General features: G+C 52.6%; 1 protein-coding gene across 1 annotated transcript; it reads left to right on the forward strand.

Annotated features, from left to right (window-relative positions):
* Positions 1–14,173: 14,173 nt before the first annotated feature.
* BLK (BLK proto-oncogene, Src family tyrosine kinase) lies at positions 14,174–52,279 on the forward strand. The gene is made up of 13 exons (XM_045535600.1): positions 14,174–14,229; positions 35,762–35,870; positions 37,838–37,889; positions 39,221–39,314; positions 40,073–40,171; positions 41,100–41,203; positions 43,012–43,158; positions 43,597–43,749; positions 44,918–45,097; positions 46,249–46,325; positions 49,167–49,317; positions 50,541–50,672; positions 51,337–52,279. Exons 2-13 carry the CDS (start codon positions 35,763–35,765, stop codon positions 51,540–51,542), a joined length of 1,503 nt encoding a protein of 500 aa, XP_045391556.1. The 5' UTR covers positions 14,174–14,229; position 35,762; the 3' UTR covers positions 51,543–52,279.
* Positions 52,280–70,540: the final 18,261 nt, after the last annotated feature.

A 70,540-nucleotide genomic window follows, 5' to 3' on the forward strand; every position in this document is an offset into this window, starting at 1 on the left:
CGTCCTCACCCCCTTGAGGTCTGCTCCAGGACGGGCCTTTCCTTGTTTCCCCGTCGTCCCCATCCAAACCTCAGGGTGCACTGGCACAGTCAGACCGCCCAGGCTGGTCCTGAGGGATTTCCAGTCAGTGGCCTGGGAGGGCCCCCCCGCCCTGTGGTCGGTCAACCAGGGAGCAAACTGCTCAGATGATCACTGGTCCCCAGTCTCTGCAGCGGCTCAGCGGTCCCGGGACAGCACGGCTCCCAGAGAGCTCTGGGAATTCCAGAGGGCCCCATAGGGCCAAGGGGGTTTCTGCGGGTGAGATTTAACTGGGGACACAGCCAGCCCGAGCGTGAGGAGCCTAACAAGCAATTTCTTCCTCGCTGGCCTGGGGCTCTGTGGCTCCCTCCCAGCAAATAGTTAGGTGTGGCCTTAATTTCTTTCCCTGCCAGAGTCCCTCTTGGAGGGAGGCCAAGCTGGTACACATGAGGGCGGGGACTGGTAATTTGGTGGAAATCCATGCATGTAATTGGGAGGACCAGAAGGACAGGAACAAGTGCACAGGGAGTTGGGGGCTTTGGGTAGGCAAGGAGGAGAACGGGGTGGGGGGGGTGAGGAAAGACCCCTTTTTTGCTCCACTTGAGGAGGGTCAAGGCTGGCCAGGCCCGATGGCAGCACCTGCAAGAAACGGCTTCCTGCCTTCACGGGGTCCCTTGAGATGGGAGGGGACCTTCTCAGGCCATGGGACCATCCGAACCACAAGCCCCGCCACACGGCTCTCATTTCATCTGGGTGTGATGGTTTCTTCCCCTCTCCAGGCCTTAGACACCTCGATTTCCTAAAGCAGCCTCCTTTGAGAGCACTGTCTCCGGAGTCTCAGGAGTCAGGCACGTGGGGCTGAGTCTCTCTGCTCTTTCACCGGCCTCGTGAACTGCGCCAAGTTGCTTAACTTCTTGGAGTCTCGTTGGCAAGACCAGGATAATGATGTTCCCTCGGAGGTCGATTGTGAGGATGAAGGGACCAACGGGTGTGAAAGGTTCCCACGCAGTGTGTGTGGCAAAGGCTCTTAGAAAGAGGAGCTGTCTTCTCCATCTGCTCTAAGTACAGATAGTGCCAAGCTCCTCGAAAACACGCCGCAAAAGCTCCCCTCCTGCCAACGTGGACGGCTACAGGTGCCACGGCCACCTCTGACCTCCTAGGACTTTGCCCACACTCTCCACTCTCCCTCCCTGCCTAGTGAGGGGACAGGACTGCCCCTGGGGCATCAAAGAGAAGCTCCTTTGGGGCCACATCTCCCTTGTGCACTTTGGGAACAGCCCAGCGGACGGGGACCTGGTCTCGTCTCCCGGGATTCTCCGGGAGTGACAGGGAGTTTGTGGAAACTTGATTTGGGAGAACCTGCCTGTGGGTGTAAGACGGCAGCCAACCCAGAGCCAGTCCACCTTCCAGATCCTCCCGGGAGGACCACACATACAGAGCTGCCTCCCAGCCCCACGGGGAATACAAACCAGATACAGGCCATCAGGGGTTTTCAAACAAGCAATATACATCCAGCCTGACTTGGCTAAAGAAGACACCTGCCCCCCCATGTGGTCTGTGGCCCTTGTCCTGGTGACCCGGGAGGCCCCGCTTCCGTGGCTGGCCTGCCCACCCCGCAGGGCCCTCTGGCAGCACGGTTCTCTCAGATCTCACGGGTGTCAGCCCTTGGAGCACCCTCGGGCCCAAGCGCCCTGGGTCACTTTTCCCGAGTTAGGGATTGCATCCTTGGGGACAGAAACTTCCACCTCACTGAGGCTGAAGTAGACAGGGGAGACAGGGTGGTCTTGGGGGTCGCCCGCTGTCTGGGAGCGGACCTGGAGAGACCGGAGGGGCCCCTCCCTCTCAGACCGCGGACCCCAAATCTCCACCCAGAATCTCAGCCCGGGCCCAGCAGGGAGATGGGCGGGGGTCCAGCCCGGCTGCCCCACTCGTCCGGGAGGGCCGTGAGCCCCGGGAGCGGGTGAGGCCGAACTGCTGTCCCGTGGGTGGCGGGCGGGTGTCCCCTCCAGGGAGCTTTGGGAGGGGCTGTCCCCGCCATACGCTCGTACTGCCAACCCTGGGGACCTGCGCCGTCCCCGCCGCGCCACGGCCGTCTCTCCCCAGGCCGGGGACAGTCCCCGCCCCCGGCGCGAACCCACCTTCGGGGCGCCCAGGGCCGCCTTCCAGGGTGTCGCCGAGGTCCCCGCGTCCTTCGGCGCCGGCTCCCGCCGCCCAGCTCCGGCCCGGCCGCGGCTCCGCCGGCTCCCGCCTCCCTCTTCCCTTGCTCCTGGGAATTCGGCACTATTCTTTTTTCAAGGGACTTTTTTTTTTTTTTTTTTTTTTTTTTTTTTGCGTTGCGTCAGGGCGGTTGCCTGGCGACGGCCGAGCTCTCCGGCCGAGCCTTTCAGGGGCGCTCCCGCCGCGGTCCCCCGCCCCTCGCCCGGGTCCGAGCGCGCGCCCGGGTCCTAGAGCCCTCCGCGTTCCCGCCCGCGCCGCCCAGCCGCCGAACCAGACCCCGCATCCAGCTCGTCGTTAAGCCGAAGCCAAGGCAGCTTCCCCCAGGCCGGGCGACGTGGCTGTGCCAGCGTCAGCAGTCCGCCTGCGGGGGGAGGGGGAGGGCACGAGGGACCCCGCGCCCAGAGCCCGCACCCCGCCCCCGGCGCCCGGAGTTCCCGAGACCCGCGGCCGCGACAGTCCCAGCGTCCAACGTGCGCTGCACCCTCGCAGCGACTCAGCGGGCAGACGTGGGTGTCTCCAGCTGACGGACGGGGAAACTGAGGCTCCGAGCTGGCAGTAGTCTGGGTGGGCCTGGCCCGAGCGCGCGGTTCCCCCCCGGCCGCGAGGCCTGGTCCTACGCGCTGCATCAACCTCTCCTGCAAGGCCGGGGCCCTGTTGCTTCGGAGCTGTGGCACCCGGGGGCACGTGCAGGACGGCAGCCAGGCCCGCCCGGCCCAGGCGGGTCTCTAAGACCAGTCCCGGCTGCGGACAGCCCAGACCCCTGCTGGCCTCGTCCCCGACCTCGCCAAGCGCCTTTCCCAGCTGCATGGGGTTGCCTGGGGCTCTCCCTGTGATCTAACCCGCCCTTCCCGCGACAGCGCTGGGGGCGCAGGGCAGGCGCAGTCTGCACGCACAGACGTAGCAACTGAGTCAGGGGCTGGAAAGCGACTCGCCACCGGCTCGGGGGCAGGTCAGTGGCGGGCGTGTGTTCTGTGGGGCCTCAGCCCATGCGGATGCCCGAGGCCCCACTGCTACCCCCTGGTGCCCGAGCCGTTCACTGCAACTCTCTCTCCTTCCTGCCTTCCCTGGAGACCCTCAGGGGGACATCCTGCCGGTGCAGCATCCTCTTCCTGCGCATGGGCTGATGTTCTAAGCTGGCAGGTATTTTAACAGGGATCTTTTGGGGAGTCACAGCATTGGCTGAGACCTCTTGATTCTACCTCCTCAATCTCCCTCCACTCCTTCCACTCCTTCCCGCTTCCTGCCGCTGCCCCGCCCAAGCCACCAGCAGCCTGCCTGCCCCTTGCCAGCAGCAGCCTCGCGCTGACCTCCCTGCGCCCACTCCCCGCGCCCCGCAAGCCAGTTATTCCTCCACAATCAGGGCAAACTCTTTAAAATGGAAATCTGATCCAGGCTTCTCCCGCTTAAAAGGCCTTCAAAGCTCCCAGTCCTCCAAGAAGGCTGCCCGGGCCTGGTTGGCCTCTGCACGCCTCATGGGCCTTGCTTTGGGCTGCCTCGGCTCTGGGACAGGAAGCACGTGGTTAGGAGGGAAGAGGAAGAGGAGGAGGAAGAGCAGTCTGGGTTGGAACAGCTCAACTCCAACCTTAAACCATACGCAGAGGTCAAATAAATGAGTTGGAGTTGTGTCTCTAGCACAGAATAGTATGTAGTCATACAAATGTCATTTTCCAAAAATATTGGATGATATAGGAAAATACTAACGATTTAATGCTAAGTAAGATTGGAACACCAAATCCTATGTATATTATGAAACTTTTCATTCTAATATCTAATTCATATACATGCACAGAAAAAAGATTGGAAGGGTGTATGTGAATATTCCCCGGGGTTATCCCTGGGTGGCAGGGTAACAGAGGGTTTAAAATATCTTCTGTAGCCTCACGTTCGTTTTCTACAATGGATAGTTTTATAATTAGAAACGTCAAGAAACACTACTGAAAAGGAGAGATGGCCCGTGTTGGGGTTCCTGAGGTCTCCTGCATTATTTGCCACTCCCGTTTATGGGAGGTGCTTGGATAATGGGTGGGCCGGAGTGGGCAGGGCCACCCCAGGGCTCTTCCTTCCCTCCAGCCACTGCAGAATGGTCCGAGAAGTCCCAAGAAGAGTGAGACGTCACCTCTTGTGAGCCTACGGTAACCCTGTGAAACGGAGGAGTCAAGACATATTCCCCCTTGTGCCCTATGAGTTCTCTAAACTCAGAGAGGTCAGGGGCTCACGCACAGTCACGCAGCTAGCAGTGGGCTCCCAGGGCTGCGTGACTCTGAGTCTTGGGCACTTCATACTACATCACACGGACCCCGCAGGCACTCAAAGCCATGGGCACAGCAACCAGACGTGAGCACAGGATTTGTTTAGAGGTGGGAGGGAGGCCAGGTCGTAACAGAGAACGGATGCTTGTCAATCAGCGCTAGGAGGGATTCTGGAAAAAAACGCGTCCGTGGCTCAACCCCTTTTCAGGAATTCTACTGCAAGGAGATACTGGGGACAGAGCTTCCTGTCGCCCCACAGATGTTAAAGCAAACGGGACACACACCTGCTTCCCTGCCTCGTCCCGACCAGGAGGAGGGAGGAAGGATACTGCAGCTCACACCGGCGGTTCTGGCCCCGGCTCTGTGTCTTGCTGTCTGGCTTCTTTGGGCAAATCCCTTAGTCTTTTGAGCCTCGGTTTCCTCACCTACACATCAGGGACAACAATAGCTACCACTGAGCGTTGTTGCTAGGATTAGAATTAATGCTGGTACAATGCCTGACATAATGTTTGGCAAGGAGTAGGCACACAACGAGCGCAGTGTTTCTTACCACATCTGTGGAGAACCAGCCACCTGAACCGGGGTGCACCTTTGCTCCCTCCGGTTTAACACACAGCATGGGCAAGTATTAGGCAATCAAGCTGGCAGAGTTCCCAAATATCTTAGCCGCCTTGTTTGTCTTCTCCGAGCACGAGGGAGCCCTGTTTGGAATCTGACACCAGCAAAACAGGGCAGAGCGTGGAGCAGACCAACCTGCCCCGAGGTCCAGCCACGTTTTGGGCACAGACCCCAGAGCACTTCCTGGCCGGGAAGGCGGCACCCCCCTCAACCTGGTCAGCCGCCGTTCTGCAGTTCACGTCTTGGGAGCAGGGTGTTTCTGTCCACAGGGAAGTAGACGCAGGCACACAGACTTGCTGTCCTGGGGGATGGGAGAAAACAAGGTGCAGGGGACAGGTTGATGGACATACAGATATCACTTCTGCAAGGACCCCTGATGAATCACTTCTGGCTAATGTTTCATGGTCTGATCAAAATGCTTAACAAACACAATCAGGCCTCCTTGAAAACGGTTGGGATGATGCCGTAGGCTTCAGAGAAGGAGGAGGAAGAGGACGAGGAGGAGGAAGAGAGGAAGAAGAAGAAAAAGAAGAACAACACCAACACCACCAATGACCCCATGAAGGGTGGGAGGGGAGGGAAAAGCGAAATGTTCAGAGTGGGAGGCAGCCTTCTTGGTAGCCAGGTGTCCTGGTGTCAGGAGCCTGGGTGAGTCACCAGGACACTGTCGGAATGAGCAAGTGGACAGAACCCTTCCTCTCTGCCTCCCGCATGAAGGCGTTGGCTGCGGCAGGACGGGCCAGGCCAGCCTGGGGCTGACAGCTCTGCACTGAGCCCCCCACAGCCCCTGTGCCCAGGACAGCCTCGCCACGGCTCTTCCTCTACAGACAGGTTTGCCTTCCGCCTGTGGGACCCTCTCCCTGTTCTCCAACCTGGCCTCAGTTTCCCAAGCCTGTTTCCACCATGGGAATCTCAAGCTCTTGATGTTGAAGAAGTTGGATTGTCTTTGAAATTTTCCAAGGAGGAAAAACTATCTGTTGACAGTTGGAAGAACACAGCACCTTACAGTGTGTGCATAAAACCCTCTCAGCTCCACCTTGTCCCCAAATGTCCCTCTGAACCTGAAGTCCAGCCGTGCAAACACTGCAGACCTATAGGATCTCAGAGCCTAAAAGAAATCAGATGAGGCCAAACAGAAATCAGGCAGAGATCAAGATTAAAACACAGTTGAGACCCACTGGCCACTCCGGAACATGGCGTGGACTTTTTTGTGATCTCAGCCTCAGGAGAACGGGGCTTCTGGGAGCAGCTGGTCAGTTTTGTGAATGCTGTTATTGGTGAGCTGTGGTGCTGTTGTCTTCACTCTGGGTTCTAGGAAACTCAGACCCAGGTCCTCCCGCCCCCGCCATGGAGAGGCTTTCGCAGCCGGCTTTGGCCCAGCCCTGGCTCCCGGCTCCATCGCACTTTTCTGCTCTGATTTTCCTCTTCCCCTCGCTCCTCCCTCTCCCCAACTAGCTTCTTTAAAAATGCTTTATTTTGATGCACTGTAGATGTGCAGTGTTTTTTGGAACAAGGAAGTGAGGCAATCTGTGGATGGAAAGTTAAAGGGAAGTATTTCCGGTTGTCATGGGAGCTCTTTGGGGCTCCCAGTGAGTTAGGAGGTTCCAAGGTCCCCTGGGGGCCTCCAGCCTTCCCCACCCTAACCAGAGCCTCCTCCACATCCCTGGAGAGAATGCCCAGATGCCAACTTCTGCAGCCACTGTGCCCATCCCAGCTCCAGCCTGTGCCCTGATGCTCCCAGGGCTTGGTCTGCGTCCCACGGAGTGACCCTGGCTCCGTCTCAGCTTCTGCTGCTGTCCTGGGTGAGGCCAGGACCCTCCTGGGCACTCAGGCCTGAAAGAGTGGCCACTGACTCAGCCGTGACTCACTGGGGTGGCCCCTGCCAGGCTGGGGTGGTCCCTTGGGGGGTCTCTGGAGGGCCTGGAGTTTCTGAGCTGTCGATGTGGCTGAGCTCTCTTTAATTCCTGAGAAAGTTTGATTTGTGGCAGCTCAGCCTTCAGGGTTTGAAGTTCCCAGAACATCTGCACCCAACGCGAACCAGTCATTAGTGGGATTGTGGAATGGAAGGCTGGGAAGTGTTTTCCAGAAGGCCAAGTGCTGAAGAGAAAAGAGAACTGGGCTGCAGGCTGGGAGACCTGGGATCTGGTCCGAGCGTCACCTCTCTCTGGCTCGTGGGCCTGGACACAGCTCTTTCCTTTACTTAACTCTGTAAAATGGGGAGGGTGAGACCCTCCTAAGAGGATCCCTTCGGTCACTCAATAATCATGACCGAGCACTGTCAATGAGTTAAGGACTGCTCGAGCTTGCTGGGGTACAGTGACAGAAAAGAGCAGGAAGGCCTCTTGTGGCACTTGTGAGCAAAGACAGGCAATGACAAAAACTCAGACAGGCGAGGTACCTTTAGATACTGGTAAGTACCATTGAGAGCCAGCTCTGCTGTAGCATCAACAGAGAATAAACCTCCAGTCTTCTGCTGCGGTGAGGAAGGGCGAAGGCCACGGTGTGCTGAGCAGGAGGAGGAGGGCGAGAGGGTAGAATCTAGCTGCTTAAGCAAACTGTCACCAGTCACCCTGCTATAAGCATACTTTTTCTTGTTTTTTTTTCTTTTTTCTTTTATTTTCACAACACAGAAGATTGAACACCTGAGATTAAGCATACTTTTACCCTCACTTCTAATTCCTGAAACTTCTGAAGATTCTATAATGAAAATAGGATCTTCACTTTTATTTCTTGTTAAGTAAAGATTTATCGAAACCATCTTTGGTTTCATTGATGATCTCTTCTGCTTGCTGCTATTTCATCGATTTCTGCTCTGTGCTTTATCATTAACTCCCTTCTGCCTATATTGGATTTCATTTGCTCCTCTTTTTCAGGGATTGTAGACCGTCCTCCTGTTACTTTCTAATGTTAACATTTAAATCTATAAATTGCCTTCTAAGTACTACTTTAGCTGGTGCCATGATATTTCATGTGCTGCACTTTCATTTTGATGTCAGCCAAGATATTTTCTAATTTCCCCTTTAATTTCTTCTTTGGGCTTATTTAGAAGTGTGTTGTTTAATTTGCACATATTTGGAAAGTTACCAAATTTATTTCTGTTATTGAATTCTAATAAAATTCCATTATGGTCGGAGAATATACTTGTATACTTTTATTTCTTTTACAGTCATTCATGGTGAAGCTTCATGTAGGCTCCCTGAATACAATGGTGTGCTGATGCTGGGTGGGCTGCTTGCTTACATACATCAGTTGAGTCAAGTTGGTTGATAGCGTTCATCAGCTCCTTTTTATCCTTACTGATTTTCTTTCCACTTGTTCTATCATTTATTGAAAAAGAAATATCAATATTTTCAACTATAATTGGTATAGTATATGTTTCACCTTTTATTTCTGTCAGTTTTTGCTTTATATATTTTAGGGTTTTTAAAAAAGTGCATATACACGATTTTTACACCTCTGGTTGTGTTTGTCCTTTTGTTATTTTGAAGTCACCCAGTTTTTTCCAGTAATATTTCTTGTCTTAAAGTCTATTTTGTTGACTATTAATATAGGTATACAGTTGTAGTCTGTTGTTTGCATGGTGTGTATTTTTTTCTATCCTGTTACTTTTAATCTATTTGTGTCTTTGAATTTACAGTTTGTTGTAGTCAGCATAGAGTTGGGTCATACTTTTTTTTCAGTCTAGCAATCTTTGCATTTTGATTGGAGTTTTTAATCCTTTTACATTTAATACTATGCCATACATTTAATGATATGTTTGGATTTCGCTCTAGCAGTTTGCTATTTTTTCTACTTTTCATATCCTTTTTTTGTTCCTCTATTCTTTTTGACTACTTTTATATTTTAAAATATTTTTGGTATACCATATACATTTCTCTGGTTATTTTTAAATTATGTTTCTTTGAATCTTTTTTGTTTAGTGGTTGCTCCAGGGATTACAATATGCATTTTCAATTTAGCACAGTCTACTTTGAATTAACACTGATTTACTTTTGGTGAGAAATGAAACTTTGCTCTAATGATAACTTTATTTCTTCCCCCATGCTGTTATTGTCATATGTATTGTATTTATATGTGTTAGAAACCCATGGTATGGGGTTGTAATTTCTTATTTAAATAATCACATGTGTTTTTAAAAGTTAAGAGAAGATAACATATACACATACACTATATTTTATATTTTTATTATTATATATTTTTAATTTACCTACATGCGTGCCATCCCTAGTGTTCTTCTTTCCTTTCTGTGAATGGGTTACCACCTGATATCATTTTCTTTCATTTGGAAGGACTTTAGTTTTTCTTGTAGTGTAAGTCCAACAGAATCAAATTCTCTCAGTTTTGTTTATCTGGAAAAGTGTTTATTTCACCTCCATTTTTGAAAAATAGTTTTATTGGATAGTAAATTTGTAGGTGTCAGTTCTTGTTTTAGTTTTTGTTCATTCAGCACTTTAAATATGTCATTCCACCACCACCTTCCACCTTCCAATCACCATTGTTTCTTTTTTTCTTTCTTTATTTCTTTTTTTTTTCTTTTTTAGAGACAGGTTTTGCTCTGGTGCCCAGGCTGAAGTACACTGGCAGGATCATAGCTCACTGTAGCCTCAAACTCCTGGCTCCCGGGCTCAAGCGACCCTCCTGCCTCAGCCTCCTGAGGACTACAGGTGTGCACCACCATGCCCGGCTAGTTTTTCTTATTTTTTATAAAGATGGGGTCTCATTCAGTCACCATTGTTTCCGATGAGAAGTCAATCATCATTCATATTGTTTTTGCCTTGAATGTGCTCTGTCTCTCTCTCTCTTACTGCTTAAAGGATTTTCTCCTTTCTTTGGCTTTTGGCATTTTGTCCATGATGTCTAGGTGTGGTTCTCTTTATGTTCACCTTACTTTGGGTTTATTCAGTTTCTTGACTCTGTGAGTTAATGGTATTCACTAACATTAGGGAATTTTCAACATTTTTTCCAAATATATTTTCTGTGCCTCTTTCTCTTTCCTCTCCTTTGGGACTTCTATTACAGTTTGTTTGAACACTTTGCAATGTCTGACAGGTCTCTAAGCCTCTGTTCATTTTTTATAACTCTTTTTGCTCTGCGTTCTTTAGATTGTATAACTTTTACTGCTATATCTTCAAATTTATAGCTTCTTTCTTCTACTGTCTCACATCTGCTGTTGAGCCCATCTAGTGAATTTTGTAATTTTCAGCTCTAGAAAACCCATTTGACTCTTTTTTATAATTTCCATTTTTCTATTGAGATTCCCAATTTGCTAACCCATTGTTAACATAATTTCCTTTAATTCTTTGAATATTTTTCTTTAATTCCTTGAACATAACTATAACACTGCTTTGAAGTCTTGTCCTAATCTATTAACTGTTTTGTTTTTTTCTAGTCACACTGTCCTGCTTCTTTGCATGTCTGATAATTTCTGGCTGAAAACCAGACATTGCAATGATTGTGGATTCTGTTTTACTTTCCTAAAAGTTGCTGGTTTTTTGTCTTAAGAATTTATCCGGACTTTAACTGCAGAATCATCCTCCTCCATGGTGTGCAGCCACTGATACCACGGTGCAGTTTTTATTAGTAGTATTTTACTTTGTTTTTTAGTCTGGACTCTCTAAAGGTGTCCTCTGTTCCTGTCCTCTGATCAGGCGATTATTTGGACAGAGGTTATGCTAAAACACCGTGCAAAGTTGCCTCCCACCCTCTGCTGCCAGAGCTGTGTGTGGTTGGAGAAACACATTCAAATCGGCAAGTCCCCAGGTGTCCCTTGGCTCTCACTTTCGGCTGCCCTCTCTTGGGTCTCTCCCTTCCCATGCCCCATTGCCCCCCTCTTGCATATTTTAGCAAGCAGTTAGGGATGCACGGGAAGGCTCAGGTCTCTTACTTTCAGGGTCTTACTCCTCATTACAATTCTGGCTGCTCTTCCATCCACCGAAACCAACACTATATCCTCGAGCCCAGTAAAGCTGCAGTTTTCCACTTCCTGTCTAGAACAGATTCCACGACCTTTAACCCACAAAACTGCATGTTCTCATCTCCCCAACCCAGACCAATTCTGCCACCTCCAACTGGTACAGCTTCTGGTTTTCACGGACAGCCCTCAAGCCAAGTCCACCATTCCCACCCGTAAACCTGCGGTTTTCCTCGCCCAGGCTAGGGACAGAGGGTTTCAGACAAGGGGACCACAGACCCACGGCCATTCTGGGACAGGAGCAGTTTTTTGAGATTAAACACTTCTCAGTTTGTTGTCTGCCTTTGGTCATGTTCCAGTGCCCTGAAATGGTTATTTTTTGATAATTTTGTCTAGGTTTATGCTTGTTTTCTTCAAAAGGAAATGGCCCAATATTTTATACCACCATTCCTGAGGTCAAGCTTGGGCTGAATTATTTTAATGTTTCTACCACTTAAATATTCTTTTACCCACAGCTTTTGCTTTTCATCAGAGATGTGCTGGTCGTAGGAGGCTGACATAGACGCATGGAAGGAGAGCACTGAATTTTGCATAAGTCACCTCAGATGTGCAAAAATAAATGGGGAAACCAACGAGGCTGAACACTGAACTGGGAGTTTCAGAGTTGGGTGTCTAGCCTCAGTCCAGCCCTGAGAGGACCCCTCTAAGGTTCTCTAACAAAAGTTCTAACAAAGGACACCACTAGCCTCCCCTAACACATCTCACTGCTTCTCCCCTTCTCCCCTGGGTCCTCCCTCCACCTCCCCCCTGTCCTTTCTCATGGGTCTGGGACTCCAGGAAGGTGAAAATGGCCAAAATTAACTTTCACTTCTGCTCAGACATCTGGAACCCACGATCAAGGTCATGTCCTTACTCTTTTGCCAGTGGCTGCTGGAAAAGTCTGTGTGTGTGTGTGTGTGTGTGTGTGTGTGTGTGTTGTTGTTGTTGTTGCTGCTGCTGCTGCTGTTGTTCTTGTTTGTATTTTTCAACCTCTGTCTGTTGAGGGTGGACAGAGAGGTGATGGTTTTGTTCCAGACTACACAGAGGCTGGCACACCTAACCCTCCCCTCCCTGCAAATCCTCACACCCCCTCGCACTCTGACCTTGAACGGATAAACCAGAGTCAGATGAGATGGATTTTCTCCCTGGGAAGGTGGATTTCCTGCTCCCCACTGCGTTCTCTATACCCTCAATTCCAAGTATATAGAAGTTGTCCAAAAATCTCGTATTGAGGCCCCACTGACAAAACATTAGAGTCAACTCAGGCAGCATCACAGCGTCCTTATTCAGTGAAATAGTCAGCCCCGGGATTTGCCTCGGAGAGTTTGCAGGATGCTCTGTCAGGTAACTGCCCCAGTGTCCGGGGTAGAGTTACTGCCCCCACCTCTGTTCTAAGCTGGTGCCTCGTAGAGGCCTCTGTATCTGCACTTGCCACACGCCACAGTCATTGTCTGGCTATGGGACCCCTCCCCAGTCCCTCAGCAGGGGACTGTGCCTGTTCGCAGCCCCTGGTGTGTGCTCCCCACGGAGTAGACATCAGGAAAAGTCTGTTGTGTCAATTGAATTGAAATAAGAAGGCTGAGTAGCCTCATCTCAAATCAGTAACTTTTAAAATCCTAAGTTTAAGGAATTCGAAGCTCTTTCAACTTGTGTTTAACATTTAAGTCCGACTGTTAGCTATCAGGAAGTGAATAAATATAATAATAAATTAATAACAGTTATCACGTACCGAGCGGGCCCAGCATTCTGGACACTGCTCTGAGCCCTTTGGTACCAAGTATGGAAGACGACACAGTCTTAAAGATCAGATTTGGGACTTAGACTGGGCACATTCACATCAGCTCCTAGTTATCTGGGGTTTTCAGGGTGTTAGCTACTGTAATAGACACTTTTGTTACATGAATCCACTTATTCTCACAGAAACAATTTGGGGAAATGAAACAGACTGTGGCCACAGCACCTTAAAACCCACGAACTCTATGTTGCTGCCGCCATGGTTGCTGTGAACACCTGTCGAAAGCTGTTTCCTACCTGTGACTCACAGCGAGTTATTGTCTTAGTCCTAAAATCTGAGAAACAAACTCCATGAGGAAGCTGCGGTTCCGGACTGTGGTGTAGACGCTGGCCTGTCTGACCACACACCCACCCTCGGGGGTCCCAGAACATGCAGGGAGAGGGGAAAACCCACCCAGGGCCTTTCTCTGATGAGCCGGCATCAGAGACACGGATGGCTAAGAAGCGGTTGACCAGAGGCTCACTGTGTCTGGCGGGACCAGCAAGTCTCTGAGGTCGTCTCAGCAACCTTCTTGGTCCCACCGGCCCCTCGACTGGGGTGGTGCAGGGCACCGCTCTAGCTGTTGGGGTCCTTCCCCGTCACCCCCATTGTTCTCTGCTCCTGTGAGTTTTCACAGCCAAGTGAGGTGGAACCATTGACAAAGCTCTGGGGTCAGAGTCAACCACTGGCTATAAAAAAATGGGGAATTAACTTTTACGGAGCACCTGCCATTCACACCCATCCCTCCACTCAGTGCTCCGGGCTCCTGTCAGCTGGCTGTTATTAGCACCACTTAAAGGCAAAACAGCCAGTGAGGCTGAGAGAACGGCTGCCCTGGCGCACCCAGATGGCACCAGGCAGAGCCCAAGACTTTCCGTGAGGTCTGCAGCGTTTGGCCACAGGGCAGAACGCAAAACCTGGTAGAGTCAGCTTGGAGGTTTGCCAGCTCTGCCAGACCCGGTGCAGGAAAAACACCAGCCATGCCGTTAAACCAAAGCCCTATGGGAAAACTGTCTAGTGGCCCAGGGCTGGGGAAAGGTCGGCCGCCTACGGTCCTTCCTCACCGGCTTTCCTGGGGCTGAGCGACCCCCTGGGCCCGGGGAGCCCACGGAAGCTTCAGCAGCGTGGCTGGAGGGGCGGGGCCCTGGGGAGTGTGCTCCTGGGGGGCAGCTGCTGCAGCTCTGATCACAGACCGGGGACGCTGCCACCTCTGCCTGCTGCCACCTCTGCCTGCTGCCACCTCTGCCTGCCACCGGCAGGAAGCCACGAGCTACGCGGACTGATTGAGAGAATTCATCTGGGGATGCGCTTTTTCTTTAGGATGGTGTTGGGACTTGCTGGTGACAGCTAGAAAGCCACAGGTCTGGAGAGCCATGGTGGAAAGCCGCTGAAGCAACGGCAAGGTAGGGCTCTGCGTCTTCCGGGTTCCGGACTGTTCTTTACGTGGTGCAGACAGGCTCTGAGGCCTGCAGTGGGGTGGGCGGGCAGGGGCATGGCTCTGGGTGCTGCAGATGGGGAAAGAGGGCGTGGATGCCATCTCTGCCACAGCCATGAACACACTGCCCTGTGGTTGGTTTGTTTCCATGTAGAAAGATTTTTTGATTTATGAAAGTTCATCCGTCCAGGGCAGGTTCTGCTTCTCGGGCTCTTGACACTGGAAAAGGCAATGAATGTGCCTCAGAGGGAGGAGGGGACACGGCCTCGGGGAGGGGGCGGTGGGCGCACATGCGCTCCGGGCAGGCACTCGGCCCCTCGGGAGGAGGTGACATCTGACATGCAGAGCTGACCAAGGGATAGAGAGTGCCTGGCTCACGGCAAATGGTTGGCTGTTGCTTTTGTTTTATTTTGTTGTTTTTTTAATGAGGTGGTTCCATTTTTCAGACACTCGGGGGCAGGGTGACAGTATAGATTTAATGGTGACCTTTTTGGCCAACAGATCTATTTTGCCAGGAAACGACAACTGCAAAAAGGATAGATAACATGTTTTGGGAGGATTTTTTTTTTTTAAATTCTAGGGCTTTGGCAACTTTTCCGTTTATCTTATAATTGGCGTTGATTCCCCCGCATCTGCCCACACTGCCAGGGACCTAAGCAGTGTCACCGTCGTCTGTCGTTACGGAGACAAGCTCCCTGTGATGTGCAAGATTCTCCTGCCTCCAGAGGTGGAGCTCAGTTCCCCCAACTAAGGGTAGGAAAAGGGAGAAACAGTAGCCGTGTAGTGGGGACACCTGCAGACACCAGCTTCATCAGGTGACCAAGGGTCCCCCGGCAGGGATAAATTGTGTTGCTATTGGGAATTTCTGCTACAATGCGATTCTTCCCCCAACCTGCAAACAGTCTAATCATGAGAAAACCTCAGACAAATCCAAATCAAGGGAGATTCCACAACATATTTGACCTTCAAAACTGTCAAGGTCATGCAAAATCAGGAAAGACAGGGACACTGTCACTGATCAGAGGAGACCAAGGAGGTCTGACAACTAAACCCAGAATTCACTACCCAACCCCAACTCCTCTCCCGGATGGAAGGGGGGCCCAAGGGCGGAGAGAGTGAGGATCCAGAGCCCACACAGAGCACAGCTGCCCACCTGGATGGGATCTGCCATCGTCTGGGCTCCACCCTGCCCATGGGGTCTGGCCCGCCTGGCGCTGTGAGCTCACTGGACGGCACTTCCCCGAGGGCAAACTGTGGCCTGCGGGATGCAGAGGGGGGATTCAAGGGGCCAGCTCTGGTGAGCCCACCTGCGGCCCTGGGGTCCACAGCAGCCAGCACGCTTGCTCGCAGGGTTCAGGTGTGCAGAGCGGTGACAGCGAGACAGAGAGGCCTGTCCCTCATGCCCCCCCGAGCCTCGGAGTAGCAAGTGAGCCTGTTCAAAGGTGATGCCACTGCAAGATTAGAGAAATGCTTCGGAAGCAGGAGAGGAAGAAGAAAGAATTATGAAGCCGCAGGAAGACACTGCTTAGATGAGAATCACAAAACTCTCAGATGAAAATCACAGCCAAAGCATGGCGATTACAGCTGGGCCTGAAGTGCCTTTCCCGTCACATCTGCTCCCCCACTGCCAGCCGTGTGGTGGCTGCACCAGCCACTCACAGTTTCTGGAATGCTCGGCGTCGTGTTCCTGCACGCCTGGAGTCCCCTCCCCGCCTTCCCATCCGGGCAACTCGCACTGGCTCTGACGTCCAGGACCAGAGCGAAGGTCTCTGTGGCTGTCACGGCGCCCAAGCCCCACAAACGCCAGCACATCCTAAGGGCTCTGGTTTGCAGCTGTGTTGGCTACTCTGGGCCTGAGTTCCTCAAGGACAGGGACAAGCCCTACCTGCGCCTCTGTGTCCCCGCACCCAGCACAGGGCCTGCCCCACGGGGACACCTGTAGCGTGGTTCTCGAGTGAAAGACACAAGGGCAAAACCCTGAATGCAAGCGGAGGTGCAGACACGAGGAAGAAGGCTTGTGGGAGGAGAAGCATGGATGACTTAATGACCACCCTGACTTCACACCCCAGTGCCGTCACCCTGTGGGTTGGGACGGGGCCTTTGAAGGAGGAGAGAGGCCATCCCAGGGACCTGGCGTGTCCTGGTTCCCGGAAGTCAGTGTCGTGCAGAGGGACACGTGGGCCTCAGTGCCAGCCATGCCAGCCAGCTTTGCCACCTGCCAGCTGCGGCTCTGCCTGGTCCTCGCTCCTTCTCTGTGGAGTGGGTGCAGTTGCAGCCGCCTCCAAGCACAGACGTGAGAACTAAATAGAACCCCGCAAGGGGAGGCTGGAGCCTGGGCCACACAGGAGGCTCTTCCCCCGACAGGCTCCGGGCTGTGCTTGCTGGGGGCTGCAGGCAGGGGGGCACTGGGACCAAGGACACCTTTACTCAGCGAGGAGGTGCTGGCACAAGCTTGCCTGAAAAATGGCCCCGCATAGAGTGCCTCTCTTGCCCTGCGGCTGCTCGGGACGTGGGAGCTTCCCCGGGCCCCTCTTGGTGAGCCTCCTTCCTGCCCACCCAGCAGCTCAGGCCTGGCCGTGGCCTGTCATTTCTCTGTTGCTCCCTGCTTCTGTCGCCACCGCATCAGAGGTTCCTGGGACTCAGTGCACACGTCAGTCGTTACTTATGGGGACATGTGGGAAGCCAGACACTGTGCTAGGCTCCAGGGACACAGAGACTAGAGCGTCGCCATGGTGTCATCCGTATACACCCCTCACTCCTTCCGACCCAAACGCACCTGGGATGGGGGCTGGGCCAGTGCTCTGGGGCCATCGTGCGGGGAGCAGCTCGTCTGTCCAGAGCCGGAAGAGCCTTGGTGGAGGGGCTTCTGCAGAGCTCAGGGGAAGCCTGCCCATCTGCTGAGAGCTTTGGGAAGGAAATGCCACCACCATGGGCAGGCTGGGGGCCCTGTGCTGTTCCTGCTTGTCACTTCCCCCAGCTGCCAGTGAGGGAGGTCGTCAGGAGCCCAGCCTGGGCTGAGCCAACCCAGCCTTGGTGTCAGAGCTTTGTGCAGCCAGCATGTGACTTAGGAGGCGTCACACTCATGGCCCAGGTGCCGACCCTGACTGGTCCCGGTGGTCTCTGATTGTTGAAAATGCTACTGTTCCCCCAGGTTACGCTGCAGGCACCTTCTTGGCAATTTTCTCTTGGTGGCTATTGTGGGAGACCTAAACTGAGCAGGGCCCCATAGGAGCCCGGGCAGGGGCTGGACATGCTGAATGCGCCCTCACTGCTGTTTCCAACCAGGCTCGGTCGGGGTCTGTGGCTGTCTGGGCCCAGGAGCTCTGCTGCATCTGCCAGCGGCCTGACAGCTCAGCCAGCCCCAGGGAGGCGGCAGAGGGAGTCGGGCTGTGCAGACAAGGCAGCTTGGCCACAGCCATGTGGAAGGGTGAGCTGATTTCGTACAAACGCTTCACGTCTCCTGACTTGAAAACTGTAAAAATTATATAATCCCATAGAAAATTTTGAAACCAGCTATAAGTCACCAATAACGCTGCCAGCCTGGCATTTCTACCTAAGAGCTGCTCATTTTGGTTGATAGGAAGCATGATTGTCATTGCTGGAGGCATAAGGGACAGCACTTCCTGCTCTTTCCTGTCCTTTTGTTTTGGCACCTTTCCCACGGCTGGCGTCTTCAGGACACTCGTATTCGAGGCTATGTGATGCTTTGTTGTGAGCTCTATTTCATCATTTCAATTGTGCATTTAGTTTGCTTCCATATATATTTTTTACCATTGTACCAGGCGGTGATTAAAAACAAAATAACACCCTATTGTTGCAACGCTGTTTAGAACTACATGTGCGGCTGGAGGCGATTTTGTCCTAATCCCTCCAGGGAACGACAATTACATCGGGAGACAAAGTGCTCATTTCGGGGTGGAGTGGGGTGGACTTGGCATTGCATTTTCAGTCCTGGCGGTGGTGGCCTGAGTCTCGCGTCTCTCTCATCTAGTCCCCGACAACCCTGTTCGCTGGCCGGGGTTACTGATGTGGTCTCTGGCCAGAGAGCAGACTTTCCTCTCTGAAATTACATGACTCACATGGAAACAAACCCCAGAGCTTTGGACTCATTTGCCCTATCGTCTAAACCAGGGTTTTAATCAGAGGTCCATGAGTCGTTGTGGGGCTTTGTGGGGGGAGGGGTCCTGAAGCCAGGCACAAAATTTGACATGTATGTGATAAGCGTACTTTCTGGGGATAGTGTCTGTAATTCCGTTAGATTCTCAAAGAGGGCTTTGGCCCATAAAATGTTTAAAAAACGAACTTCTTGGGTTGGGCACAGTGGCTTGTGCCTGTAATCCTAGCACTCTGGGAAGCCGAGGACCAGCCTGAACAAGAGCGAGACCCCGTCTCTACTAAAAACAGAAAAATTAGCCAGGCATGGTAGTGCACACCTGTAGTCCCAGCTACTCGGGAGGCTGAGGCAGGAGGATCATTTGAGCCCAGGAGTTTGAGGTTGCTGTGAGCTAGGCTGACATCGTGGTACTCTAACCCAGGTGACAGAGCAAGACTCTGTCTCAAAAATAAATAAATACAAATAAAAAAATAAAACACCTTCTCTCTCTGTCCTCCTTCCCCCTTTTGGAAGGAGGGATTGAAATGAAAGAAATCTAAAGATCTGTGCCAATACACAGAAGTCCAGGGATGGGATAGGGAACATATCCCCATTTTAAGGATGGTGAAACTGAGGCTCAGAAGTACTTGCCAAGGGGCATACAGCTAGCATGTGAGGAAGCTTGGATTTGGACCCAGGTCTGTCTCACTGTTGAGTGTGTGTGTCCCTGCCCACTATGCTAACTCGCCTCACTGTTAAGACAATTCCCGCTAGTTCTGCTTTTTAAACCGAACCTAATTGCTATGTGTTCAAGTAAGAGATTCTGCCACCATTATGGCCATCCGTGGTTCTTAACTAAAGGAAATGTTTTGGCATTTTAAAAATAGATGGATCCCACAAGCTTTGCATTTCTCACCAGGGAGTCAGACTGACACAGAAATTGTGGTTGGTTAATTGTTCTTTCCTGCTACAAGCATTAACCATAGGAGGTGAGCTGTATTTGTCAAACTGAAATGTTATCGCCTAAGGCTGAAGGAGCCAAGAAAAGAGACTTTGGTCAAGAAACCAAACCCAAAAGTTCCACCCAGGGGGGTGGGAGACTTCTGCTCATTGACTTCCTGAATAGAGTTGGGCCTTTCTTCTTCAAACAGCTGCTTTTATTAACGATAGATAATCTCTGGCTTCCTAAATGTGTTTGATTTCCTCTTAGTAATCCTGTCCTGAATTTCCTTAAGCTCAGGTGTGCGTACCTGGAAGAGAACTTGGAGCATAATTCAATTTCACTTTCTCCTTGCTTCTCTGCTAAATTACCTACTTGTTGTTATTGAAAATGGGCAGCGATTAAAGAGGAAACACTTCCTGAAATATATCAAACAGTCATTCAACAAAAGGGAGTAAATTATATTTTCCTCTTGGGCATCTTAGATGTAGCACAACATTAAACATTAGGGCCATGTGCCTTCTTGGCCACAAAGTATTGGCTAAGGATCAATAATCGTTACGTAGAATAGCACTTGTTTTTTGAATGAATGACATCTTTCTACCATCGTCGTGGTCAAGTACACTGTGCACTCCATCGCAGTGGGGTGTTGGGGGGAGGTGGACAAGTAGCAATTTTCTTACGTTTGGATTTTCCCTGATTAATTGATTGATCGATTGACTCATTCATTCAAAGAAGAGAAAGATTGAGTGCATATCTACAGTATGCCAAGGGCCAAGATGAGGCCTGAAGATACAAAGTTGAAAAATAAATAGCTCCTTCCCTTGCAGAACTCAGGAGGAGTATAGTTCAGAAGGCAGACGTGCTTTCTGTGCTTTGGGTCCGTAAGAAGGGGGGTGACCTATGGGTACAGAGTCCCACAGCTGGCGAGGGGTGGGCTACATCTTCAACAAAGTCTAGTTCTTCAGGCAGACCAAAGAAAATTGTGTTGAGTGTTTGGTTAGCTCTTTTCCAGAACGTATTATCATTTCTTAACATGGGTCTAATCAATATCCTTATTAGCATATAAAAATCCTCGTTCTAAACACTGCCCTGAAATCACTCTGACGGCACGTCAGCCATCTGGCATGGATGTGGACAGCCTGAAAGACGAATGGTTCCAATCTTTTAGGTTTTACAATTTGGGTCCCAACAGAGATTTTTATGTGGGATTTGATATTTTACAAACTTATATTATTTAATTTGTTCCTTTAAGGCAAGCAGAAAATGTATTTGTACCCCAATTTTATACATAAAGCAACTGAGGCTCAGAGAGATTTGGAAAATTTGCCCCAAATCACACAGGCTTATAAATTTTTTTTATTTCTACAGATTTAGGGGGTCCAAGTGGGGTTTTGTTGCATGAATGTATTGTATAGTGGAGAAATCTGGGCGTTCAGTGTACCGAACATCTGAGCAGGGTACCTTGTACCCAACAGATAATTTTTCATCCCTATAGGCTTGTAAATTGACAGAATTATTTCTGGATGATTTGGGGTGACTACTATATTATTGTGCCAGGCTTCTAATATAATAATAGCAACTAACATTTACTGAGTGCTAACTGTGTACGAGGCACTATTCCAAGTACTTCATATATTTTGTATTGTATAATATAAAGTCATTCCGGGACTTGCTTTCGTACAAGCACTTTTGGCTTTTTTACCTTTGCCTTATCTTATAATAGATGAGTCCAGATGAATCACTTTTAAGGTCTTTTGAGCAACATAACATGATTGCCTTTGTAAAAAATTATTTATTCAAAAAAGGAAGATTCTCTTGATGTTTTTCTTTGTCCTTGATAAAATATTTACTTCTCTTGTTTTATCACCCTGCTGATCCCTCCCCTCCGTGCTCACGGCCTGGGTTTGTCGCTGGCCTTGAGCCCGGGCAGAGCATGCAGGGTCCCCGGGCCGGGGCTGGGGATCACACTGTGCGGCTGGCTCAGGGAGTGGGACCCCGGAATCGTGTGTGTGTGTGTGTGTGTGTGTGTGTCCTATTCATCCCCAACCTCTCCCGCCCTGCCTGGCACAAAGTGCTCAAAAAAAGTTTGTTGAAGGAAGGATAACAGCTCACGCAACTCGCTGGCGAGAAACCATCCATCCGCTCTCCCTCCAAAGGTGGCAGGAACACAGCAGATGGTTTTGCTGATGACGAGAAGCGAGACACTCCAGCACGTCATCCCAGGGTGTCAGAATGAAAAAGGTAAAGCTGTCTGGCAAATACCATGACGCAGTTTCCAGCCCGGCGTGGAGGGCATCCGCCTGCCAGAGCATCCCGTCCGGGTTGCCGGGAAACCTGCCCTTGTGCTGGGGCCCTGGAGGCCCAAAGAGACTGGAAGCCATAGTCCCCAATTCAACCACTGCTGACCAGGACAGAGGAGGCCTGGGAAGTCACTGAAGCCCAGTCAGGGGATGGTAGCAAAACTGAGGACAGGGTCTGAATAGCTACCCTTCTCCTCCTCTGGGCTCCCAGTCCCCTGCCCCCATCCCACCCCACTCATGGCCTCGTCATCCTCCGTCTTTACTGAGGTAAAGGAAGCATTCGTGTCTTAGTCCCACCCGAAAGGCACAGTCATGAGCAGAACATCAAACACGGGGACAAGGGTGTCTGGGTGTCACAGGCAAGAGCCCCGCAGTGGCCTCCCCCAGAGAGTTTGGGGCCCTGCAGGCTCCCCAGGGCTCAGAGGGGTTAGGGGGATGGGGTGGAGAGGTCGGGGGTGCAAGCGACCTTCTGCAGAGCCGCTGCTCCTGGCCTTAGCTGCCACCCCCCTGCCCACCCGCCCCCTGCAACTCTCCACTCTCCCCACCCCTGGCGAGTGTGGCTTCCACGTTTCAGCTGTTGTGACTAATGCCGCCGTGAGCACAGGTGTACAAGTACCTGTTCACGTCCTTGCTTTCAATCGTTTTGTGTTTATACCCAGAAGCGGAAGCACTAGATCCTGGGGTAATTCTGTGTCTCATTTGTTGAAAAACTGCCATGCAATGTTTTGGATGGTACAATGAGTGAGGTGGGGGCCACTGGAGGGCTCTGAGCAGGGGAGTGATGGGACGTGAACTACATTTTCAAGGATCACCACTGGCCCCTTTGGAAATGGGCTGGAGGAGGGAAGGGGAGGGAGTGAGGCCAGTTGGGAGCCGCCTGGAGTCTCCCAGCGACAGTGAAAGCGACTTGGACCCGGCTGGCAGCTGGCGAGGCAGGGCGACGTGGTCCACTCCTGGCTGTGCTGACAGGACAGCCAGCATGGATTGGGGGCGGTTGTATGTGGAGCGCAGGAGAGAGTTGCCGTCTACAGGGATGCGGAAAGGCTTGCGCCACAGGTCGGGGAGCTCAGCTGTGGCCATTTTAAGTCTGAGACGTTTATGAGAAGTCCAAGTGGCAATGCTGAGGGTGACAGATGCCGTCAGTTGGTTCTCTGAGCTCTACCCGCCGCTCTCTCTGGCCCTGTTCCTGTGTGAGTGTCCTGGGCTCCCCCCCCCCAAGCCTCCTGCAGGCCCCCGGGCTCCCGGGGCCTCCTGCTGTTACAGCTGAAGGCTTCCTCCTCCGTCTCACCTGCTTTCTGGGTGGTATTTGAGAGAACTTGTCTCAGGTGTGTGGGAAAGAGCAGAGCCTTGTGGGTACAGGGGATGGCCGCCCGGCCCACAACAAGGCAGGGGACTGCTTCGGCTCCAGAAAACCCTCCTGCCTTCCCAGCCAAGACTGGTCTGTGAGCCCCTGCCTGCCCGTGGTGCAGCCCCGGACAAGAGCTCTTGCCCCTGCTACATGGAGGCTCCTATTCCCCAAGGCCCTGATAAATCTGCACCTGAGTCGAGGGTCACCTGTCTGAGCTGAGACTGGCTTCTGGAAAGCCAGAGAAGTTCATTCCCCGTAGCATCAAGGGCCATGCCGCCCTGTGCAACTGAGGCAGGAGACGGGGGAGACTCAGGAAATGTCACCAGAGTGAGATTTGAGCAGGGCTTGCTCCGACGACGATGCACCGTCAGCGCCTGCAATGATGCCAGCACCTCGGAGCTCACCCTGCAGAAGAGGAAACCGAGGCTGGGAGAGCGGAGGGGGTGGGCAGAGCGTGCAGCCGGCAGATGGGTGACTCAGGCAGAGAACCTCGTTCCCCGAGGGCCCAGGTGTGCTGGCGTGAGCACTGGGGGTCTTTGCCCACAACGCACAAATTCGGCCAAGGCGAGACGCCAGCTCGGTTGCTCTTTAGACGGTGGGTCCCGTCAGAGCTTGACTTCCCAGGGGGACACCCACTTTCACATGGGTTTCTTCGGAGCATTCAGTTTTTTCAGAAAACTTACCTGTGAACACCTGCTGGACGCTGGGTTCTGATTCAGACACCCCACAGCGGGGTGGGGGACAGCAGAAGAGTCTAATCTTCAGGAAGATTAGGGATGTCTCTCCCCTGCCACCTCTGAAGGTCACCGTCACGCGGTCATTGGTTTCTCACCATCTCAATCCACTTCCCCCATTTCCCCTGACAACACCCCCGTCCCCGCCACAGCCGCCTCTGGCCCTGCCGCCTGCAGCAGCCTCCGCCTGCTGTCCCAGCTCCCAGCTTGCACCTGGTCCCTCCTCCACGCAGCAGCCGCAGTGATCTTTTTAAAAGGTAAGTCAGCCCCTGCCTTAAACACCCAATGGCTCCACATGGCATTTTGAAAGAAATCCCAGCTCGGGCCCTCCTGGCCTCCGGCCAGCCCTGGCTGCTCCTGGACCCCCAAGCCCTCCTAGGGCCTTCTCTCTCTGCTCTTCCGTCTGCCCGTCCAGACCTTTGCAAAGCCTCTCCTCGCCACCCAGACCCCAGCGTAAATCTCGCCCCCCAGAGAGGGCCTCTGCCATCTGACCACCCAGGGCCCGTGCAGTGACTCTGTCCGTCACCCTGCTTGGTTTCTGCACAGCCCTTGCCCCTCCTGGCACTCGCTGGTCATGAATGTGCTTGTCGTCCGCCCTCCTCTTCTCCCTCCTCCCGCATGTCAACTAGCATGGAAGGTCCATGGAGCAAGAGCCGGGTCCCCTCTGTGGCCCCCATCCTAGCACAGGGTCTGGCTCTAAAGTCTCTGTTGTGGGGTTCATGAGTTCCCTCGTGGGGAGGAATCAGACTGTCCCTGGGACTCCCCTGGGTGCCAGGAGACCCCGCAGCCATCGTGTGGGGTTGTTGGGTGCTGACGTGGTCACAGCCATTCTGGAAAGCAATTCCAGAGCAGTCTTCCTCCTGAGCACCTGCACAGAGGGAAGAAGTCTGAGATGTAGGCAATGATTCATAGGCAAGTGTTAGACGAAGCTATACACACACGCGTAGCAGGGAAACTTAAAATTGTGTTCATTATAAGTTTGAATGCTATGAAAAAGGTTTGTATTATACCTGTTAAGTGATATCAGGAGTGTAAGTTTATGTACAGCATAATAATAGTTAATATTTATCCAGAGGCCTCTGTGCCAGGCACTATACCAAGGACCTTACATATATTTCCTAAATCTCTGCACAACCCTGTGAGGTAGTTTTATTATCTCAGTTTTCCTGGCTGGGAAAATGAGACTTACAGAGATCAAGAAAGCTGACAAATGTGGCCTCGTTTATAAATTGTAATGTCAGGATTTGAATCCAGAGCTGTTTCACTCCCAACACTTCATTTTAAACGCTATTCCATGTTGGTTTCAGTTTTATAAGTAATTTAAATTGTGCATACTCCTTCCCTCCCCGCCAAAAAAAGACTAAGAAGAAATACACCAAAATATTAGCAGAACTTGTTTCTGAGTATTGGGTTTAGGGGAAATTTTTTCCTCTATAATTTCCTATAGTTAAAATGTTTTCTATAATGAGCACAGATTATTTTCATAAAAAGTTTTGAGTTTTGTCAAGAAAAGTGGTCATATATAATTACAAATAAATTTGTCAGTATAGAAGTAAAATACTTCTAAAAACAAGCAATTTGAGCCAAACATGATATGTAATATATCGTGACTGAGTACAGTTCATTCTATGATAAAAGGAGAATTCAACGTTAATAAACATATTAGTGCAATTTATCACATCAGTAAGTCAAAGTAGAAAAATAATTGTTGACTGTCCTGACACATGCTTTAAAAGACATTCAACAGAATTCAACAACATTCCTAGAAAAGTTTCTTGTACCCTAGAGAAAAGGGAAATTTCCTAGATATCTTCTGCAAGCCCACAGCCAAATTCAGGAGAAGTCAGAAATGCCCGCTAATGTTGATATTTTTCAACTTCGCTTTGGGAATTCTAACCGGTGTAATATAACAAGAAAAAGTAATACAGCATCTATATATTTAGAGAAAAGGCAGAAAAGATGGTGTCTTTGTCCTCCAGGGAAATTTAAGACAAATAACTGAAATACACAAACATCAATAGCTTCCTTTTTTCCAGTGATAACATTAGCAATGCCAATTCTCCAAAAATTATATATTAATTTGAATTCAATATCAATAAAAATTAACACAGGAATTTTTAACTTGTCAAAATCAGTCTTAAGTTATATTGGAGAAATGAATGAGAAAGAAATAAAATGAGATGTAGAAAGTCTTGAAAAGAAGACATGAAACTGTATCACTAAACCAGAGTAATTAATATGTGTGGTTCAAGGCAAGAACAGAGAAGCCAGAAATAGGACCAGGAACATGTGGGAATTTAATAGGTGATAAGGAATGCATTGTAAATCAGTGAGGAAGATGAGTTACTTTTTAAAAAATTTTATTTTATATTTGATTGGTCAGTTCAAATTTATTAGATATTTGATTTGTCAATTCAATGAACATTTATCTTTATTGTAAGGATATCTTCCTCTACTTTTTTCTAACAGTTCTAATTTTTGTCTTTGACATTTAAATCTTTAATCAATTTGGAGTCAATAGTTGGGAATGGTTGTGAGTTAAGAGTACAGTTTTATGTTTTTTCCATGTGGAAAACCAGTTGTCCCAGCATCAATCATTGAACGGTTCATTCTATCCCTGGTGATGTCCCTCTGGCATGTATAACGTTGCCACCTGTGTGTTTGTCTGTCTGGGTCCCTCTGTCCCATCTCCCTGTCCTGTTTCTATGTTCCTTTCCCAACTCCACTCTTCATCCCTGTGGCTTTTAGTTAAGCATTGGCATTTAGTAGGGGACTCATCTCTATCTTATATTTTTTCTTTCATGGCTATCTTTGCTATTCTTGAGCCTTTTCTCATCCATAAAACTTTAGAACCAACTTGTGAAATTCCTCAAAAACCCTTTTTGGAATATTGATTAAAAATACATTTGATTTTTAGATGATTTGGAGAGAATGTGCACCTCAATGATATGAATTCTCCTAAGCATGGTGGTCGATCTATATTTCTCCTTTTGTTTGAGCACTTCTTTAATATCTTTTAATAGAGTTTATATCCCCATACAAATTTGTGCATATTCCATTAGATATACGAGGGCTGCCCAGAAAGTATCGAGCCATTGTTAATATAACAAGAATGGTTACACGGCTGGGCAGCCCTCGTATCTCGAGGTAAATTATATGTTTAATTGGTATTAGAAATTACTTATTTTCTAAAAACTACATTTCTCTAAATAGTCAAAGTATATGAATAGGCCATGCACAGAGGAAAAAAATCTATATAACCTGTGTGTGTCTCAAAAGTAATCAAAGTAAAACAAATTAAAACAAATAGATTCCATTTATCACCCATCCCCTTAATAAAAAGTAATGTCTGATAATACCGGCTTTGGGAAGAATATGGGGAAAATAAGAACTCCCAGGTACTGCGGATGGAAGTACAAATTGGTTCAATCACTTTAAAGATAATTTTGGAGCCCGCAGAGCTACTGAGGGAGCGAGCACACCCCGCTGCCCTGTAACTTCACAAAGTAAATTAAATACAGGGGCACGTATGAGGAATCACAGTGCTGTTCATCACTGTGAAAAGTGTTCTTTAGTAGAAAATGGATAAAATAAAATGAGGTTTATTCATTTCATGGAATAGGATAAAACAAAAAAAAATAGGGATCTCTGTATCACAATGAACAAATCTCAAAAACAGAATTTTTTTGCCAGAAAAAAGCAAGTTGCAAAAAGGTTACATACATTATGAAGCCATTTTTGTAAAGGTCTAAAACATACAAAGCAACAGTATGTGTTGCTTGTGACTGCTTGTACATGTCATAAGCATACAAAATCACACGTGGTGGGAACACCCACTAACTTCAAGATAATGATGACTTTTGGAGAGAAAGAGAGGAGAAAATAATGATTACACCTGACTGTATTTTTGTGTCTGTAACATAAAAAGAGAGAGGAGGAAAAAGAAAGAGAACTAAAGTAAGTGTAACAAAATATTAATGTTTGATATTAGCACTGTCACATTAGTTTCTGTGCTTTTTATGCATTTAAAATATTCATAGCCAATAATGAAAAACACTTGAAAACAGTTGTATATTTCAATCATCTCAGAGTGGGGAAGACATCCACAAGTGTGAAGGTGAAAGGAAAGGGTGACAAAGATTAACAAGTTGATTAGATAAAAATGATACCTTTGTGCACAGTGGATGCCAGAACAAAATTAAAAAGCAGAAGGTAGTGGAGAGAAATATTTACAATAGTTATGACAGATTAATGTATAAATTAAACATAGTTATCATATAAAAAGTTCTTGCATATCACTGAGAAAACAACAAACACCTCAATGTAAAATTGGCAGAAGACATGGATGACCAAATTGTAACATGAGAAACATAAGCGGTTAATAAATACATGATAAATATTGATAGAAAAGTAAATTAAATAGATGTTCATAACAGCTTTCCATGGGTGGTGGGGGTTGTGAGTGATTTTGTTTTCTTTGCATAGATGAGAATTTTCTGATTTCTTATGTGCGTATTACTTACTTGTTTAATACAAAAAGGGACTGAAAAATAAAAGGCAACTTTTTAAATAAACTAACTTAAAAAGGATAAAAAGAATAATAACCTCTATTAGAGAAAGTATAGGAAAATACATACTCATGTGCTGCTGTCTGAAATGTCTAAAGGACAATCTGGCAAAATATCTGGGAGACTTAAATAGGTTGTGTGTGAGGGGTGTCTGGAAAGTATCCAGCCACTGTTGATATAACGAGAATGGTTACGTGTTGGATACTTGCCAGACAGCCTTCCTACGGTCTTTGGCCTAGCAATTCCATTGGTAGGATTTTAACCTCAACAAAAATTAATAGAAGACCTGGGCAAGGATGAAGTATGTGAGCCAAGGACATTTTCAAAGCATGTTTATGATATTTGAAAAATTGCAGACAACTTGGTGTGTAGCAAGAAGAGTGGGGGAACTCAGAAGGGCATAGCACAACTTGGTGATAGGCTGCTCACCAGCCTTGCACAGTTTGCTGCAGACAAAACAGGTGGCAACAGGAAAAGATGACCATGATACGCTCTTTTAAAAGCAGGTCACAAAACAGGATGTAGATAATGATCCCGTTTTTGCTTTTTTTTTTAAAAAAAAAAAAAAAGGCTATGGAAAATCACATATGAGAACGTTAACAGTGGTTTATCTGTGGATGATGGTGTTGTAGGTAATTTGTACCTTCCTGTCTGTATTCTGAATTTCCTGTACCAAAAGCAAATTACTTGTGTCAAAGGGAAAGTATATTTAATGTGGTTCCTAAGAGGAGGCTCAGCCCCCCAACCACGGACTGAACATGAAAAGGACAGATGTCTGTCACCCCTCTTATCTTGTTCCTCGGCCTTTTCCTAATGTTGTACAAGGGCTACACGCGAATATATTTGCTTAAGTAATTGCCTGCTTTGCTTTTTTTAAATTCACCTTTAAAAAAGGTATTTAGGCAATGCAAGCTTATTTAATTTGTGTTGAATCCAAATCAAGCAGAGACATAAAAAGCCCTCCAGTCCCTTTGCTTGTGCATTGCGATCCTCAGAAGCGACACTGTTCGAAAGTTTGATTCACACCAAAGGCTTTCAGGTATTTTCATTTGCAAATACATTGATAGATTCCCCCACCTTTTTTTTTTTTTTCCTTTTACACGGCCAGGATCGTACTACACAAAGCAGTCTGCAATTTACTCTTGCACTTAACAGTAATATATTCCAGACATTTTTCTTTGCCCGTTCACATCTCTTCTATTCTTTTACAAATTTACCTATCCATTCATTTACTTAGCTAGATTTTATCATTGTATACGTTAGCCATGAATACTGTTTTTAAAAATTTGAACAGCCTGAAAGAATATAAACTGGAAACTAAGTCTGCCTGTCCCGCCCACACCTGATGCGCCTTCCTCAGAGGGAAGCACAGGTAAGAGCTTTTGTCTTTAAATCACCTTTTCATTGCATTTGCAACTTCCCTAAATATGACTGCTAATGTCCCTGGGCTGATGACACTGACAGGTGCAGAGGGCACTGCGGCACCTGCCCTCTGTTCCATCCTGCCTGGCACCTGTACCCCCACCCCCTAAATTTTATCAATCAGTTTTTACCTTTCTAGTGATTGACTTTATGATTTTCCATGATACATTTAAATCTTTATATCTTGATTTTATTAACTTTAGACAATATCTATGGACTCCTGCCCCCCACATATACACAGGGTTTCAACTTCACATCCTACATTTTGTTGTAGGATTATTTTTACATATTAAGGCTCATGATATTTATATTCTGCTCTGTGTGTATGTTAATTTTACTGTGCTTCATCACTAGGTTAATGTTCAAAATTTTTTCAGTTGAAAAGCAGGCACTATAATAGCATGACTATGTAAATTTTTTTCTATAGAATCAAGTAAAATAATTGGATACATGGAGAAGGCCATGTGATACTATGTCATTAAAATTTCTCATCTGGGGGAGAATTTCCCAAATATCAAGGCTTAATGAAGCCTCTTTTCTTTTCGTTTATGTATTTGGGGTCATACTCAGCTGCCACTATTTCTTGTATCTCACGCTATTCTCATTCTTAAATACTTTCCATGTTTCTAGAGTACATCCTGGTGGAGTTTATTTTCCCCGTATATGCACATGTGCAAGGAGTGCTTTCACTGGCTTTAAGCCTTAATGTGGGATGTCTAGACAGGAATAAGCTTTTTCTACAAGGTTGCAGAACTCAACATACCAAAGAATATGCAAAGCTCAACACCTTCAATAGCTTGTAAATGTTCTTTTTTAAAAAAACACCTTTAAGGAGGTGTAAATAACATCCCATAAAATTCATCCATTTGAATTACAATTATGAGTTTTTACAACTATATAGATTTGTGTAATCTCCACCAAAATCAAACTGTAGAACACTTCCATCACCCCAGTCAGTTTCCTTTGGCCCCTTCCGTCCTACGTCTTATACTACCTCCCACCCCGGCAACCGCTGATCTGCCTCCTGTCACCATGGCCTGGCCTATTCTAGGATTTTATTCAGACGGAATCATACAGTGTGTGGTTAGCTTCCTTCTCTTAGCACAAAGCTCTTGAGATCATCCATGGTGTTGCGGGAACCATGGCCAAAGGCGATGGAGCCCCAGGCCGGGGCTGGGCAGCAGGCTCCAGGCAGCACTGGGGATGGGCCACCCCCTCCAGCTCCCAGCGCCACCTTAGCCAGACACTCACCTCTCCTTCTTCAGCTATAAACTGAGGATAATTGTAACCAATCTACCGATGCTATCACGAATATCAAAAACTCATATCTGCCGAGAGCTTTTCAACCGTGACATGCCAGGCAAATGCAAATGAAGGGTTTCTAGTTTCTCTATTCTTAGTTGCTGCCTCCACCACACCCGCTGTCTGTCTGAGGCTGTTTCATGGCGTGAGCATCCCCCCTGGGCAAACCTCCCCGCTCCGGTGAAAGTCTGCAGAGGGGTCTGATCTGCTTCAAATAAACGAACAACTGCCCCTTCCCACCTTCCGCTCCTCCCAGTAACCCCCTCTGTGGCATGCACGCACTCATGTGCACACACACGGTGCACACGCAGGCTCCGTCATGCATGTACACACATGCAGTACAAACACGCACATACAAGCACACAGGCACACACACATGTAGAAGCACACATGCCTGGGTGTATTCACATGCTTGTTCTCTCACATGCACACATGAGTTCTCTCTCTCTCTCTCTCTTTTTTCTCTCCTCCCTCCCCTACACAGACACACACAGACCCACACCTTCTCCCGTACTGTCCCTCTGGAAAGGAGGACAGCATCTGCTCAACGCAGCAAAGCCACTTGGAGCCTCCATGCCAGCACGTGTCGCATTTTGCTTCTTTCTGCCTGGACTTTTGCACTTCCTGGCTCCCCCCAACCTGAAACTGCTTGGGTGCGGCCGGAGCACCAGTGACAGTTCTAGTTGTCACACAGTCTCCAGTCAGAGCCACGGGGTGAGGGCATCCATAGAGACCCCAAGTAGCCATCAAAGCCATGGACAGTCATTCCTAAGGAGTCCAAGGATGAAGAAGTGTAAGTAGTGGCTCATTTAATTTTAGGAATTTTACTTGCTGTCAGGTTTTTTGAATGTTAAATTATGTTGTTTAGATAGACATTGTTTGCCCAGGAAGCTTAAAATTGGTGGCCACATGGTTGACTGGACTGAAGTAGACAACAGGGCTGGTTACTTAGGTGGATGGAGAAGCTTGAGGCCAAGTCCAGGGAACATTCTAGAAGCTGCTGCCTGCTGGCCCGTGGCCGAGTCAGGGAGGCCGGGAGAGGTCAGGAAAGTCCTGAGGCCCAGGACAGCCCTGGCTGCGGCTCCAGGCCCCGTGCCCCTCTGTAGCTGGGCAAATCTTTCACGTTCTCTTTTTATTTTCCTGCTTATACCAACAATTCATGCTTAGTGCTAAAGAACTCAAGGAATATATAAAATTACGAGTAAGAAAGTCAAAGTCACATGAAGTCCTATCACCTGAGATAAATAATATTTTAGGAAATACCTTTTTTGGGGCACTGCTTTGCATTAACACCTACCTCCCCCCGCACACAAAGTTTTTAAAATCTGCTTTTTTAAATTTTTGGCCTTCCACCTCTGTTTTCTGTCTCTACCTTCCCCCAGCAAGAACCAAAGTAAACAGCTCAGGGTTCATCTCCCCAAACCTCCGTCCATGTGATATACAGACACATGCATAGACACACGGGCCTCCAGGGGTTTCTTTTTTCGTTCTTTAGGGTTTCCAAATATGGGATTGTCACACGCACCTCTCTGTGTCTTGCTTTTCTCATGTAACAGCACGTTGTAGATATTCCTCTTAGCCTTACTGGTAGGATCTAGCACATTCGTTTTGATAATTACATAATATTTTAGAGTACAGATTTATTTAACAATTCCCTAATTGGTGAGCAGTTACATTGTTTTTTGGTTTGGGCTTTTTTTTTTTTTTTTTTTTTTTTTTTCGGTTTTTTGGTTGCCATAACTGTTGCTACAATAAACATTTTCATATCTCACGTATCTCATCATTATAGATACATGTATATAATGATGGTTTATTAATCTGAGATAGTCCAGAATGGGACTGAAAATCAAAAGATTTGTGTGTTTTTTTATTTCGACAGAAGTTAGAAAATTGTTTTCTATAAGAATTTGGAAGATTACTTTCTTTCAGTAATATTTCATATTTTATTTGCTTGATAAATATTTAGTAGGCATGAACTCTATGCCAAGATTGCCTTAGCAATTTGAATTCAATAGTGAGTAAAAGATCCCAGTCCTCAAAGAGGTTTCATCCTAGAAACGGAGCAGGAAAGAACAAATGAAATAACAAGAACTATTAATAGAATAAATACTTTACTACCTAAAATGTACGAAAACACAATTTTCCCTTGCTTTACCATCAACAATTGGTATTATCCTTTCTTTTATTATTATTTTTACCAATCTTGTTAATATAATCTGATATTTCATTATCTTCATTTGTATTTTCTAACTAGTAAGTAATGTTAATATTTTTCAATGTTTATTTAGGTATTTGGGTTTGTGTTGGATTAACTTTCTATTTGTAATTTTTACACATTTTTCTACTGAGTGGATTGTATGCTATCCTACACTTCTTGCCAATTTTTGTGAGTTTTGTATATATCATAAGTAGACATTTATCTGCCTTATGCTTTGCAAATCTTCTCCCGAGTCTATTGCTTATCTCCTGGCTGCGTGAATAGTTTCTTTTGCCATATAATACTTCTAATGTTTATGAATTTACATATGTCTTTTTTTTTTCTTTTAGCTTCTGGCTACCCTAGCTTTATTGGTAGCTGTCGCCAAACTCTGGGTTATATGTACAGTTTCCTAAATTTCTTCTGATATAGTTTTTTGGTTTTTTATATTTTTCATCAGTACACCTGGAATTTTTAATATATGGTGTGAGGTAGGGGTTCAATTGTATTTTCTTCTAGGTAGGTAGTCATTTCCTCAGCACCGTTTATTAAATGCCACCTTTTCCATGTATGCGGTGCCCACACTCACCAGTCTGTTTACACGCATTTTATTCTGCGCCGCTGATTAGTGTCTATTCCGATTCCAAGTTCATGCTGTCTTGATCATAGTTTTCTTTTTTCATGACTTCAAAACTAGGTTAAAACTTTATTTGGGCATGTAAACCTTCAGATGATTTTATCCAATTAAAAATTGTAATTATAATTGAAAACACATCTAATTTATAGTAGGAACAAGAAAGAAGTCACAATCAAGGAAGAGAACAGATTAAAATAGTTGCAAGACAATACTATATAAATCTTTATGGCAACAAATTGGAAAATGTAGAGGAAACTGACAATCTCCTATAAATTATATGTTATCAAAATGGCACAAGGAGAAGGAAAAATGGGAATAAACAATTCCTGTAGAAGAAATAGGAGATGTATTTAAAGATTTATTTTAAAGGACTGTAGAAACAGATGCCTTAATAGCTGAGTTCTATCCAGCCTTTAAAGAACAGACAGCTCCAATGTTATTAAACTACTCAAGACCAGGAAAAAAGGAAGGAAAAAAGTAGGAAAAAAGACAGCCTCCCAATATATGTTATGAATCACCGTAATCCCAATGCCTCATAGAAAATCTCACTTGGGAATATAGATTCTCATTGGAAGTAAGATATTAGCAAATAGCATCCATGCCATGTATCAAAAAGACTAAGATACTGTAACCAAATAGCTTTTATTCCAGTAACACAGGATGTTTTAATAGCAGAAAATTTACCAACATAATTCATTACGTCAACAAATTGAAGAATAAAAATAATCACATTGATAGATACTATGTAGGCACCTGATAAAAATCAGTAGCATCCTTAAACCCATATCCACTATCTGAAACCCCAAATCTCTGAAGACCGAAGTGCTGCTTGTAACTTTGGCACTATAGTTCATCTGGTGGTAAAGCTAATCTGAATTCACGTAAAGAAACTACTTAAATATAAAAAATGTTGTTCTTTAAAAATGCAAAGTATTATGTGTTCTGTATGTTAAGGCATACTAAAAAAAAACATACTTGAGGATTCTTTATTTCTGTGGCGCTCTGTGCTATATCCAAAATTATTATAGTCTTTTTTGTTTTTCAAGGTGGGTTTGAGGAGAGTTGATATGACTCTGGAAGCTCTGGAAGGAACGCATGACTGCGTTTCATTGAATCTAAGACAGCACTGCTGGGAAGGCTACTGTTTGTTTTCTGTTTCACTAGAAGAGAAAAAAATGATGCTGCTCTTAATCACACTATAAAGCATCATCAATTATAAGACAGCTCCTGGTTTCAGAGATGTTGAAATGTGAAAAAAGGTGCATCTTAGAATTGATGAAATATGGTGCATAAATCCAAAGGAACCACCACTAACAATGTACCGTGCAGACGTGAGCAGGGACGCAGGTGTTTGCTCTCTGTGATGTCCGTCTCTCGGGAGTGTGTGGCCGTGAGTCGGACGGGACTCCAGAGCCGGGGTGCACTGGGTGGTGGTTGTGAGCGAGCTCGTCAACCTTCCGCATCAACCCTCCGCAGGTCGTAGCCCCTGCACTGTGGGTGACCAAGGCGTGGTCTCGGGGGTCTTTCCCACTTCTGACATTCTAAGAGTCTTCACCCAAGAAAAAACTTGATCATGCTTTTCTCACCTCTAAAGAAGACTCCTGATTGTTACCCTGAGAAGCGGCAGTTGACCCTAGGTTTCTGCACTATCCGTCCGCTCTAAATGTGCAGCGTCTCACCTGAGCATCTCAGCTGGGGAAGGAAACCTTAGACGTGTTCTAACAAAACCCTCCATTTACAAAGCAGTCCGTTCTCCTCTCTGGGCCCTGAGAAAGGATGGACGCGGGCTTTGCTCTCCCACCCTCTGCTGACCATGTTCTGACTTTGAGGTCTTCACTCCCTCTTTTCCATCCTAGCTTTCTAACTGGCCACCCAGAAGGGGTTGGGGGAGCTCCTCTGTCCAGAGGATCTGGGACCCCCTATCTCATCCGTCACCTGCCCTGTGCTCCCCGACAGGATGGGACTGGTGAGCAGTAAAAAGCAGGTCAAGGAGAAGGACAAGGGTCGATGGAGTCCCCTGAAGGTCAATGCCCAGGGCAAGACGCCCCCGCCGCTGCCGCCCTTGGTGAGTGATCAGCGCCCCGGGCAGCAGGTTACTTAATTCCCCTGTGCCTCAGTTTCCACATCTGTAAAATGGGTACAGCAAAAGTGCCTTCCTGATAGGGATGTGACACTATGTGATGTACACTAAGTGTGCAGTGCAACATACACACAGGACCAGGCGTGGGTAGCCCCCAGTAATTCTTAGCCAGTGTTCATTTCTCAAGGGTGGCCTTGAAGGGAAAAAGAAATCAAAAAGTTCAGCTTGGGGAGAGGGTGTGTGGGGAAGGGTCGGGGCATTTAGCTAAGTCTGCTGTCCCCTCCCTCCCCAGAAGCTCCTGGAGACCGTCGTCCCCTGCTTGGCCTTGCTGCCGGCATCCCCCAGAGCCTGCTCTCCCGGGACGAGCATCCTAAAATGGGAGGCTGCCTCTGCTCACCTCCCAGCAGCCCCTCAAGTTTTTCTGGAACCCCACGGGCATTTTAAATGCAGCAAAGTTTCTAAAGAAAGAAGAAAGTGAAATCTGAAGTGAAAGGGTTTTATGGCTGGGGAGTCTGTTTTCCCTGCTGCCAAAGGTGCATTTTAGGTTACCCCTTGTGCCTGTCGCTTCCTGACCGCTGACCCCCTTTTGGTTTGGGGCAGTTGGGAGTCACACCTGGCCCCCCTCTCCTGCACTGTCTGCCACCAGGGGCATGTTCAAGTGGCCATCTATTTACTCTAGCAGGGACCTGCTGGGGTGGGGGTGGGGATTGCTAATCCCAGTTCATAGATGAACTCGTGAGTCTTATCTACTCACGTCCCAATTTAACACAGGACTCAGCACACGACAACGAGATGTTTGTTGAATGAATACATGACCAAAGGGGCAAACTTGGTCTTAGATTAGGCAATTTCCCCAAAGTTATAAGCTAATAAGTAGTAGAGCCTGCAGTTTTTTTATTTAAAAAAGTCACATGATATATATTAATTATGGAAAAGAAATTTAAATTACTCACAATCCCACTACCCAGAGACACCAGAGGCAGCTCTTCCCCGGACCCTTTTTCAATGCATTCTTTATGACATGTGTTCATGTTTCTGATGGAACCGCACCATACACAGCATTTTTCAACATGCTGCTTCAAAATTATATCCAACAAATATGAAATATAAAAAAGAATAACACAGAAAGAGACCCATTCCTTGGAGTCCCCCTCACCCCAGGCCTCCATACCCCAGATCTATTTGTCATTCCTTAGCTTTGCTTTTTAATATCACTACTACATCTACATCCCCGAGCAGACTTTCATTCCATTTCTCACATTGTGGGCTTTACATTGACTGAATCACACAGCACGTGTTCTGAGACCTGGGTTTTGGCTCAATAATATATTTGTGAGATTTATTAATGTTGCTGCGTGTACCTATAGCTCATTAATTTCATTGCACGACCATTCTGTAACTTGTCTATTTCTCTCTCATTGGTTATAAGGGTTATTGCTACATTTTAACATTGTGTATTATTATTATTATCATTTTTGCTAAGAGCATTCTGGTACGTGTTTCCTGGTACACATATGCAAAAGTTTTTCTACAGGGTATATACCTACAAATATGTTTGCTGAGTTTTAGGGAAACATAGTTTTAAAATATTTTTCCTTGTCAACAAATATCCTTTTGCAATGTCATCTTTTAATGGCAGAGCAAGGATTTTAACCCAGGTGACTGGGCTTTTTCCGCCGATCCACAGTATCTCTCACCAAAGTTGGGGTGTCCCCGTACGTGGTGGGGGCAAAGTGGCAGATGGCCTGGGTTCTGTCTGAGGGCCGCACTGGAACCCAGGGAGCTGCCGCAGCATGTATAGAACCTACCTGTGCAGCCTCCAAAGGGGGCTCCTGTCTCCCTACAGAGGAGACCCCGCAGGAAATCAGCTGCCATACCCGCAGCGTGGTCCCACCAGGCCCTGGCCAGGCTGCAGGGTGTGGGCTCACTCAGAGCGTGTGTTTCTGCCCCAGGTCGTGTTCAACCACCTCACTCCTCCACCCCCGGACGAACACCTAGATGAAGGTAGGAAGGGCGTGGTTTGGGGAGCTGAGGCCCCACAGCCCTCCCCAGGCCTTGGAACAGTGGACAGTCGGGGACAGCCTCCCTGAGGAAATGGGGCAGGGCCCTCGAGGGCTGGCGGAGAGAAGACAGAGTGTTTTCTGCCTCCTTCCCGGCCACTTTCTGGAGCCCCCTGCCAACCCTCTCACCACCCGAGCCCCCTCCCTCAGTCCCAGATGCAACTGTATTCTGGTGGCCAGGCCTGGGGGTGCCCTGGTGAATGAACTCGGCCTTCCTGGGTGGGGGGGCTCAGCCTTCAGGGCTCCCAGGCTGAGATCTGGCTTCTGGAAGCTTCCTAACCACACAGCCCTCAGGCTGGACTCTGCCCAGGCCTGGGGCAGGGGTGGCCGTAAGTCAGTCACACTCCTGCCGTGAAAAAGCCTGGGTCCGTCACACTCGTGAGCAAAGGGCTGGAACCAGGTCAGTCAGTGCCCTCACCGGGGGTCCCTTACCCTGCAGGCTCACCGTTCTTTTCCATCGGGGACAGCAGAGCCTTCTCTTCCAGGCAGGGGGGTCGCAGCTCCAGAAAGGAAGCTCAGGGCAAGGAAATCAGCTGACTGCCTTTAGCACAAGCACTTGAAGCTTAGAACCGCAGGGGACCCCTCATTCCAGGGAAGGGGAGGTGCCCAGCCTGAGGTCACTCATCAGTGACAAAGCTGAGTCATCTGCCCCCAGGAAGCTAAACGGCCTCCAGGCGGCATTACCAGGAGGGTCCTTTGGCTCCCAGAGCTGTGCAGAGAGCCCTGGTCACTAGCAGTGCTCATTTGAAGGACGGCACCAAGCTCCTGAGCCCGGGGTCCTGACACGGCCGATGGCCAGGCAGGTTCAGGGGAGCTGCCAGCCAGGGGCCGTGGCACGAGCTGCCACAGTCCAAGACCACCCCAAGGGCTGGCGGGGACAGAGGGGAAGGGGAAGAGGAGGGAGGTGACTTCGAGCTGAGGACAGGGACAAGGCGGATGATGAGGGACTCGCCAACACTGACCCCAAACTCGAGTCTACAGCCGGCTGCTGCCTTCGTGCAGCTGACGTCCCAAATCCTTTGGCTCCAGTTCGGTCACACGAGCCCTGTGCTGGCCTTAGGGCTTCCTAGTGGGACCCAGGAGGGAGGACGGGTGGGCTCCGCGGGCAGCCGTCCTGGTGCAGACAGACGTCGGGTGGCCAGTCCGCCTGGCGAGAGCTTCCCCTTCAGCCTCGGTGAGCAGGGGCCTCGCCGGGCACCCCCGCCCCCTTGGTAGCCAGAGACGGCTCCTGCCACACACCCGCCCCGGCCCACCATCGCCCCCTTGCTCCTTCAGATGAGCACTTCGTGGTGGCCCTGTACGACTATGCTGCTGTGAACGACCGGGACCTGCAGATGCTGAAGGGAGAGAAGCTGCAGGTCCTGAAGGGGTGAGTGTCTGGGACGCCGTCCCTTGTCCCCACCAGACTCCCTCAAAGTCCCCTTCCCTCGCTCCACCCACCACACCTTCTGCGGCAGACCCCAGAAATCCCCATGGCCTGGCCCCAGCCCCAGAGCCCAGCATCTCCTTAAGCTTGACCCTGCGGTCTTCCTCTCCGCGGTCTTCCTGGCAAGGTGGTTTCCACTCACGACCTCCTGTGCATCCTTCAAAACCCAGCTCTAATGCCACCTCCTCCGTGTAGCCCTCCTGACTCTCATGGGCGTGTGGGCTTCTCCCTTGTCTGTCCCAGCAGCGCTTGCCTGGCTGTTCCATGAGAGCCCTACGCTTGTGTCAGTGGTATCCGGCCTTGTCTCCCTGTCGAAACACAATCTCACACAGGATTACTCGGGCCAGTTCAGCTTGAGCTTGTTTACACTGTTGCCTCCCAGAGATCCTCCTGAGTCTGCTGTCTCTCCACCCGCAGGCTTGTCCTGTGGAGCCTCCGGGGCCTGACTTTGTTCTCGAAGTTCTGAAATGGGCTTGAGCCAAGCGAGGAAAGCCTCGGCCGGGCTGCATGTACCCATTCCTTCCCTGCCCCAAACGTGCCCAGTGCACACCTGGGCCGACGCACACGCGCCCCTCCATGTCTGCACCAACCACCCCGAGCGTCCTCTGCCTGCGGGGAAGGGACTGTGTGGAGGGGCTGGGGCTGCCGGGCAGGCCCACAGGAGCCATGGTCACATCTTTGTCTTCACTTCAACCCCTTAGGACCGGAGACTGGTGGCTGGCCAAGTCGCTGGTCACGGGAAGAGAAGGCTACGTGCCCAGCAACTTCGTGGCCCGCGTGGACAGCCTGGAGGTGGAAAAGTAGGTGGACGCTGGTGGCTCCTCAGCCGTGCAGGGCGAGGCCGGGAGGGGAGTCCAGGGAACCCAGCAGGGAGGGGACAGGGAATTAGACCTGCTAGGAAAGGCTCCCGACAACATTGAAACTGCTGGGCGGGGCTGATCGCGTCACTGCCCAGCTGAGACAAGAGCCATCCCTTCCTGGGTGCTCTGGATGGCACGGTCCCGATGTCCTGGACGGGTGTCCGATGGCTTTGCAAGCTCAGAGCCTGGCACCGTGCCCAGCCACCCCTCCTTTACTGCCTCTGGTGGGCGGGGCTCCCAGGGCAGTGGGCTTGTGGGGACCCGGCTTACAGAGGAGCAGGGTCCCAACCTCTAACCCCTCACACCTCATCCCCCACGGGGCCCCAGGAAAGTCTGCTCATGGCTCACACGGTGCCCAGAGCACCGACACAGGCCAGGCTCTGCCCGGGGCCGGGGAAGGGGTAGCCGCAGGGAAGACTCCTCCTCCCCTTCCTCCCCGGGGTGCACCCACAGTGAGCGATCCCTGGCTGGAGGGGAAGGACGGGGTGCAGGCTCTGCATCCAGCAGCTCCTGCAACGCAGAGCCTGGTCGGCGAGGAGCCGCGTGTGCTCACGAGACCAGCTCTCCTTCCGGGAGGGTGATCGGGTGCATTTTTCCAAAGCAAAACTACCAAAGGTCACCCAAATTATGATCATTCCGGGAAAGCAGTCAGTCCAGCAGTGGGTGGGAAGGGGGCCAGGAGGGGGCCACAGGGACAGGGGCTTTGAATCTGTCACCATGTGAGGAGCAGCAGCTCAAGGCTGACCTGGGAGCAGAGATGACATCTTATTCCTTGGGGACAGGGATAGCTCAGGAGTGAGGTGCTCAGGAGAGACTATCCCCAGGGGCACGGCACTCCCTGAGATCTGCCTGCCTTTGCCATTTCCAGGTGGTTCTTTAGATCTATTAGCCGGAAGGAGACGGAGAGGCAGCTTCTGGCCCCGATCAACAAGGCCGGCTCCTTTCTCATCAGAGAGAGTGAAACCAGCAAAGGTAGGCATGGCGGCCACGCCCACCTCCCCTGCTCACCTGGGGAGCCCCCTTCAGAGGCCGTGTTCTGGGGGACAGTGCTGGCCAGGAGAACCGGAACCTTCCAGGCCTGCTCTGCCCCCAACTTCAGCCCTGTCCAGGAGTTGGCTTTGAGGCTGTCCCCATGGACGGGTTGCGCCTTTGCCAGGGCTGGAAATGACTGGTTGCTCGGGAATCAGGCAATGAGGCCTCCTGCCCTGACCAGCCTGGCTATGTCTGCAGGAGGCTGGTGGGGCAGAGGAGGGGTGTCACCCCATGCCCTCAATCACCAGCCACGCTTGGGAATCAGAGGACTGGGGAGCCCAAGGAATCCTTAGAGACAATCTCAGCCAGAGGCTGGCAGGGGACACATGTGTGGGAAGTGGCCTGGCCGGGATGTAGAAGGGGGTAGTGACTGTGGAGAATGGGAGAGCCGTGCCCAGTCTAGAGACTCACAGATTCGAATCCACCGATGGAGCAAAACATTTCCGCCACCCCCAGGGTTTTCTCTCACTTTCTCCCGCATTTGGCTTTCTTTCCTTCTCAATGTTCTTTTTGTTATAAAATATAAAACACGTAGAAAGCTTGCATGAATTATGAATGTGCAATTATGAATTCTAAGGTAATCATAAGTAAAGCCCTGTGTAACCGTAACCAAGAGATAGAACATTCCAGACGTCCAAGAGCCCCTCACTCCTCCACTTAGGCCCCTTCCTGATCCAACCCCCACCTGCTGAGAGGTAACCCCTGCTCTGACTTGTATGGAAATCCTTCCCTGCCTTCCCTCTGGGTCACCAGCCTTGTGGTGCCTGTTTTTCAGCCTTACACAAGTGGAATCGCACGATTCTTATTTTCGTGTCTTACTCCGTTCACCCACCATTGTCTGAGATGCTGCGTTAGCTTGCTTGGGCTGCCGTAACCGGACACCACGGATTGATTGGCTTAAACAACAGACATTGATCATCTCACGGTCCTGGGGGCTGGAAGGCCAGGATCGGGTGTAGGCAGGGATGGTGTCTCCTGAGGCCTCTCTTCCTTGGCTTGCGGAAGGCGTCTTCTCCCTGTGTCCTCGCGTGGGTGCCTGTGTCCTAATCTCTTCCTATAAGGATGCTGGTCATACTGGATTGGGGCCACCCTAATGACCTCACTTTAACTTAATCACCTTAATCACTGGGGGTTAGGACCCCAGCATGGAGGGGTCCGCGGGACTCAGAGAGTTGGACAGAGGCACGTTGTAAAAACACCGAGTTTCCGACACCGGCTCCCGCTTGTCCGCAGGGAAACGTGAAGCTAGATGACAAAATGCACGTGTGTGCGGCAAGCAGCACGGGAATCCCAGCAGGGCCCCTGGGAAGCAGCTGGCCGTGCTGTCGGCCACGGAGTGGCTACCTGAGGCTGCGGGAGCAGAGGCCGCCCTGTTAGCCAGAAAAGGGCACGAAGCTCCTCGACCCTCCAGCGACCCTACATTTCCTAGTGGTCCGTGGCAAAGGGGCCCTGAGCGGCCAGGTGCCTAGTCGGGGGTCCACGTGGTTGCCGAGGGACCGTCCCACCTTCTACAGTGTTCTGTGGCTCCTGGCTGAGTTTTGGGGACTTGGGGAGGATGCCCAGGGCAGAGTCAGACGGGGCCAGCAGGGAAGGTTCCCAGGGCGAGGCTGAGATGAAGGAAGTGGGAACTTGGATAGAAGGGGTGAAAATGGAGAGCAGAATTGGGGGAAGTTTTTCAAAGCACTGAAATGAAGCCCAAACCCTGATCCTGTTTTTTCATCTCACGCGTGTGTCCCCGTTGACTCCAGGTGCCTTCTCCCTGTCTGTGAAGGACGTCACCGCCCAGGGGGAAGTAGTCAAGCACTATAAGATCCGCTCCCTGGAGGAAGGGGGCTACTACATCTCCCCCCGGGTCACCTTCCCCTCGCTCCAGGCCCTGGTGCAGCACTACTGCAGTAAGAGGGGCGTCTGGGGGGGTGGGCGCTGGTGCCAGAGGAGCGCTTGTGTCTCTCTGTCACTAAGATCCCAAACTGTGTGAGTGATTGGTCCCACCTGGGGTGGGGGCGGGTTATCCCGAAGCTGGGCCTAAGGAATTGACAACTCTCAGGATAATGATTCAAAGTTGGTGGCCCCAGTCCACTGTCCTGGCTGGGCATGGGGCCACCTGGACAGTAGCAAGTGTCTCCAGTCTTAGAGCAGGTCAGTGACAGCTGCAGATGCAAAGAGCTGAGTGTGTGTGTGTGTGTGTGTGTGTGTGTGTGTGTGCGCATACGCTTGCTGGGGGAGGAGGAGGGGTTGGGGGTGAGGGGACACAGCTAGGGACGCTGTGGCTCCCCAGTGAGAGCCTGGCTGCTCTGGGAAGCTCCAGCCCCATCCTCTCCTCCCTAATGCAGAGAAAGGGGATGGTTTGTGCCAGAGGCTGACCGTGCCCTGCGTGAGCCTCGCTCCTCAAAACCCCTGGGCCCAGGACGAGTGGGAGATCCCCCGGCAGTCTCTCAGGCTGGTCAGGAAACTCGGATCGGGGCAGTTTGGTGAAGTCTGGATGGGTGAGTGTGTGCGTGCCTGGAGCCCTGTCCCCACCCGGTGTCCTGAAGCCCAGACATGGCTGCAGAAGACAGAAGGCTGAGCATTTGAACAGTGCGACATCCTTCCCCATGAAGGCTTGTGAGGGAGGAAGAGCAGAGGCTAGTCTACCCATTTTACAGATGAGGTCGTGGAAGCACAGCACAGCTGCTGTCGCTTGTCACTGGGGTCGAGCAGGAGTAGAATCCAGCTCTCCCAGCCCCTAAGCCAGTTCCCACCTTCCTCCTCCTGGGCCCAGAGCTGGCTTTGCCTCTGACTTGTGTGTGAGCCAGAGTGTCCGGATGACTCCTCGTGGCTGTGGCTCATGCGGACGGAGCAGCAGGTTAGACCTGGTGAGCCCGGAACCGGAACTCCACAGTCTGACTGTGGGCCGAGGCCACCACTCCCGGCTGTGTCACTTAACTTCCAGGACCTAGTGTCCTCACCTTTCAATTGCAGCTGAGGACTGTGGCCCTGCTTGCCATGGGCACTCCCAGAATATAAAATACGGGGCTTTGTTTTATCCCTGGAATGTCGCGGGGGCATGACTGCAGGGTCGGATCCTGAGTCCACCCTGAGTCCTCCAGCACCCAGGGCTGAAGCCTACGATGCCTCGGGCAGGAGCTGCAGCCGGGTCCCTGCAGCCAGGTCCCTGCCAAGGCACCGCTCCTGGCAAAGGGCACGTAGAGTTATTGTCTCTTACCCTTCCGTGTGGATGGGGGCCCAGTGGAGTGCAGGGAGAGTGTGGAGACACAGGTGGTCTAAGGACAGGGCACGGGGAGGAGGGAAGGAGGCCCCGCCACCTCTGCCCCCTGCCCCCTGGCTGTGCCTGACGCTGTCATGTGATAGGAGAGACCCCTCATGCAGGGGGTGGGCTTGGGGCAGGAGACAGGCTACATGCAGCGCAAAAGGGGGCCACGAGGGGGGGGCAAAGAGGTGAGATTGCCCCCTCTAGCAGGGTATAGCCAGGGGGCTGGGACAGGCTCGGCACCCTCTCACAGGGCAAGCTCCACATAGCCATCAGCTCTGGCCTTGGGTCCCCACCTAGAACAGGGGTGGCACCGGGGAGCCATGTCAGTCTGGGTGGAGGGATCACTCCGAGCAACCTCTCCGTCTTCTGAGCGGCTTCTTCCTGCCCCTCCCCCTGCTCAGGCTACTACAGAAACAACGTGAAGGTAGCCATCAAGACCTTGAAGGAGGGAACGATGTCTCCGGAAGCCTTCCTGGGCGAGGCCAACCTGATGAAGACTCTGCAGCACGAGAGGCTGGTCCGGCTCTACGCCGTGGTCACCAAGGAGCCCATCTACATTGTCACCGAGTACATGGCCAGAGGTGGTGCCCCCGCAGGGCGGAGGGGCTGGGGTCCAGGCTTAGAGGGAGGAGCCTGAGGCTGATGGGGCAGCGGGTTTGCCAGGCCAGGGGTCATGGCAGGGGTCAGTTAGCCAGTGTCCTGCAGATCTGGGGTGTGGTGAGGCATGGGGGCAGGAGGGCAGGGAATGAGAAACAGGAGAGCTGAGTGGTGGTGACAGAGCTGTGCTCTCAGCTCAGGGCAGTTTGGCCAACATGTTTGGAGGGTGCCCAGCCCTGTTGGACCCCCGTTGGGAGGGACAGAACATTGCAAAGTTGGAAGAGCAGGTGGCTGGGCGTCCAGAGACAGGCTCTAGTTCCAGTCCTGCCACCTCCCAGCCACGGGACCTTTTACAATTGTACAAACGTTTTACAAACGGGGGTGGAGAGGGCAGGCTAGACAGCCTGTGAGGCCCACAGCATGGCCAGGTTCCATGGGACAGGGGCCTGGGGTGGGCCTCAGCCTTTGACCTCCTTCTCTCCCCACTGACCCTGACTCCCACTGCTCCTAAAGGATCTCAAATATAGCTTCTTAATGACTGCCACCAAGGGGGCCAGAGTCCGAGACTGTGCTGAGGGCACAGTGGCTCCCCTGTGTGCCTCTGGGCTGCACCTCGGTGAGCTGAGCGTCCCTCCAGCTCTTTGATCGCATGTGCAACATGCGTCTGTCCCCCGAATCAAGCCCCGGGACAATCTGATGTTTTCTTACTGACGCTGGTTCCCCAGAGGCAGCGTGTATCTGTCAGCAAGGATTGAGGGAGCAAGGCCAACATGTGGGAGTGTCACGTCGGGAAAGGGCATTGACCTTGGAGTCAGAACTAGGGTTCTGCTCCCAGCTGCTGGCTGTGTGACCTCAGATAGGTCCCTGCACCTGGCTGAGACCCAACCCCTTCTGGGCAGCCGATGGCATATCAGCTGTCTGATGTAACAGCCGTGCTGCGAGGCCTGAGATTGGAATTTCTGTGACGTATGAGGCGCTCAGCGGCCGTAGGTGCTTCCTTCCTGGTGCGCTGAGAGACCCGAGCGAGCCGCTGCCCACGTCCTGCTCCCAGGTGGGGGGCAGCCGACACCTGGAACAGGCTGGCACCTCAGGGGGTCACTCTGCAGAAGTGCAGTGGCAGCTTCTCTCATCCTAGGGTGCCTGCTGGACTTCCTGAAGACAGACGACGGTGGCAGACTGTCCCTCCCGAGACTGATCGACATGTCAGCCCAGGTTGGTGAACTCCCCTGTGCCTCGTAACAAAATCGGCTACTTAGAGGGCGTGTCAGTTAGATCTAGGATGGACCGTGAAGGACAGAAAACCTTCTAGATGTGTAAACGGATGTGTGCGGTCCGGCAGGTGTGGCTTTGCCCCACCGATTCTCCCACCCGGTGTCTTGGTGTCATCTCATTGTCCCAGATGCTGCTCACACCCCACCATCCTGTCCTCTTCTCAGCCAGGGGGCCGAGAGCCCACCGTCCTCCCTCTGGGCATGAGTCCCTCAAGTCACCTGCTGCGCTTGCTCATGCATCCACACACAGCCCCAAGGAAGCCGGGGAGGGGGCCCTCGGCCCTGGGCAGCCGGGGTGGATGAGGCTGCTCTACTGCAAAGGGGATGGGTGCTGTGGGGGCCCCATAGGGTTGGCAAGAGTTGCATTTATTATAACACGGTACAGGCAGGTGTGTTCATTTCTACTTCAGACCGTGCCCACAAATGCCTCCTGTAGGAGGTGACTCTGAAAATGTTGATCGTGTTCCAGGGGCCCTAAGTCCTTGCACAGCCCTGGGATTGGCCCCCAGCTGATGGGCAGGCATGAGTCTCATCCAGGTGCCAGGGGCGTCACTTCCCTGAGCCTAGAAGACCCCCTACTGCTGCCATCAGGGAACCTCGAGGGCCAGCCCTCAGCTGCCCTGGACTGTTCCTCAGCATCCCTTGGGTTCACATGCAGAACTTTCCAGACGGCATGAGGTAGAGAGCAGAACAGAGAGGAGGGATGTTCCCTCCCCGAGGATTTAGCCGAGGGCTCTGACTGGCAGGAAACACATCTGGTGGCCCCGTGTGTGTCGTTAAAACTGGAACTCTCAGCAGAAAAGCTCTGGTCTGTGGTCACCCTGCGAGGTGCACACACAGCCCCAGCCTCACAGAGGAAACCTCCCTTCCCACCACCCCGCACAGCCCGCCCCGCCTCGTCCGGCCTCATCCGCTATTAGCGTCGTGCAGGAACTGAGGTCATGGTGCCTTTTTCCACTGAGGTGAGCAGACATCGGTCTGAGCAGGGTCGTGCGATGGTTTTGGAAAACGGGTGCTGGGGACCGGTTTCAAACCACATGACAGCGACACGCCCGTTCTTCCTCCTCTCAGCCTCTCCTGTCTCTTGCTCAGTCCCCACTGCCAGCCCTTGGGAAATCTTGGGTCACCGGGGTAAGGGATGCGAAAGGCCATTTGAGTTTAATACCTAGATGTGGTCACACATCCGGGGGTAGGAAACCAGAAAATCAGAACCTCTCGGACCAGCTTCTAAATCTGTTCTGACCGTGCTAACCCCTCACCACGCGTGCAGCGAACACGCACGCACGCAAACCCAACGCCCTCCTGGGTGCTTCTTTTCCTGTTCTGTGGGATGAAATGCAAAGCCCCCCAGGACCCTTCCTTCACGGCCAGCTCTGGCCCACCCACGAGGCCCAGGGGCCCTACTTTGCAGCCAGATGGCACCGTTCCCTGTGCCACCTGCCTTGCCACACCTCTGCCCACAATGCCCACGAAGCCCTCTTCCCACCTGGTGGAATCCTACTCAGCGTTCACGACCTGAGTCAAATGTCATCTCTACTAAGGTTTCCCCGGACAAGAAACTGCCAGAGAGCCCTTAGCTCACGTGTGCTTGGTGGCCTTGTGCACGGTGGCTTCTTGAAAGCAGATCTGGGCCCTACTCGACTTCTTGGGTTTTTCGTGTTTTTAGTACCGCTCAATAGATATTAGTTAACGGATGAGTACTGTCAAAGGCTGGTCAGACGTGTTTAGTGTTTAGTTTTGTGTCCCAGCAGCCCTGTGCTGGCAAATGTGCATTGACTGAGTGACTTGGTGTGGGAATCAGTGAATGAGTGAATGGGACAATGGATTCATGCATGAACCAGTGCAAATGGAATCATGAGGAGAAGTGGGCTCAGCTCCAGGGCTGGCTCCGTGCGGTAGCTGGTCCAAGGGAGTGAATTGGCTCTGTGTTCTCTGCCTCAGTTTCTCCATCCATCAATTGGGTGAATAAATCCTTAGTTTCCTTGGCTAAAAGGCACCGGACCAGCCATAAACCACTATCGCTGGCCCAGCGCTGGTGATCTGGGAACAGAGACCAGGGCCCCCTGCCTCAGCTGCCTGTCCCTCTGGGTCCTGCTCCTGCCCTGAGTGCCCACCGCGGGCCAGGTGCTGGGTTAGGCCCTCAGCCGTGGCCACCTCATCCTATGTGTCCCCCAACCCTGTGCCCTGGAGACCATGCCCCTCCTGTCCTGGGTCAGGACTGGGACCCCTAAGGGACATAGCTGGAGGTCACCTGTCCCCATTGGGGGCTCTGACTCCAAGAACAGTGTCTCTAGCCTGCTGGAGGGGGACACCGTGTCTCTTCCCTCCTGCCTTCCTCTCTCCTTCCTGCCCCTCCCTTGTTTTCCTCCCTCCTCTCCTACCTCTGTCCTGCCATCTTCCTTCCCTGCGCCGGGAGACGGCAGCCTGGGAGGAGCGGTGAGGAGGGGAGGGGTGCAGGTGGCCCCCGTATCTCTGACGACAATGTCTCTGCCGTTCTGGGCTTCTGGGGGCCTGGGGTTGTCCAGCTGAGGAGCAGCTGAGCTCCGTTTCTACTCCCCTCCAAGAATGAGCCCCTTCCCCAGCAGCAGAACCCCCCACGCCCACCAAAGCAACCAGAGCACCCCCATGCCGCCGTCCTTCCCTGGCGCCTTGCCAGGGGGCGAGGCTGCTTCTGCAGAGGCTGGCGGGCACTTCCCACAGGGGCCTCGCAGGGGCGTGGGGTGGTCTCGACCCTGGCATGGAGGCCGCCACACCGTCCTTCACCTGTGGCCTGTTCCCTCAGATCGCCGAAGGGATGGCGTACATCGAGCACATGAATTCTATCCACCGCGACCTGCGGGCGGCCAACATCCTGGTGTCTGAGACCTTGTGTTGCAAAATCGCTGACTTCGGTTTGGCCAGGATCATCGACAGTGAATACACTGCCCAGGAGGGTGAGCAGAGCCCCACAACTGCAGGGGAGACCTTGGGCCTTACCTCCCCGACTCCCCAAAGCCTCTTGACATTACATGGTATGGCCCCGTGTGCGGAGACTGAGAGCACTGTGGTTTCTACAGTTCTAGACCAGCATTCCCATAACTGTGTTCAGCAGAGTAGTAATGCCCCCAGACCTCCCACGGAGGAATGGCTTTAGGATAAGGTCAGTTTGGAGAAACTGCAGTTCATCGCCCTTCCTGCCTTGGAGATTCCCAATGGACATCAGCATATTAAAGGCACTGAGAAGTCCTGCAGCCAAGAAACAATTCACATTCACCTCACCTGGTGTCTCCTGAACTAGTTTCAGCCCCCAATACTATTTCCACCTGGGTCCTATTAATCTCCCACAGAACTAGGCTTTCACAGAGCACGCTTTGGGAAACACGGCTCTAATGGGCGAGCAGCAAACCTTACACCTGAATTAGGGTCTGCACAGAGCTCTCAGTTTTCTCTGCTAATATAACTGAGGTACAAGTCGACTTCACAAGAGGATCTGAGGGGTCGAATACATTTGCCTGCGAGCAAGCGAGATTCGCCGAGCATATGAATCAGCCGTGCAGGAGAAGGGTAGATGCGGCCGGTTCCCTGGGGAACTTCAGGCTGGCTGGGCCACTGAGAGAGCCGGGCAAGGGGAGGGAGTGCCACTCGAGCCCTGTGCTCTGCTGGGAACGCCGACCAGGCCCACCGCTGTCACAGGGCCTCATGGGGCATCGATGTGAGTCCTTCCTCACAGTGACTCTAGGCGGTCCAGGAGTCATGTGTCACCATCTCTGCTGTGCAGGAAAGGACTAACTGAGGCATGGACAAGTTAAAATGATAGTCCGTGTTATTAAGTAAGGCCTGTAGGTGGCAGAAAAGGACTCTTCCATTCCGGATGGAAACACTGTTGGTTGCGCAATGAGGCCGCTTACTCTCTTCTTAAAGACCTACTGGGGGTGACGGCAAGTGACGTTGGTGTCCATATTGCCCATTTTTGCTGCAGACCCCGTGTCTGCACTTACCCGGTCACGGGTTCTGGTGTGTCCTGGTGACTCCTCGGCCGCATCTCTGTGGTGTCCAGCGGCCAAGGCTGTGAGGCCCAGCAGTGGGGGCCAGAGGCGCGGTGGGAGAGCAGGGGTGGGGGAGAGGGAAGGGGCGGCCAGCGATGACCTCTCAAAGCTGCGCGTGGCTTTTCCCGCAGGGGCCAAGTTCCCCATCAAGTGGACTGCCCCGGAGGCCATCCACTTTGGGGTGTTCACCATCAAAGCAGACGTGTGGTCGTTCGGGGTCCTCCTGATGGAGATCGTCACCTACGGGCGGGTGCCGTACCCAGGTAGGGCGGCGCCTGACGCTCTCGCCGCGCCCTGCTTTCCCGGGACAGCCCTGGCAGCAGCTGGCCCATCCTTGGTGCCCGGGGCTGCCACATTGTGTCAGACTGGGGTCCCTGCCGCAGGGACAGAGGCCCAGACATGCTGTTCAGAGGGTGGGCTCTGCCCCCTTCGTGCACACTGCTCTGGGCCACAGGGCTGTGTCCCCTTCCTCCAGCAGAGGTCACACGGGCCCCCCAAACTGGAACCAAGGTAAAGGTCAGGTCTGAACTCAAGTTTACTCCCCACAAGCCCCATCTGAGCAGGCAGAGTGGTGGACTCCAGGCCCCCAGACGCCCCCCACGCCCCGGTCAGAAGGGCTGGGTGGCCCTGGGCGAGGGTTCAGGGGGCACCTGCCCCGTGAACAGGCTTCAGCTGTGCCCTGGGCAATCGCAGGGAATAAGACAGGCCCCATCCGTGAAGGGAGAGCCCCACATTCAGGGGAACAATCTACAGCCTCATGTCCAGCTATTCCCTGAGCAATCAAATTTAAATAAAGGGATGTTTAAAGGGGGCACCAGCTTGGTGACACGAGATGGTGGGGGTCCGTGCCTGCAGGCACTTTTGCGCTGGGATGGCAGCACCCCCCCTCCCGCCCCCACCCAGGCTCTCTGTCCCCTCTGCCCGCAGGAATGAGCAACCCCGAGGTCATCCGCAACCTGGAGCGCGGCTACCGCATGCCTTGCCCCGACACGTGCCCGCCCGAGCTGTACCGCGGCGTCATCGCCGAGTGCTGGCGCAGCCGGCCCGAGGAGCGGCCGACCTTCGAGTTCCTGCAGTCGGTGCTCGAGGACTTCTACACGGCCACGGAGCAGCAGTACGAGCTGCAGCCCTAGCCCGCCGGCCCGCCGCCCGGGTCACCTCCCTGCAAGCCGGGAAGACAGGCAGGGACAGGGCGCCCCTGTCCCAGACGGAAACCAGAAGCAGAGGGGGCTTCGCGGGCGGGTCCGGCAGGGTCTCAAGCAGGAGCCCAGTCTGCCCGCCCCTCCCTGGCTGTGTGCCCTCGGACAAGTTACTAGCCTCTCTGTGCCTCCACTTTCTCATCTGTACAATGGGGAAGGACCACATAGGTACACACGTCCTATGTCTTGTCCTGAGGACGACGTTAGGCCCAGTGAGGTGCTGGGAACAGTACCTGGCACATTATTAAGTGACTGTCATCAAGGCTCCGGTGCTGGTGCCATAGCCAGGAGACGGGCCACAGATGACCGAGAGCCCTACTGCTCTGACCTGGGGGGACCGCACCCCTGTGCCCACCCTTTCAGCTGCAGAAGCAGGACGGGATCCCCTAGACCTGTGGTCCCCAACCTCCAGACAGCAGAAAAATGATCTTCCATGAAACTTAGGAAAGGGGGTGTGGCCGCCCGGCAGCCGGTGCGCGGCGAGTGAGAAGCTTCCCCCGTAGTGACAGCTGCTCCCGCGGCTGCATCCCCGCCTGCGCCCCGCTTCCCCCCCCGCCCCTCCCGTGCGTGGAAAAATTGTCTTCCACGAGACTGGTCCCTGGTGCCAAAAAGGTTGGGGACCGTTGTCCTGGGCACTTGGGGTCTGTTGAATAATAAAGTCACGAGTCTGACCTTTTCCATGTCGTTCCCAGTGACCAGCCTGGACCCACCGCATACGCGGCGTGCGGGGCGTGCACGAGTGGCCCGGGGATAGCGCGGCCCCCGCCGTCACTGCCTCTCGCGGCCGCCAGGGGGCGCCCTCGCCCCGCAGATCCGCGGCCGCCGGGCGCCTCGGTGGGCTGAGCAGGGAGGGGAGCCCAGGACGCGGCAGGGGACCAAGGGGTGGAGACACCAAGGAACACTGGAAGCTCTCTCCTAGTTATTTTTTTGTTTTGTTTATAATAGACTGAATGTTTTGAGCGGTTTATGTTTACAGAAAAAACAGCAGAAAGCAACAGTGTTGCAATGGTGTGGTCCTTTTGTTGCAATTGATGAGCCAAGATTGACACACTTATTCACTAAAGTCCATCGTTTATATCGGGGTTCGTTGTTTGTGTTGTACATTCTGTGTCTTCCCACAACTCGGGCCCCAGGCTGTCCAGGAGTCACAAGGCCTGGAGCTGGCTTGTCACCTCCCTGGACCCCACCGCCTTCCCTTAAAGATGAAAAGCGTCATCCAGTGTTTCACAAACATCACCTGGGGGCTTCGTTTAACATGCGGCGTCCTCAGCCTCTCCTTCAGAGATGGAGGCAGGTCTGAGGCTGGGTGGGGAAGCCTGGGCTTCCGCAGGCCCCTAAGCCGGGGCAGGGGGGCAGGTGTTCCCTGACCCCACGGTGGGAGCAGCGGCTCTCAGCCCTGCTGCACGTTGGAATCTCCGGCGCCGGGATTCCAGGTGGGGCCTGGGCAGCCGCATAGTTTAAATGTCCCCAGCTGGTGCTAATGTCCACCCAGGATTGAGAACCGCTGGGCTGTGAGAGGTTTGGAAGACTGGCTCCGGTCACCCGGAGGGCCCGTCTGTGTCAGGTCCCGGCCCTGCAGGCCCAGCTGATGCTTGCAAGCGACAACCCGCGAAAATCAGGAAAGAACCCGCGAGGCCAGCGCAGCCTCAGAGGCACTTCCCGGCCTCCGCTCGGCCTCCCAGCTGGTCCCGGGGACGGTGCGGCGGCGCCGGGTCTCCGAGGACGAATGAGAGTTTTCTCCACCGGGGGGCGCCCTCGCCCCGGCGGAGCCCGGAACGGAACCGGTTTCCCCCGCGCCTTTATTATAGGCGCATAAACAATTTATAAAGGGTGAGGAGCCTTCCGATTCCCAGCCCGAAAGCGAGACGGGTGAGGGTGTGAAGAGAGGAGAGGGGCAGGGAGGAAGAAAGGAGAGGGAGAGACTGAGCGAGAGAGAGAGTGGATGGGACTTTAGAAAACCCCAAGAGGTGGCGCTTATGGAGGAAACTGGGGCCCAGAGAGGGTAAGTAACTGGCCCAAGGCCACACAGCTGGCAAATGGTAGAGCGGGACCCAGCACTCCCCGCCATTCTCCCCGGACGTCTCAAACTGTGCTGCTCGGGTCCCAGGAGCAGCAGGCTCATGGCGGGAGGGGGCAGGGGAGTGAGAAGGTGGGGTCCAGGCGAGCCCCCCACCCCCTTCAGACTCAGCCACTCCTCTTCCCCTGTTGTGTTTATCTGGTTGCCTTGGAAGGGTTATGTGAACAGAGCCTGGCTTTAAAACTTTTTTTGAAAATCAGTCCTCTAGCCCAACACTCTCACCACTCTCCCCTTCTCACAAATGGGAAACTGAGGCCTGGATAAGGGATCTGCCCAAAGACCCACAGCTGCACAGTGGGAGGTGCCAGCAGGGCCCCAGCCTGCCGGTGCCCAGCCACGCGCCTTCTCTGTCCTGCCCTTGGCTTCCAGGTGGGCAGGTGATAGTTTACCCCAGGTTTTTCTGGAAAATAGTCATCTTTATATTTGAGAACTCTCCTCCTCGGAGTAGTTGGTTCGCTGGAAAACTCCATTCCTTAACCATGCCAGAATAGCTCTGTATTGAACGGAACAGAGTGTAGCGTCTTTAAAGCAATTGCTCGTACGTGCATGGGCACAGCACTCCACAGTTTACAGAGGGGTTTCTGCGCCTTGCCTCGGTGCGGGGCTCTGGGGTGTCCTCACAGCAGCCTCTGGGGTGTGTGGCTGCCTTCGTTTTGGAGGAAAGCAGGGACACGGAGCCTGTCGCTCACCAGCATGTCCCTAGAAAGTGGGGGGCCAAACCCCGAGTCCCAGGCTTGGCTCTGTGGTCAGCACCCGGGGGACCCTCGAGGGCACTGCGGCTCGATGTGCTCTCGGGCAGACATGACCGTGCAGGGCCTGTCGGTGGCCCTGGAGGGGCAATCCTTTTAGTAAGGTTAAGCAAACGCTCCTGGAGGATGACAGGAAGGTTCACGAACGCCCGGCAGAGCAGAGGGAGGAAGAGAAACAGCTGGTGCTGGTGGGGCCGCCGGGCTGACCGGAGCCTCCAGCTCGAGTCCGTGCAGCGGTCCCTGCAGGGCTGACGTGGCCAGGGTCCCCTGCCCGAGGTCGGGGGCTCTGCTGCTGAGTCGCGGAGTAACAGCCCCACCTGACACCAGCCGGAGACCTGACACAGCCCCCGGGGACTGTCCAGGACAACGGGGGGAAATGTTAGAATCCGTGGGTGCATACGGAGTATGTCCAACTGGGGACTCCGTGACCTCTCAGGCTTTAGTGTGACCCTGAAGAGAAACATCCGTAAGTGAGACAAGGCCCCACCCTAAGGAGCTCTCACATGCGCCATCGTCACGGAAGCAGGGTGCCACCATGCCCACGAGCCACCCGATGCCAGCAATGCCACGTGTGGGCCTGTGTTTTGCCTCATGTGTGTGGCCCGTCTCAGCCTGCAGGCCGCCCTGAGGAGCAGATGCGGCGACTGGTCCCATTTTGTAGATGAGGAAACTGAGGCTCTCGGGATTGAGGTCACCTGCCACGTTCACACAGCTGGGACATACCCAGGTTGGCCTGAGCTTGTCCCAAGCCTCTGCAGAGCCTCCCGCAACCACAGCTTTCCTCTCGGGCCTGGTGCTCCTGCCAGCTGCAGGTCGCACTGTGGAAGAAGAACAGGGTTTGGAGGAGTCAGGTCGGGCTCGTATCATCTCTTGGCTCTGCCTCCTACTGGCTGTGGGATCCCTGGCAATTATTTAACTCTCTGAGCCTCCGTTTTGTCACCTTTAAAATGGGCACAGCAGGCCTGTCTCAAAGGGAAGCCGGGGATGAACTGAGACGATGGACCTAAAGCTTCAGGCATAGTGCGGTGCATACAGTAGGATGTCAATACATGCATGCTCCCTTCCCACAAACATGCTTGAGAGCCAAGCCCAGGCCAGACAGCACCTTCCCTGGGTCACCTGGGAGCGCAGCCTGCCAGAGCCCTGCTCCCCTCCCCACCCTGTCCCACCCCCTCCTTTCCAAACAGCGGCTGGCCCTGGAGCCACCAGCCCCTGTGGGCAGCAGAGGCTGACAGGCTGATGGGAGCCAGTCCCCACAGGCCTGCAGGTGGCCTAGTGAGGACCGATGAGGTGGAGGAGACACTGCCTGGAAGTTGACAGCAGGGAGGGCAGGTGGGAGGGCACAGGGAGCTTTCTGCTCTCGGCCTGATGCCTCCTGAAAGGGCCGGGGCACCATCTAGGGGCATCTCTGTGGGAGCCTCCCTTCTGTGCCAAGGTCACTCTGCTGCTCTTGGTTAAAATTAGCCTCCTGCTCATTGCTCCGGACCGTGCGTGGCCTTTTCCCAGGAACCACCAGCACCCGGCCATGCATGGATGGGGCTGGGCTGCACGCCCTCCTGCTGTCCAGGGCCAGGTACAGCCTATGCCCGCTGCTCTGGGGGCTGGAGGAGGGAGGGGCACGTGCATGTGCGTGTGTATGCGTGTGTGCCTACACATACGTGACCAAACCAGGGATCTAGCAAGGAAATCACGGAATTGCACCAGCTTTTTGTCATTGGTGTCATTGCTTGATTATGGTGTTTTTTGCTCACCTCCAAGGCCCCGTCGTGACGGCTGAAGTCATCACCTTGCTCATTTCTAGCCCCCAGCATTACACAGTAGGCCCACCCCCACCCCCACACGCCATACCTGAGATTAAGAAAAATGTGCAGTGTCCCTGAATCCCAGCAGTCCCTGGGTATTTACTGAGTGGATGAGCAAATGATAAAGCAAAATGAGGAATGGTCACCCTCATCCCCTCTGTCCCTCACAGTGTTCCCAGCCAGGCCTGGGGCCAGTGTGTAGAAAGTGCTCAATGGATGTTTTTCCAGTACACAGATGGAGACAAGTGGCTGTATTGTTCTTTGTCCACATCCCACACCTAGTCACCTGTTAACCCAAAACGACACGCTCAGTCAGGTCAGGCAAGGATGGTTCGAGTCACAGGAAGAGCTGGCTGAGGGTAGGAGGGAGAGAAGCACAGCGGTCGAGGCTCTGGGGCCAGACAGACTCGGGCTCAAGTCCTGCTCAGCTGCAAGGTTTCCTGCAAGGCAGTCGGTCCCCGAGCCTCCTCCTCGACTGTCACCCACTCATCAGTGGACTCCCCTCGAATGGACCCATCCATGCTTCTCAAGGGCTCAGCAGAAAGCCTGGCACAAGGTGGGTGTTCAACAGAGCACAGCTGTTAGTATGTTCATGAGATTTCAGTGGGAGAAATGTGTATTAAACGTCCAGGGGCATAGGACGGGATTGCTGCTAATCCTGCAAGAGAGAAACCTCGAGAAGCGCATTGTGAGCAGAGTTACAGTGTCAGGCAGGAAGAGAATATTCGCAGTGCTGTATAACAAAGGATTACTTCAGAGAAAACTTAACAAGTTCTTCCTGTTCCTGAACAGCCCACAGACAAATGGACAGATGATAAGTGTGGCATCGGCCCAGAAGGAGAACCACAGACAGCTCATAATACAGCCAGAGGGGCTTAGTCACACCAGCAAACAGGACTTTGCAAATTATTAATAAATAATGGTGTTTAATTTTTTGCCATCAGATGACAAAGTGGCCAGACTCCTCATGTCTGATAATATTGGTGACAATGTGGCAAAATGGTTTCTCTTTTTAGAAAAAGGATTTTGATGGGGGTATAATGTGATGAAAGGTTGATGGGGAAGCATTTTTGGCTTCCAGAATGTTGCTGCATCCGCACATCGATGGAGCCATTGCACTTCTAGGAAATTATCCTGCAGCAAAACGTGCCTTTGTTCCCAAAGATAAACAAGCAATACTCTTCACTGCAACTTGTTAGTGATCAAAGGGAAACCACAGTACAGCAATAGGGAAGACTAAGGACATGAGGCACATTTATTTTGGGATGGCTGTCCTGCCCTTACAGTGGTGGGCACTCCGGTAGGTTCTGACTTTGGAACGTGACCAAGACGTAGCAAGTGAGGGAGAAGGTGCAGAAACACACACATGGCGTAATTCACACACACAAGTTTACATTCATCACACACGCGAATGTATGTAAATGTCCAGCAAAGGGACCCCACGACCTCCGGGGAGGGAGCAGCCGGGGCTAATGGGCAGAGGCGGATAAGGGAGGACGTGGCATCTTGCTCTGTCTCGCATTGCTTAGTCTTGGGAGTGAAGACGCATTAATGCATTTGGAGAAGAAAAAGGCCAGGCCGGTGGGAAGTGATGGATGGTTAGGTGCAATTGTGCCTGGTGGCAGAGAACGGATGACGTGACCCCAGGGTTGGGTCCTGCCCTGGGCTCTACTGGCCCCCATGCCCTATTCCTGCCACTTCCTCCCCCTGTGGTGCCCTCCCCCAGGTTATCAGCACCCACCGTGGGGAGCCTGGCCCTGCCCCGCGCCTGGGGACAGTCCATCACGGCTTATCGCCCGGCATGCGGGAGGCCGGCACCCGCCAGTGGAGAGGACTGGCGGGTTGGGTTGATGGTGGCTGAGACCCTCCACTCAGCGTCCTAATGGGGGTAGAGGGACAAGGACTTCCGGCCACCAGCAGCAAAGCCACAGCTGTGACCCACCTCCCCAAGAGTTCCAAAGGATGGTCCTCTCTTGCTCTAATGACAGGAGTGGCACCTAGCATCGACCGTGTGCTTACTGTGGGCCAGGCAGGGGGCATTCTTTTTTCTTTTTCATCCTTACATAATCCTAACAGGTAGATACTGGGGTGCCCACCTCCCAAATGAGGGAACACTCAGAGATAGTAAGTGACCCAGGTGACACAGAAAACACATGGCAGAACCAGGATTTGGACCCAGGGTGCTGTGACTGCAAACACGTGTGTGGGCCGCCACACAGACTTCTGCCCTAAAGCAGGAGGTCCCACTGGACTAGTCAATGCCAGCCCTGGGTCTCCTGCAGTGTCCCTCGCCCCTGGGGTGACTCACTCTGTGCCCTTACCCTTGGCAGGGAGCGAGGGACCCTCTCCACTGGAGGTGGCTGCAGGGAGAAGTGGCATTCACACATGTGACTAACCCACGGAGAATGGGAGTCACCTGGATTTCCCAGGCAGTGGGCAGGGCCGGCCCCGGCACGGCCTCGTGGTACCGCAGGCTTCCCTGGACCTCAGCCGTGCCATTTGCCTGCCTCGCTTTCCCCATCTGTACGATGGGTGCAGTAAAAGCACGAGTGGGAGTGAGAGAGATGTCAAATGTATGCCGAGCCCTGGGGTGTCAATCAGTGGAAACGAAGCACCCAGAACCCAGCTGAGCAGCGTCAGCAACCAAGTACCATCATCATTGTCATCAACATCATCATCACCATCATCGTCACCACTGGTGCTTCCTCATTTGTAAAATTAAGAGGAAAGATTAGATGACATTAGGTCTCTTCCAACTCTATCTATAATTCCGGCAAGCCAAGGTGAACTTTTTTTGTACACTCCTCGAGGAAACAGAATTTGCTGCCCCAGCGTAAAGGGAAAATATTTCATCTGAGTGGGGAAAAACTTGCAAAGCTCCCGAGAACCTCCAGAAACCTGCTGAATGTGGTCACCATGAACCTCCTCCTTTAAGCGGTTCTCTGACGACACTCAGTTCATCCTCTTGGGTTATTTCATATCCCTGAAAGTAACAGCTCAGCCCGACTTTGCAAATCTTCACCTCCGCAACACGGAGTTCAGTCTGTGGCGCCCGGCTCCCCGTACCCCTCTAAAGGGTTGGCACGACTGCAAGGGAGTGGGGTTCTGTTGTATGGAACCTCAGGGAAGTCTGCGGGGCCTGGGGCCAGGGGAGCTTTGGAAAATTCTGGATAAAATCCCTTGATGAGCTTAGGGAGCAGGAATCTCTGGTCTTTGGAGAAGTCACCTGGATTTTCAGACTGGGCAAGTATTCCTAGTTCAGTCCCTGCTTGGTTACAAAGCACAGCTCCCTCCGGGTTCTGATGGCATTTGTGAGTGGAGCAAGCTGCTCTGCAGAGAGGACCCTTGCCCCTCAGGGCTGCGTCCTGCCTACTTTCCGGCAGTTACCTAAATTCTTTGCGCCTCAGCTCTCTCTTATGAAATTTATAATAGTTTTATCTCCTAGGTTTATTTTGAATACTTGGGGCAGGACCTGGCACTTAGAAAGCTCTCTCATCCAATGTCCCCTGGCTCTCGGGAACAACAGAACCCTCCTTGGAGTACAGTGTGATTTGAGGGTTCCAATCGGGGCTTTCCAGCAAATTCTGTCGGGTCACTGTGACCCTCTCTAGTATCAGGTGAACCATATGAAACCTCCATCTTTGTAGGTCAAAAGTAATTGAATTTTAGCTCAGCCTAATAGCACGTAAGGGGGAAGCCCCTGGGGCCACAGTGCACCCTTCTGCAGTCTGGGTGGGGCCGTGGCATAAAGCCAGGCTTGTGGAGGGAGGCCGGGGGCTGGTGGAAATGACCTTGGTGCAGCTCGGGATTCTATGGCTGGTCCCTTGAGCTGAATCGCAGCTGTGCCCAGCCTGGCTGGGACTCGAGAGATAACACAACCACCACCCCACCCCAGGGGAGGTCACAGTGGCCTTGGACGAGTTCCCTCCCCCGTGGCTGGACGAGCTCTCAGACGACAGCTGCACTCCCTTGAGGGGGCAGGGCTGGGGCGACAGCGGTGGGCACGCGACCCACCAACCATGAACACACTCAACCCTCTCGTCATCGCTCCGCGCCCCTGTGTCACGCCAGGATCCCTGGGCAGGTGCACGTGGAACGGCTCCGGCAGGACTTTAGGGGTCTTTGACCCAGGGCAGTGGGGTGAGGCAGGGTCTCCGGGGGTCTCTGCAGGCCACAGGCCTGGATGTAAGTCCTGGCTCTGCCTCTTCCTGGGGGCAGTAAACTCAGGCAAGCGATTTGCCCTCTCTCTGCCGTGTGCCTCAGTTTCCCCAGCTACGCAATCTGGGTAATAACAGTACCCAGCTCACAGGGCTGTTGGGATGTGGGATTGTGTTTGCAGGGTGCTCGGTAGGTGTCAGCCAGCGCTTTGATGACCGTCCGTTAGCTCAGCGGGCATTTTTTCCACGCTGTGGTGGAGCCGGGACTGGCCCAAGGCCTGAGGGCTCCCTCCCCCAGGGTCCCCCTCGGCTCCCCCCCACCCCGCCGCCCTGTCCTGGCTGCATCGTTGGTGGTCCTGGGCCCACTGCAGGACTGTCTCCCTGTGATAATGGTGGGGTCGCGGGGTCAGGCTGGGGCCAGGGGCTGGTCAGGCATGTCCACTCTCCCTGCTGCTGGGAGGGGCTGTCCTCTCAGGGAAGATGGTGTAAACAACGAGCCTGGCCACGAACTGGACAAGCAGGAAGCACCTCTCTGAGAACGGCAGCATCCCAGCCCCGGGGGGCCTGACCCCCAGAGCCAGCGCCCCACGGATGCGCCCTTGACACACCTGGTGCCTGTGGTGTGCTGAGGGAGGTTCTCTGAACTCTGCCCACCTGGCTCTTTACTTATCCCTGCAGTTCTCCCCTATTCTCCTTTGAATAGTGGAACCACTATGAACTTTAGTCTCCTCTTCTACCTCCCCCCTACTTAGCCTGGAATGGTTCTGAGCTTTCAATTAATGGCAGGTGCCCAACGCAGTGCCCAGGCACGAGAGAGCTCTCAATACCAGTCGGCACCTGCCCCCTGTAAGTTTTGCCCTCTCGAAAAATCCTCTTCTGAGATGCTAAGGTCCCCGTGATGGGCTACAGAGACGGCCCGGTCTGTGGCATGTCAGTGGAGAGAATGTCGTGATGGAGTCACAGAACTTGAAGCTGAAAGGCTGCTTCAGATCTGGGCCAGCCGGGTATCACTGTGTTACTTTACGAAGGACCATGATGTGTTAATCAGCTTGTGCTGCTGTGATAAAGTACCATAGACTGGGTGGCTCCTAACCCTGGGAATTTATATCTCACCCTGGAAGACTGAGATCAGGGTGCACACGTGGCTGGGCTCTAGGGGGGACCCTCTTCCAGGCTGCAGACTGCGGACTTCTGGCTGCACCCTCATATGGCAGAAAGGGGGCCAGAGAGCTCTCTGGGGTCCCTCTTACAAGGCCACTAATGGTGTTTCTGAGAGCTCATGACCCAATTTCCTCCCAAAGGCCCCATGTGAATTCAAAAATTCAACATATGAATTTGGGGGGGACACAAACATTCAGACACAACAGGACCCTAAAAGGCTCAGGTCGGATTTCCACTCACTAGCTACGTGGGGCACCAGGCATGGTGCTGTGCTCCGGGGCCCTGCCCGCAAGGAGGATCTCGGTTAATTATAATCACAACCACCAAAATAACGTTGGCTGCCCTTTATTTAGAGCCTATTGTGTCCAGGTGCTTACTATGCCCTGCAGGTGTGAGAGGTATGTCCTGTTGTTGAATTCTGACCTCGGCAGGTAGGTTCTATTCTCATCCGCACTTTATAAATGAGCAAACTGAGGCTTAGGAGGACCAATGCAAGCAAGTGCCTGAGGTTGTACTGCAACTTGTCTGGCACCAGAATTCTTCCTCTTCTTTCTACCTTTCTTTCTAAATACCTTCCTCATTTCCTTCATCTTGTTGGCTGAGCCCCTACTCCACACGTATCATCCCAGTCCTTGAAATTCTAAAACCTTGAGCCATTCCTTTCGGCCTCCCATGAAATGCTCCCTGTTTCCGTTTTGTGAAAGTCTTCTGGCCACCAGCGTGGAGCAGCCTTTCAGGTCAGGCTGCTTCTGTTGGCTTCTGGCCTCTCCTGCCAGCGTCTGAGCTTGGGCGACCCGGCCCAGGGTCCGGGCAGGGACGAAGACGCAGCGGAACCCACAGCCCCTGGTGGGCACCTTCCCCCAGGACAGCGCCTGACTCCCACTGGCTTCTCACCCCAATTCCCGAGCGAAATCGGTAATACCAAGGGAGAATCCAGATATTCTGTCCACCACATTCCCCTGTTCTACCTACTTAATCCCATAACTAGTTAATTAGTGGAAAGAGAAGAAAGGGGGGGAGGGATTCTGACCCGTTAGGTCTGGGGGAGCCATTTTGACCCCTAGAGATGGCTGCACGTTTCTAGGCATTTGCGAGGCACTGGGATGCAGCGGCAGGACAGCAGTCAGCTTTGTCCCCTGCTGCAGCCCGGTGCCTAGCACGGAGCTCGGCCTGCAGCAAGTGCTCAGCAAATACGTGCTTAGTGGGGAAATGAGCAAACCGTTCTTTTATGCCTGGCTTCCCGGCGCGTTTGTTCTGGGCCTCTCTGGCTCTAGGGCTTTCTCCAGGCTCTGCCCCCTCCGCTCTCCCCAGCACCTGTTCCCATTCCTCAGTGTCCACCCCCACCCTGCAGCGGTGAAACCTCAGAACCGGGATCCTGGACCCCTCACCCTGACCGGTGCCCACCGCCCCGGCCTCCACTTGTTTGAGAGGGTGGGAAAGCCAGGCAGGTCCTGGCGCTTGAGCTGCACTTTGCTCGCAGGTCCCACCTGCCCTTGTTGCTGTGGAAAAGCAGCAAAGCTGTTCTGGGCTAGTGCTGCCATCTGGTGGCCGGCAGCAAAATCTGCAGGACTGAGTTCTCTCCCTTCCCTCCCATTTCTCCCCCCGAAGAAGTTGCCTGCACCCCTTCCTCTCCTCTGCCCAGCCTCTGCGGTCCCCTATCCAAAACTCAGTGAGCTTCACATCAGACCCCTGCTCCCGCACACATGTCGTCTCCGGCTCCTGCACACCCTCTCCCCAGCCCTAGCTTGCTATCTCTCGCTCTTTTCTTCATTTTAAATCTCGAGGGAAGATTTTTAAATGACCCCAATCATAAATGATAAGAGATAGCAAAGGATCTGTATTAACGAAAGGAAAATGTGTTAGGTTTGAAGCTAAATGCAATTTAAAAACTGGACGAGTTCATCCGTCTCCGCAGTAGGGCACTTGCAGGAGCTCTGGAACCCCCTCCCCCCTCCCCGATGAAGGCAAAAGTCCCCCTCTACCTCTTCACCTTCTTCTTCTGTCTTTCCTCAAGAACCAGCATTGGGGGAGGAAAATGATTGCTCCGTCAGATTTCTTGTTTTGTTTCATTTAAATTATGAGTTTGCAACAGCATGTACTTTTCGTTGCAAACGCATGGCACTTTAGGTCGTGGGTTTGGGGCTTGGGAACTGGAAGTATCACATTGTTTCCACCGGAAAGTGTCTCACTGGTTCCCGAGGAGCCCGTCCGTATGCAGGTGCTCGCTGAGCCGTGGCTTCCTGGGCTGTGAGGTGGAGACAGTCTGCGAGAGCGAGGCAGAGATGGAGGGGTGATGGCAGACGGGCGGATCCCGCCACCATGGCTCTGTCACATGAGGAAGACAGAGGACCCAGTGATTGAGCTTCTGGTTCTAGAAATACTACCCTGAACCCTGTAGCGGGACACAGAGCAACACAGAGGCAGGGAACAGTGACCCTGAGCAACGGCGAGAGCCAGTTGCCCCCTTAGCAGCCGTGCTGGCTTCGCACTCCGAGCGGGCAGCTCACGGGACGGAAGGTGGGCGCTCCCGGACATTCCCAGGGCCGCTTCCAGGCACCTGCCACTTCCCAGGGAGACTTGCAACACGAAGCCAGATCCCACTCACCAATGGAAACCACACGGTCACCACGAGGCTTCCCGGGAATGTACACAAGTCAGGAAACCGGAATCAGATCTGTGGGCACCAGTATAGATCGCCGACTGTCACGGCAGCTTCTCGAACCTACAAGAGGTTTCGTCTGTGCTGCTGGTGCTGGGACTGCAGCAGGAGCGGGCACGGCTCCTGGTCGCCTCTCTCCCTCCCTTCCTCTCTCACACATACGCAGAGGCACAGTCTCACGGTAGCCCCGTATCTGAGGGTGAGGAGTGGCCTCTGTCCTCCCACAGAATCGGAGCGTGTGACGGTGACCGCAACAGAGACAGACCGGGCTGCGGGTGACGCTACAGTCTTGTGATTTGTAAAAGAGAATATCCACGATATCGAGTTTCAATTCTCGCCTTCTTTCTTGTCTCTTCCCGCTACCCTCCTTTCCCCCGGGATGTCCCATTCCCACCCCACGCCGGCTGCTCCTCCATCAGGGGCGACTCTGCAGTGTCCACTGCAGGGTCGGGTTCCTGGAAGGGCCATGGGCCTGCTTTTCTGCACAGCGCTTGTCGTAAGACTGACAGAACAATGCCGTCCGTATCAAAGACTGGGGTGCTGATGGGGGTTGGAGAGTCCCTCTCCGCCCCTGCACCCGAGTGACCAGCGCCTCCTGGCCACGCCGCCACCTCCGCTCAGCCCCCGGTCCCTCAGGGTGGCTATCTGGCTGCCCCGTCAGCTGGACAAAGCATTTGTCAGCTTTAATGGATGTAAAACTCCAGCCCCGGCATGTTTCATGCGTCCCCGGGGGCTTTGATCCCCTTGTCTGCTACATAAATGAGAGGATTACCGAGACGTCCAGAACACGGCACCGAAAACGTCTTTCACCGGGTGCCTTTGCCTGCGAAGATAAGGGCAATAAGCCGCCTCTCCCCGGAGCCATTAGGGCCCCGCGCTGCGGGGACCTTCACTCAGGGAGAGCGGGTTCGGGAGGCCGGCCTAGAAGGATCTCCCTGCCATTTTTCCCGATATTGTTTATATCTGGGTGATGCGGATAAAGAGGCCGATCTCTTCTGGCACCGCCTCTCTTCCCCGAGATTACGAGCAACTGTGGCTGACATTTGCCAAGGTTTCCTTGAGTGGCGTGGTGGTGGCGTATGGTTACTGTCAGGGTTCTGGACGTGGGGATCGGGGTGGGGACTGGTATTTTTAGGACACTAGGAGCCCTCGCTGGGCTTAGGCCAGCTCTGCAGACGGTTGGGGAGCTGGGATGCCAGTCCTGCCTCACTCCACCCTGCAGGGAGACCAGAGGATGTTGCCCTCCCCTCCTCTGTCCCTGGAGCTGAAGGCCAGTGTCTGAGGGGGGTTCCGTGACGCAAACCCAAAGTCTCAAGATGCCAGCCCAGATCGGGGAGCCATCAGTGAGGTGGGAGGGGCCTACCAGGATGAAATAGCAGCTCCGATCCCAACTCTCTGACCCGCGTTAGATCAATAAAGCCCATTAGACCTACTGACATAGTTGTCCTATGTGCCCCTCAGGACAGGTGAGTCAGTGACAAATAAGGCACGGCCCTTCTTTCACTGAGCTCAAGATCTTGCCTTCATCTTCCTCACAGTAAAATGACCAGAAGGCTCTGTGGGTTGAAGAGATCCTGAGAATCCATCTAACCCAACCCCAGTTAGTGTTTTAAGACTTTCTACAGAATCACTAAGAGATAATCACCCAGACAAGCTTGGATACGTCTGGTGTCAGTCACCTCACTACCATAAATCTCTGACATTTTAACGACTGTAAAGCTCTTTCTTGTTGGACCAACGCTTGCCTGCCCACGGCATTGACGCCTCCTCTCTGGGGCAGAGCAGAACACGTATCACCCACCTCCTCAGACCGTGTGTGGGGCAGTCACTGACCCAGTGGCAGGTCCCACCCTACACCTGTCACGTGGCGAAGTAAAACCAGGTAATGTCGAAGCCACAGCACTCGCCCTACCCCAGGCCACCACTAACCCATACAAGGCATCTGTGTGAATTGGAACAAGGTGGCTTTCCCCAAGACATACCCCTGCCAGCTGCCGGGGAGTTGCCACATGCGCTCATGCACTGCTCTGTGGGCTCTGGGTCCTCCACGCCCCCACACGGTGACTCTGTTTCCTTCACTTCACCGTGGGGCCTGAGAAGGAAATCCCTGGAGCCTTGATGTTGGAAGGGGGTCGGTGATGTACAAGCAAAAGCCAAAGTGATTTTCTTAAATTATTTTTTAAAAAGCAAACAAAAAATATATAGGCATCTAGGGGACACCTGCTGCAGGATGACCCAGGCCACCGTCCCCCTGCCCTGTGCTGCCCAGTGGGCACCAGGAGCGCCAGGTTCAGTCACCTCAGTGTCCAGGGTCTGAGGCTCAGCCTGCGCCCACCCCACCCCCACCCCCACCCCCAGTAGCTTCCAACCCAGAGGTGCCTGACTTGAACTTGACACAGACGTTTCCTTCTTGAAAGAAAAGGCCCCTCTATCGGTCTGATTCATTCAGTTATTTCCAACAAGTGGCTTTCAGTGCCAGGAACATGGTACCCAGGCCCCAATATGGCACAGGCTGTGGGCAACCTGCGACCTTTGCTTTCTCTCCTGTTCGATCCCCTGGGAATGCCGGGGTGGCAGAGAGGCTGTCCCCCCAGCGCATGTTCCCAGATGACTCTCAACTGCCGCCCCCTCCACAACTACGTGCAGTGCAGCTTCCTGAAGGAGGTGACATTTGCACTGGACCTTAAACGATGGGTAGGTTTGGACAGGTGGAAACAACCCACGTGGCCATAGATGCATGAATGGATAAGCAAAACGTGGGCTCCTGGCCTCCCTATTCCCCTCAGCCTGCCCCCTGTCACCCCTCCCGGACACTGCCTTACTGAGCTCTCCCTCTGACCGAGTCATGTCCCCTCTGTCCTGCCGGGGCATCTGCCTCCCTTCCCAGGGGGCTGCTCCGGAGGGAGAGGGGCCCAAGAGGGAAGTCACTGCCCTGCCGGGGACCCCAAGCCAGGGGTGTTTCACGGCGTCAGCTCTGCAGAGCAGGTGGTAGCACCTGAGCTGACGTGTGGGGAGAACCAGGGAGGTTCCAGGTAGAGATGGAGCCAGCGAGGGAGCCCAGCACTGACTGGGACCACCCATCCTCCTGGCGCCCTCTCTGGACCAGTCCAGCTCCTGGGAGCCTCCTCCCTGCATCCGACACACCCTTCCTCCCACTGCGATGCCTCTGAGTGGGGACTTGAACCAAGCCGTCTGTCCCCTAGAAGCTGTGCCAACCAACAACCCTTGCTGGGGGCCACCACACCGGGCATCCTCCGTGTCCCCGTGGTGAGACGCACAGCTTTGCGGGGCCCGCCCACGGGCGTAGATTGGAAGACCTGTGTCTGGGCTGCAGCGCCGAGTGTCCCGGGGCACATCGCAGCCTCCTGGAGCTGCAACGTCCCCGGCTGCAGCAGGAAGGGGCGAACCTGTGCTGTCTTTCCCTCCAGATTGTGTCAGAGACCAGCGAACTAAGAAAATAAATGCAACAGGGCGTTGCTGGTTGTAAACGGTTCGCAAACATGAGGGACTGTTGTCCTGGGCACTGTAAACAGTGCCTGTGTCGTCATTCCCAAAGGAAAGTGCTGAAGCTGTCCCTCCCTGAGCCACCCTCGCCAGCCCCACCCTCAGGCAGAAGAATGAACAGGAGGGTCCTTTAGATGCTCCACGTCCTTATGTCTACGCTGTCACCGAATCGCTGTTTTAAATTTCTGAGATGCCAGAGAAGTGAAAGCCACCTCCCACCACCGCAGTCCCCCTGAAGCCTTCCCTGCAGAGGTGGCCCCTCCTGGGCGAGGGCAGCCCCCACCCTGCTGCCCCACACCGCATGGCCTGGTGCTTGGACCCCGTCCAGCCTGGAGCCAGGATAACAAGGCGGCTCCTCCGGGCATTTGAGCCAATTAAAAAGACAAATGACCACAGGCTTATCTTCCCTCCTCCCATGCCCCTCCCTTCCCACCCTGAAGTGGGGGCCTCTGCTCCAGGGAAGTGGGGTGGAGCCCCCCGGCTTGGACTGTGCTGAGCCTCCTCTGCAAAAACTGGGCCCCCCCCACTCCGCCCCCCAGCCCTGCCCCGGGGCCTTCCAAGGTCAGTGATGGATGGAGCGTCTCCAGCCTCCTCTTGGAGCTTTTGAGTGTTCCTGCGACCGGGGCTGGAAGGGAGGACAGTGGGAGGGACAGGAGTGGCTTGGGAGAATGCAGAGCAGAGAGGCCACAGGCTCAAAAGACTTTTTTTTGTGATGTTAAAAGCCTTGGAGTTTATTTTTACGTTCTGGCCTTGAGGGCTGGAGCTTAAACAGAAGGCTCTATTTGTGAGGGGCATTTAACTCATTTACCCACGGTTAGGGCCACCCGATCCCATGGCTTAGAGGAGGGCCGGCCGCCCAGGAAAGAGCGGGAACTTTGGGAGCAGAAAGCTCTGGGCTAAATCCAGCCTCCAGCCCCCAGGAGCTCTGGGACCAGAGCGCGGCCCAGTTTGTGAGATTCTCAGGGGGAGGCGGCAGGTGCGAAGTCGGCCCCGTGGGAGAGTGCCCGGCACAGCACTGGGCACAGAGGAGGCGCGTGGCTAATGTCCACCGATTCCCTTCCCCGTGTGGCAACCTCGAGACATCGATTCTAATTTCTCTACAGCTCACACCTTCACCCCCCACCAGAACGTATTTAAGGGCTCACAGGTTTCACCAACAGAAAGTTTGCCCTGACATCTAACTTTGTTTCCATCACTCCCAGGTGAACTCCTACTCATCCTTCAAAAGCAAGTTCAGCTGGCGCCTCTCGGGCTTTCACCCCCACCAGTCTCCCGGCCCCGCATCGCCCTTCCGCGCTTGCTCCGGTCCGTGCTTGCTCCGGTCCTTGTCATCGCCCGGCCAGCCAGTCCGAGGAGCGCCTTGGTAACCCGGATGACGGGGATGCCCCCCCCCCCCCGCCCTGCAGCACAGGTGCATTCCAGTTGGAGAAAACAGACGGTTTTAAAAGTTCTAAAAACTAAACTGAAGGCACGTGTGTGTCCGAGGCAGCAGACCCCATCTTTCCCCTCCCCGTGTTGTGAGAAATCGTGCGGTGCTGACAGACGGGCGCCTGGCAGATGTGAGTTCTCTCCCGGGGAGGGGTCGGTCTCCAGTATGCAGCATGGTGGAGGAAAAAGCGCCCATACCCGATGTCAGGAGGGTTGGTTGAAGTCAACTCGGCCTCCGGCAGGCTGTGTGATCTTGGGCACTTGTGCAGCGTCTAGGCATCGGCTTCCCTGAGAAATGAAAAGCTCCGGACCTTCCTCTCAGGGCTGTTGGGGGGATCGATGAGCTCCTGGGGGTGCAGAGGTCCCAGGTGCTGGAGGGCTTGCTCCACCCCCTCCACCCGGGGCAAGTCACCACCGCTGGCTGAGCCTCAGTTTGTCATCTGCAGGAGGGCAGCGTGAGCAAGTGAATCTTTCTCCCTCCAGTGCAGAGCAATGGGCAACGTGTGCGAGGCCACGCCGTGGACATCACGATGCAGATGGAATTTGCCACATGCTTGATAAATAGCCGCCGCCTGACAAAACAAACCCTTATTCCCAAATTAGCGATGTTGGCGGCACGAAACCAGCAGTTATAAAATGCTGCCAGCTGCCCCTGGTCCTGCAAACGTCCTTGTGACTTCCCAGGGTCCTAGACGGTCAGGCCCTCAGGAGCAGGGCTTTCTCAGGGTGGGCTGTTCCGCAGGACCACCTCTTTCCATGCACAACAAACTAGAACTTTCTGGCTGTCCCTGGGACATCTCTGTGCCCTTGAGGAGGTAGCTCGCCAGTGCAAGTTTAGTCTGAAATTCCATTCCGGGGCCTCCCCCTGCCCTGGAGCCCGAGACCTTGAAGATGCTGCGTGCTGTGTGGGCTGGGCGGGCGGAAGCACAGCTCCGGGGCGGTGGGAGACAGGCCCGCAGACCGTGAGTCCTGGATGGCTAGGGGTCAAGGTCAGAAAACATAAGCACAGAGCAGAGCTTCAGGATCCCTCTTCTGGCTGAAGCAGTTATTAGTGGTGATGAATTAAAACTCGCCTCTTCTGTGGTTCCTTCATCTCCCAACCTCACGTTGTTTTCTGAACACGAGGCACTCTCACATCCTTTGTCCTGGGATTCAGCAACACCTGGATGCGCCCAGGCCTTTGCCTACATGTCACCTGCATCTCTTAAGTGGGGGACCCTTGAGGTCATTCTGCACCAGCCCCTGGGCCCATAGCCTGCCCCGAGCTCCACAACCAGTGTGACCTGCTTGGGCTTTGTTAAGGGTTGAATTGTCCCCCCAAAATTCACATGTCAAAGCGCTAACCCCCAGTCCCCCAGAGTGTAACTGTATTTGGAGACAGGGCCTTTAAAGGGG

The sequence above is a fragment of the Lemur catta genome, chromosome 22, assembly GCF_020740605.2.
Source record: "Lemur catta isolate mLemCat1 chromosome 22, mLemCat1.pri, whole genome shotgun sequence".
In the NCBI taxonomy this organism is placed as follows: domain Eukaryota; kingdom Metazoa; phylum Chordata; class Mammalia; order Primates; family Lemuridae; genus Lemur; species Lemur catta.

Bases quoted from the DNA above. Each gene is read 5' to 3' on its own strand.
- BLK (XM_045535600.1), top strand. From the start codon at position 35,763: ATGGGACTGGTGAGCAGTAAAAAGCAGGTCAAGGAGAAGGACAAGGGT. The intron at 46,326-49,166 runs GTTGGTGAACTC...CTGTTCCCTCAG, and splicing joins TGATCGACATGTCAGCCCAG to ATCGCCGAAGGGATGGCGTA. The intron at 50,673-51,336 runs GTAGGGCGGCGC...CTCTGCCCGCAG, and splicing joins CGGGCGGGTGCCGTACCCAG to GAATGAGCAACCCCGAGGTC.